At 47.3% G+C, this 60,948-nt stretch overlaps 1 protein-coding gene across 6 annotated transcripts; it reads left to right on the top strand.

Annotated features, from left to right (window-relative positions):
* Window positions 1-22,171: 22,171 nt before the first annotated feature.
* On the top strand, window positions 22,172-57,799 carry LOC140208597 (uncharacterized). Of its 6 annotated transcripts, none has more exons than XM_072277388.1 (11): window positions 22,172-22,268; window positions 31,963-32,102; window positions 32,844-33,030; window positions 43,604-43,695; window positions 45,361-45,527; window positions 51,114-51,285; window positions 51,384-51,449; window positions 53,665-54,022; window positions 54,470-54,556; window positions 54,712-54,879; window positions 55,026-57,799. In XM_072277388.1, exons 3-11 carry the CDS (start codon window positions 33,014-33,016, stop codon window positions 55,111-55,113), a joined length of 1,215 nt encoding a protein of 404 aa, XP_072133489.1. In that variant the 5' UTR covers window positions 22,172-22,268; window positions 31,963-32,102; window positions 32,844-33,013; the 3' UTR covers window positions 55,114-57,799. The 6 variants fall into 6 exon arrangements, with proteins under 6 accessions (XP_072133489.1, XP_072133493.1, XP_072133487.1 ...); XM_072277386.1 differs by having other exon boundaries at window positions 22,178-22,268; window positions 31,791-32,102; XM_072277390.1 differs by having other exon boundaries at window positions 22,182-22,268; window positions 31,948-32,102.
* Window positions 57,800-60,948: the final 3,149 nt, after the last annotated feature.

Below are 60,948 nucleotides of genomic sequence, written 5' to 3' on the forward strand. Positions count from 1 at the left end.
CATGCACTCTGGTGGAGGAAATAAACGGGCAGGCTGTTATTTAGATGGGGAGAGAATTCAAAATGCAGAGATGCAAAGGGACTTGAGAGCCCTTGTGCAAGATATCCTAAAGGATAACCTCCAGGTTGAGTCGGTTATGAAGAAGGCGAATGCAATGCTGGCGCTAATTTCTAGAGGGATAGAATAAAAAAAGCAGGTGTGATGTTGAGATGCGATCTTGAGGATCTATAAATCACACGTGAGAACACACTTGGAGTATTGCGTGCAGTTTTTGGGCTCCTTATTTTGGTAAAGATATACTAACATTGGAGAGGGTTCAGAGAATATTCACGAGAATAATTCCAGGAATAAAAGGGTTACCCTATGAGAAAGGTCTGGCAGCTCTTGGGCTGTATTCCCTGGAGTTCAGGAGAATGAAAGGGGAATCTCATAGAAACATTACGAATGTTAAAAATGTCTGAACAGATGAGATACCGAAAAGTTATTTCCCATGATAGGGGATTCTGGGACAACAGGGCACCACTTCAAGATTGAAGGACGTACTTTGAGAACTGAGATGAGGAGAAACTATCTTAGTCAGAGCGTGGTAAATCTGTCGATTTGCTGTGGAGGCCAAGTCATTGGGTGTATTTAAGGCAGAAATAGATAGGTTCTTGATTAGCCAGAGCACAAAGGATATGGAGTGAAAGCAGGGGAGCTGGAATGATTGGAATAATTGGATCAGCTCATGATTGAATGGCGGAACAGACTCGATGGGCCGAATGGCCTGCTTCTGCTCTTATATTTTATGGTCTCATTGTCTTACAAACCATCTGCAGAAGACTCTTCTTTTAAAAATAGCTCACGGAATACAAAATCTATTTTAAGAGTATTTACTAGATTTGAGGAGAAGCGGGAAATGGAGATAAAAATACACACGCTCAGACTGAACCAGAGGTTCACAGGTACAGGATTGAGACGACTCACTTAATGCTTGAGTAGAGACTGACAGAAACAGAATGAAACCCACACTGTCACATTGTAGCAGAGACTGGCAGATACAGAATGAACCCCACACTCTCACATTGTAGCAGAGACTGACAGATACAGAATGAAACCCACACTCTCACACTGTAACAGAGACTGACAGATACAGAATGAAACCCACACCCTCACACCGTAACAGAGACTGACAGATACAGAATGAAACCCACACTCTCACACTGTAACAGAGACTGACAGATACAGAATGAAACCCACACCCTCACACCGTAACAGAGACTGACAGATACAGAATGAAACCCACACTCTCACACTGTAGCAGAGACTGACAGATACAGAATGAAACCCACACTCTCACACTGTAGCAGAGACTGACAGATACAGAATGAAACCCACACTCTCACACTGTAGCAGAGACTGACAGATACAGAATGAAATGCATACACTCCAACTGAACCAGAGAGTGACAACTACCGAACCACTCCCTCTCAGTCAGTAACAGGGTCTGATATCTACAGAATGAACCCCACACTCTCACAGTGCGCTGAGACCGGTGGGTTCTGTATGAACCGCACTATACCTGCGACAAGCAGGTAGAGACTGAAAACACACTCTCGTATTATCCGACTGAATGTCTCCCATTTGTTGATTGTCTCTGCACCGCTGTCGTTCTGTCTCACTAATCCGTGATTTACGTGAATTTCATGTTACTCCTTTCTTGATTATCTGCCTGAAACCTATTGCATCCTGAATCCTTTTCTCGCCAGCAGACAGAGCTATTACTCCATGTTCTCCCAACTCGTTGTCGTTGTTTTTTTTCTCTCTCATTCTGCTGTGAATATCTCTTGTTTCTGTAACATGGACCTGTGACTGTTTCAATGCCACTTCGGGTTTTATTCTGCTCCTTGATCGATATACAGACCCAACCGTGAAATATATTGTTTAACGCGTTCAGTGACGGGATAGAAAGGCATGAGCAGGGGCATCGGTGAATAACTGAGGAGAGAGAGAGAGAGAGAGAGAGAGAGAGAGAGAGAGAGAGAGAGAGAGAGATGGAGGGTGTGTGTGAGAGACAGAGGAAATTGTGTGTTCTAGAGAGAGATGGAGAAAGTGTGTATGTTTCTGAGTGTGAGGGGGGTGTGTGTGCGTGTGTGTGTGTCTGTGTGTGTGGTGATAATAGTTTCTAATTTAAACTTATTTGGTGTGTGGCCATTGTTGGCAGTATTACATTACTTTCTAGCAGGACACTGTGGAGGTAATCCCGAGTACACAGCTATTTTATGTTAAAGCAGGAGATGAAGACATTTGTTTACGGAGCTGAATCTATACATGATCGAAAATATCATGCCAGTATTTACACTGGACATAAACGTGTTGATGGTGGTGCTCGTAACCCACAGGCCAGGAAATGGCAGCCTTATCAGCCCATTATATTCCTACAGCTAATTAAACGCCACAGTATTTCAGCCTCCAACTGATCCTCAGGTAGATTCAGCAGCGCCTTTCTCCGTTACTTCACCGCTTCAAGATCCACGGCACTAGTTGGAAATTTTATTCCTTTGCTATATAGGATGTACAATAGGTTCTTAATCTATAAACACACACACACACATACACACACACACACACACACACACACACACACACACACACACGCATATACAGATACAACAGATGTGGAGAAGATAGTTTAAGAGATGGACGGAACCATGGCAATCTCTGGACTTCAGATAATCGAAAATAAGTATTATACTGGGGAAGTTTATCAAATGACGTAAACACCGATGCCGTCCAGGCCTGATGGAGAACCGGACAGAGTGTCTGTGTACACAGTGGGAATGTTTTATATCTGATGGGGAACCGGACAGAGTGTCTGTGTACACAGCGGGTATGTTTTATATCTGATGGGGTACCGGACAGAGTGTCTGTGAACACAGCGGGTATGTTTTATATCTGATGGTGAACCGGACAGAGTGTCTGTGTACACAGCGGGTATGTTTTATATCTGATGGAGAACCGGACAGAGTGTCTGTGTACACAGCGGGTATGTTTTATACCTGATGGGGAACCGGACAGAGTGTCTGTGTACACAGCGGGTGTGTTTTATATCTGATGGGGAACCGGACAGAGTGTCTGTGTACACAGCGGGTATGTTTTATATCTGAAGGGGAACCGGACAGAGTGTCTGTGTACACAGCGGGTGTGTTTTATATCTGATGGAGAACCGGACAGAGTGTCTGTGTACACAGCGGGTATGTTTTATATCTGATGGGGAACCGGACAGAGTGTCTGTGTACACAGCGGGTGTGTTTTATATCTGATGGGGTACCGGACAGAGTGTCTGTGAACACAGCGGGTATGTTTTATATCTGATGGTGAACCGGACAGAGTGTCTGTGTACACAGCGGGTATGTTTTATATCTGATGGAGAACCGGACAGAGTGTCTGTGAACACAGCGGGTATGTTTTATATCTGATGGAGAACCGGACACAGTGTCTGTGCACACACCGGGTATGTTTTATATCTGATGGGGAACCGGACAGAGTGTCTGTGTACACAGCGGGTGTGTTTTATATCTGATGGGGAACCGGACAGAGTGTCTGTGTACACAGCGGGTATGTTTTATATCTGATGGAGAACTGGACAGAGTGTCTGTGTACACGGCGGGTATGTTTTATATCTGATGGAGAACCGGACAGAGTGTCTGTGTACACAGTGTAAATGTTTTATATCTGATGTAGAACCGGACAGAGTGTCTGTGTACACAGCGGGTATGTTATATGTCTGATGGAGAACTGGACAGAGTGTCTGTGTACACAGCGGGTATTTTTTATATCTGATGGAGAACCGGACAGAGTGTCTGTGTACACAGCGGGTATGTTATATGTCTGATGGAGAACTGGACAGAGTGTCTGTGTACACAGCGGGTATGTTTTATATCTGATGGAGAACTGGACGGAGTGTCTGTGAACACAGCGGGTATGTTTTATATCTGATGGGGAACCGGACAGAGTGTCTGTGTACACAGCGGGTATGTTTTATATCTGATGGGGAACCGGACAGAGTGTCTGTGTACACAGCGGGTATGTTTTATATCTGATGGGGAACCGGACAGAGTGTCCGTGAACACAGCGGATATGTTTTATACCTGATGGAGAACTGGACAGAGTGTCTGTGTTCACTGTGTACACAGCGGGTATGTTTTATATGGTGGCACATAGTGGGACGGGATGGGGTGGGTTGAATAGCTGACAGGCCAAAGTGGAGCTGCTGAATGAAAAGAACAAAGTGAATGACATTGACCTGAGTTCAGCAGGAGGAGACTGAGAGGGGTTTTCATGTGTCCCCGGATCCAGAGCATACTGAGGGGAAACGGGATTTATTTGTAGATGAAACAGCAGGCGTGACAGTGAAAATTGCCGCAAATGCTGGAAACATCGATTCCGGAATGCTTGTGGAAAGAGAACCACATTGAAAGTTTCTGGTTGGAAAATAAGAGCAGTCCTGACCACTGCCAATACAACTGTGTAAACTTTGTGAATGAAGCCACTTATTGTTCACCTGCTGGTCTCATTGCGCATTGGATGGAATGACGCAGTGGGATCTGACTGAGTTAATGTTAATGGTATTGACGTGTTCGTGTTACATGCCCACAGCATTTGAAGCTGAGACACTGCCGGTGATGTAATTTGTTTGATCAGTAACAATGGGCAGAGGTGGGACCTTGTCACTGGAGATTGATCCCCGGTATAAATCAGAGCCTGTTGCAGTACGTCAGTCCAGAGTGTCTTGTCGAGCTGTGGAATTCAGAGCAATAGCGTTCACTGCCTCACTCAAATGGGATATCCGGTAATCTGGCGGATTGAAGACATTTACCACCCAGTTATTTCAGCCGTTGGAATTCCCGGTAAGCCGCTGCCACGCCTGCAAACAGCAGAAACTGAGAGTTCATTCCGATGTGCTGAAGTGTTTCTCTCGCTACTTGTTTCCACAGACACCTGTCCAGTGCCCGCATTTCAGTCATGGGCGGAAGGCGCTGACTATATTAATCCCATTGCTTTAGCCGCAGACATCGTTGCATATTGAAGCCAAGGTGCCTCCTTATGCTGCCTGGATGTCATGGAATAACTGTGAATTGAAATGTCTGCACACGAGGACACCGGGCTGCACTACATGTGTGGGAACCAGCCGTCCCTCTGTAGTTCTGTCGGTAGGAGCTGCCTGTGAATTGCGTCACTGGGTGATGGGACAACGCGAAAGGCACATTTATTTTAGAGATGTGAGCAGAAGGAAGTGCAGATGTGGATTTCATTTCATTCCTGTTCTGCTCAGAGGCAATGATGCTGATATTTAATGTCAATCCCTTACTGCGCCGAGGGGGCACTTAAGCCGCTATCCTGTCGCTTTTGGAAATTCCCCCAGACTTAACCCATTTACAAAACTCGCGGCAAATTCTGTGTCGCGCCGATAATGCGCACTGTCAGCGGCTTCATGTGTTTTGGGTTCGGTTTCCACCTTGGAAGAAAAATAATATAAGGTCTAATTAGATTCTGACAAACTGCTGCTCTATTTCCCTGACTAGTCAGTAATTTCTCTGCTTCCTTCCCTCCCTCTTGCAGTGAACGTAGTGGCGATTGTCATCCTGGCCCGAGGAAAGTGCGGTCTCTCCAAATGTATCACTCGCTACCTGCTGGGAATGGCAGCAGCCGATCTCCTGGTCGTTATCTCTGACCCTCTGCTGAAATGGACTGTTTACATATACTTTAAGTATTCTATTCTCAATAGGACTCCCGTTTGTAGGGTCGTTTGTTGTCTACTTTTAGCAAGCACCGGGGTCTCTGTCTGGCTGACAATCGCGTTCACCTTTGACAGATTTGTGGCCATTTGTTGTGAAAAGCTGAAAACAAAATATTGTACCGAAAGAACGGCGGCTGTGGTTATCGGGACAGTCAGTGTGCTGGGGTGTTTGGAAAGTATCCCTTTCTACTTTACATTTGAGTCTTCGTTGATAATTAATGGAGTTTCCTATGGCTGCTTGACCAAAGCGAGCTTCTATACGTCCCCCTCGTGGGCCGCACTTCAGATTATTCATCGCATTTTCATGCCTTGTCTGCCATTTATTCTGATTTTATTGTTCAATTCTCTGACAGTTAGACGGATCTTTTCCGCCAGTAAAGTCCGGAGGGGGCTCCGGGGCCGCAGCAACGGAAAGGAAGACAAGGACCCGGAGATGGAGAACCGCAGGAAATCGGTCGTTTTGCTATTCAGTATAACCGGTAGTTTTATATTCCTATGGTTAACGCGGCTGGTATTTGATATCTACCGACGGATTGCAAACATTACCGTTTATTCGGACATTGATCCGATTTACATCGCAGAGTCCGCGGCGACGATGCTGCAGATCCTCAGCTCCTGCAGCAACACGTGTATTTACGCCGTGACTCAGAGCAAGTTCAGACAGCAGCTGAAGAACGCGGTGAAATACCCGCTGAAACTGTTACCCAAATTCGTTAAATCATAGAGCAACCAGCTGGTTTCTGCAATGGAATTAAATCAATCGTCATGTTTCCTCTATAAGCTATCCACTTGCCGATAGGCAGAACCACGGCTAACAACTGAGCGCTCTGAAATACGCGTGCATTTAGTGGTGATATATTTCACTCGCTGTCTATACTGTAGAAATGACATTTGCCCCTCATCACATTCATGTCAAATGTGTAAGGATCATCGCAGCTGTAATTGACCCCGATGGACGCTCTGTAGAACTCGGAAACTGTCCGGGACGGTCCAGTCAAGTCCCTCCCGTTTTATTTTCATTCTCTCCGTTATTCTCATTCTTCCTTCAGGTGATGGTCACAGCGTTTTGCTCCGGGATTGTCCAGTCAAGATGGATCCGGTCTTTTCTCTCCATCCTCTCCACTGTTTCTGATTCTCTCTGTTAGTGACGCTCCCAGTATTTTATTCACAATCTCTCTCAGGATGCACGTGATCCCCCATAAACACCCCCGCTTAGTTCTTCTCCCACACTGATACATTACACCAGTTTAGATTGGTGAGTTTCACCATGAGGGAGACATGTTCCGACTGCAACATAGCGGCTCAAATGTGTTTTTGTTTTCTTTTTTTTTAACTTCTGTCTCCATCTGCCGACTGCTCCCTCTTTGTCCGCGCATAACTCCGTCTGCATCTCTGTTCCCATCCCAAGGACGCGTGAGAGTCTGTTTCCTTCCCTCTCCTTCTGTGCTATGCTTCTCCCTGTCTGATGCTCTACTGAACAAAATAATCCGCATTGCAGTAGGTAGGAACATATATCTACACTGATAATAAATGCACGCAAAACTTCAGAGAACTTCCAAAGCCACGGGAAAATTTCCCTTGATCTCTCTCTCTCTCTCTCTCTCTCTCTCTCTCTCTCTCTCTGTCTCTCTCTCTCTCTCTCTCTCTCTCTCTCTCTCTCTCTCTCTCTCTGTCTCTCTGCCTCTCTCTCTCCCCCTCTCTCTCGCTCTCTCTCTGAACTAACTCAGTTCTATCTGAAAGTATAATCGATTTTTGGTGAAAAAGAATGATACTGGAAATTCGAATTGAAACATAAATTACCGGAGACGCTCAGCTTGTAAGATACGGTGGGTTAAAATATTCATTAATATTTCAGTCATCTATGCTTACCGTTCATCACAAGGGTAAATAAAAAGGTCAGATACCTCGTGTCTGAGGATTAGAACAGTGTACCTTTTACATTGATTATCTGATGCGGCAAGCCAAAAAAAATGCCGCTGAATTACTTTACAAGGTGCTGTACCGCTTTCTGACGGAACACTACTCCCTCTGTTGCATTTCCAGTTCCGTCTCGCTGATGTCTGTCCTGCAACCGATCAGCTGTGATTATTCTCGCTCGAGGTTTGACGGAAGTTGACACGACGGGTAACTATTCGAGCGCAGAATAGATTTGCGCACCATGGGCCAGTTATTAGTAACTCAACAATTTCTAATTAATAATATTTGCAATGATACGGAAGTATTAAATCCCATCTCCGACCACCACGTGAACGCAATAACAGTCTCAATTCCAAGAGCCTTAGAAACATGCAGACGGAGTAAACCTACTCCACAAACGTGTACTTACTTTAGACGTTTCCTCCGATTACCCATAGCCCGTTAGTTTTCCAAGCTCCATGTGCCCATACAGGAGTCTCTTAAAAGGCTCTGTCGTATCTGACTCCACCACCGTTGCGGGAAGCCCATTCCACGCACTCACCACTCACGATGTAACAAACTTACCGCTGATATCTCCTCTGCGCCTACTTCCAAGCACCGTAAAACTATGCCCCCGCGAGTTATCTATTTCAGCCCTGGGACAAACCCTCTGACTATCCACACGATCAATGTCCCTCACATCTTATACACCTCCATAAGGTCACCAATCAACTTCAGTCGCTCCATGGAGAAAAGGCCAAATTTACTCGACCTATTCTTATATGGCATTTTCCCCAATCGAGGCAACATCCTTGCAAATCTCCTCTGCACCTTTGTTTAATAGTTTCCATATCCTTCCTGTAGTGTGATAACCAGAACTGCGCACAGTATTCCAGGTGGAGTCTGAACAAGTTCCTATATAACTGTAACATTACTTCTTGGATCCTAAACTCAGTCCCACAGTTGATGAAGGGCAAGGCACTGTATGCCTTCTTGACCACACAGCCAACCTGCGCAGCAGCTTTGAGTGGCGTATGAACTCGGACCTCAAGATCCCTTTGATCAGGTACAGCAGAAAAGTGAAGATAGCTAATGGCATGCTGGCCTTCGTAACAAGGGGAATTGAGTATAGGAGCAAAGAGGTACTTCTGCAGCTATACAGGGCTCTGGTGAGACCACACCTAGAGTATTGTGTTCAGTTTTGGTCTCCAAATTTGAGGAAGGACATTCTTGCTATTGAAGGAGTGCAGCGTAGGTTCACAAGGTTAATTCCCGGGATGGCGGGACTGTCATATGTCGAAAGATTGGAGCGACTGGGCTTGTATACTCTGGAATTTAGAAGGCTGAGGGGGATATTATTGAAACATATAAGATTATTAAGGGATTGGACACGCTGGAGGCAGGAAGCATGCCCGATGGGTGAGTCCAGAACCAGAGGCCACAGTTTAAGAATAAGGGGTAGGCCATTTAGCACGGAGTTGAGGAAAGACTTTTTTACACAGGGAGTGGTGGATATATGGAATGCGCTACCCCCAGAAGGCTGTGGAGACCAAGTTTCTGGATATTTCCAAGAAAGAGATGGATAGAGCTCTTAAAGATAGCGGAATCAAAGGGTTATGGGATAAGGCAGGATCTGGATACTGATAGTGGATGATCAGCCATGATCACAGTGAATGGCAGTGCTGGCTCGAAGGGCCGAATAGCCGACTCCAGCACCTATTGTCTATTGTTTATTGTCTATTGATCCTCCACACTGCCAAACGTTCATTCCAGTTTTGGCTCATTGAAACCCAATCAGATTGAGTGGCTTACGGACTACAGCATAACTTCCTGATAAGATTAAATGACTAGTCCATCTCATTCCACAGATGGTAATAACCTGGGGTTGACTGTGTTGTCTGTATGCAGCTCATGTCCTTCTTTCGTTAATTGCCGTCTGTCTCATCACAAACGAGAGAAAATGTGCAGAGCTGGAAATCAGAGTAATACATAAAAAATCGTTGGAAGAACTCAGCAGGTCAGGTCCTAGACCCTTCATCAGTAAGATTTAGCAGGCATACACTCATCCACACAGGTTTTAATGAAATCCTTGCTCTTCATTTACAATTAATTGGAAAAGAGCTGGATAGTCAGATATGCCCAAAGCAGGGAGGGTTGACAAAGCGGTGTTAAGAGCTTTAAAGGCTGTGTTCATTTCCTGAGTCCACTGTATTTCGGCAGACATGTTCGGTAATGAGGCTCGTCGAAGAGGAGACTCCATCATTCGATCTTCAGGAATACAATGTCTACAATAATTGGCCATTCCCAAAACGGGATGCATTTCACTTCGGGTGCAGGGAGGCGGTGCATTAATAAAAGCGGCAATTCGTTCTTTGGTAAGTTGCTCTGTTCCTTGAGAAAGCGTGTGTCCGAAATATTGTAGAGTGGGCTGACAAAGCTGCAGTCTATTGAGGGATACTTTGTGTCCTTTTTCAGCCAGGTTTGTCAATAAAGCAACAATATTTTTTTCACAATTAACGGGGACGGGGGAGAGAATAAGCAGATAATCGGCACTTTGTAAAATTCTACTTTGCCCTGGCAACCGGAGGGTGTTTAAATCTCCTATGACCGCTGCGGCATAAACCCAGGGGCTGTCAGTTTACCCATGATGCAACCTGGTCCCAGATCACTGTCCAGCACTGTAAGTGAAAGCAAACAAATGCTGACTACCCTTATGTAAAGGGATGGAGAAAAAGGCAGAACAGGGTCTATAACAGAAAAAAAAACATGCAGATGCGGCAGGAATATGGAGATGACGTTAGTATTGGCTACGGTGGGAGGAAGAGGTATACAACTTTCTTGTTAATAGCCCTTAGTTCTTGTACAAATCGTCACTCATTATCACGACCTGCTTTCGGAACTGGTAAACTAGGAGAATTACAGGGACTACAGGTTGGTACCAGACCTTCCTGATTCAATGACAGACTGGATAAATTCTCCTGCCGCCGGTGACAAATTATATTGCCGTACAGAGGATCGTATAGCACTGGTCTTCGTGAGGCGGGGCGGAATATACAAGTTCCACATGATCTTTGTTTATCGCCCACAGGGAGGGAGGTATCTTCAATAACAACAATTGTGCAATATGCTCAGGCAAAGCAGGACGAACTGACAGGTCAAACTTAGTTTTATCGATGTAAGGGGCAAATGTTATTCAACCAGCCTGAGCGGAATGAAGTTGCCGGGTAGCATTAGTATTAGGCAGAGTTATACACTGCGTGAGTTTAACTCCTGTAAAGTCTGAAGCACGGGTCCAAGTAGTTCAGGATTTGCGGGGAGTTTGATGGCTCCAGTGATATGAGAGGTTAGGTTTGGCAATTTAAATCGCTCATTCTGTTCTTCACTCAAAAACACTTCTGCCACTATGCCCTCTGGACGATAATAGATGTGTCCGGTAAAAGAAAGAGTCCCTGCTCTTTTAAGCACGGAAAGAACCTTTTGGTGATTGCTCGGCTGAGATGTTTCAGTGTATCGGGCGGAACAATAGGAATGTATCAGAGGCCGGCATGTCAGAATAAGCGGTCTTTGATAATAGAACATAGAACATAAAATAGTACAGCATAGTACAGGCCCTTCGGCCCACAATGTTGTGCTGACCCTCAAACCCTGCCTCCCATATAAGCCCCCACCTTCAATTCCTCCATATACCCGTCTAGTAGTCTCTTAAACTTCACTACTGTATCTGCCTCCACTACTGACTCAGGCAGTGCATTCCATGCACCAACCACTCTCTGAGTAAAAAACATTCCTCTAATATCCCCCTTGAACTTCCCACCCCTTACCTTAAAGCCATGTCCTCTTGTATTGAGCAGTGGTGCCCTGGTGAAGAGGCGCTGGCTATCCACTCTATCTATTCCTCTTATTATCTTGTATACCTCTATCATGTCTCCTCTCATCCTCCTTCTCTCCAAAGAGTAAAGCCCTAGCTCCCTTAATCTCTGATAAATGTCGTTATGCAGTTTCCGTTTGTACTGCTAGCGCAGAGTTGTTCTGCAAGTCTGTACCAGCAGATGATTCCCATGTGTCAAGGAAACGGGATATAAAGTTTCATTTTCTCCTGTTTTCTGTGTGCACATAGTAACCTCTCCAAAATCACTATGCTAACGGGATGCCCCACATTGGCAGCCTTACATTCTCCCCTTTAACCACTTTCTATTGGTAACGTTGTCTCTGTCATTATCATTTCTCCACTGGGGAATCCAAAATCGCCTTCTATTGCGGGTCAAGTGGGCTCTTTTTTGCGGGGGTGAGGTTTAGAGGTTGATTTCTTAGCTTCCTCCAGCACTTATTCAAGTCAACTTAATTTTGTCGTCATTTAACTGCACACTTGCACACCGACAAACGAGACAACGTTTCTCCGACCCAGCACACACAACGCACAACTACTTACATCCTCCGATAAACCACGCTCAAATAAACAAAGTAAATTGCATAAATCAAAACAAGTATTTATATCACCATAATCCCAAGTATGTTGCTTAAAATACGTATTTAATTTGCTTTAAATCAAAAGAGCCACCGTTCTTGTGTCTAACCACAAAAGTCACTAGTAAAATAATCTCATGTCTACTATCTCCACTTTCCAACCAGACCAGATTTGTGGGCATTTGCTTCCAGGATCTAAACGCTTAGTATTGAACTGGGAGGACGACGCCTGTGGTTCTGATCTTTGTGGCTTCACTGAGTCGTTTAAAGAACATTTTCTGGTTCTTCATGGTCCAAGATATATATTCTTCTTCTAACATAGGGTGGCCTTGCCTGCGGAGTTGGCAATTTCAGGTGTCACTGTACTGGATGTCCTTCGTTCAGTCTTTTCAACTATTATCCATTTCGTTGTTATTATCCTGCTCAATCCTTTCACCATCACCATCACTATTACCCCATTCGTTGTTATTACCCTGCTCGGTCCTTTCACCATCACCATCACTATTACCCCATTCGTTGTTATTACCCTGCTCAATGCTTTGACCATCACCATCACTATTACCCCATTCGTTGTTATTACTTGCTCAGTCCTTTCACCATCACCATCAGTATTACACCATTCGTTGTTATTACCCTGCTCAGTCCTTTCACCATCACCATCACTATTATCCCATTCGTTGTTATTACCCTGCTCAATGCTTTCACCATCACCATCACTATTATCCCATTCGTTGTTATTACCCTGCTCAGTCCTTTCACCATCACCATCACTATTACCCCATTCGTTGTTATTACCCTGCTCGGTCCTTTCACCATCACCATCACTATTACCCCATTCGTTGTTATTACCTGCTCAGTCCTTTCACCATCACCATCACTATTACCCCATTCGTTGTTATTACCCTGCTCAATGCTTTCACCATCACCATCACTATTATCCCATTCGTTGTTATTACCCTGCTCAATGCTTTCACCATCACCATCACTATTATCCCATTCGTTGTTATTACCCTGCTCAATGCTTTCACCATCACCATCACTATTACCCCATTCGTTGTTATTACCCTGCTCAATCCTTTCACCATCACCATCACTATTACCCCATTTGTTGTTATTACCCTGCTCAATGCTTTCACCATCACCATCGTTCTACTGGCCAGTAGAGTCCACCGCTGACTCCAGGGTCCCAGCAATGGTCAGAGTTCCAGGGACCCGGAGGTGCGGAGTAGCAGGAAGTCCCTCGTTTTACTACTGATCGTCTCGGAAAATTTCACCCTGTATGGGCATTGTATCGGTGATGGCTATCGGGAACAGGATGACTGATACAGTGGGCGTCCCACATTGTTTGAAGATACCTTCATTTTTCAATGAACTGTGCTCCATGCTGCAACATCTGTGCTCTTTACCTCGTCTGTCAGACTAAGCTCAGGGAGCAGATGAAGGAGGTGTTGAACTCTCCTCCGGCACTCATTGTGAAAAGGATTCGACACTGATGGTCTATGTGACCAGTGTCCTTCTCTATTGCTTTCCAGAAGGAGGTCGAAATGTTGTCCAATGATTATCCGTGTCGCTCCAAATTCTCCCTGGATGGATGGACACAACTCTCTAGTTTCAACACGTCATATCCCTCACTCTTCCCTGAGGATCCCGACCAACCTCCTCTATTGTCATCTGCAACTTTGTTCATTTCGTGAATGAGGCTGAAACACTCGGTAGCCTCTCGAATGCATCGCACACAGTACACTAGAACCACATACATGCTGCGGTATAACCCCCAAATTTTAACACTGGAAACGTACGAAGGTAAACAAAATAAGTATGGAACACATTGCAATATTGCTGTTAAAACACATTGAAAGTTCTGGTGTTATAAACACCACGACCTAATAAACTTCCTCATAACATACAGCTCGTTAATGAGATAGTCACAAATCGGAGCCACAAAGCTGAAAGATAAATTCAACACTGTAGACCTACAAATCTACTAATGAATCATTAGACCAATGACCATCTCAAAATGACATCGTGAGAGCAATGACAGCTTGACGTTTATGAGAGTAACGAGTTCCAGGTGTTTGTAGCTGTAAGGATGGAAAGCTCCTGGCCTTTAAATCGCTTTATCTGAGTACAGGTTTTCGGAGTCATTGATAACCGGGACATTATGGGTCACCCGGTTTTTAATTCAACGTCATTATTGAAACGCAGTGAGGCATCAATGGCTCAAAAACATTGTAATAACACGTTTGACTCGCACCCTCCGTCACGATGCCTCACAGCAAAAATACTAAAAGCGACACAAACAAACTGCGAGAGGAACTCCGCAGGTCAGGCAGCATCTATGGGAATGGATAAACAGCCGAAGTGTGGGGCCGAAACCCTTCTTCAGGACCGGAAACGAAGTGGCGAGACGCCAGAATGAAAAGGTAACGGAGGAGGGGAAGGATAGCTGGACGGTGATAGGTCAAGCCTGGTGGGCAGGAAAACTAAAGCGATGGAGAGGAAGGAATCTGATTGGACGGGAGAATGGTCCACAGGAGAAAGGGAAGCTGGGGAGGACTGACGAGGAGGTGATAGGCAGGTGAGAAGAGGTAAAAGGCCAGATTCGGGAAGAGGACAAAAGGGGAAAAGTGATCATTCTTTCCACCGGAAGGAGAATCGATATTCATGCCATTAGGTTGGAGGCTACCCAGACAACATACAGGATGTTGCTCCTCCATCCTGAGGATGGTCTCATCGTGGAACGAGAGGAAGCTGAGGATCGACATGTCAGAACAGGAACAGAAATCGGAATTTAAATGCTTGGCCTGCGGGAAGATCTGTTTTCGGCGGTTGGGGCTGAGCGGCTCGACGAAGTGGTCCTCCGATTAACGATGGGTCTTGCCAATGTAGAGAAGACTGCTTCGGGAACATTGCACACGCCGACTACCCCAGTGGATTCGTTGGCAAATTGTTGTCTCATCTGAAAGTGCTGTTTGGGGACAAAGACTGGTGGTGATGTGGGAGTTGGGTAGACAGGTGTAGCGCTGTGGCCGCTTGCAGGGGTAAGCGCCGGCAGGGAGGTGAATGGTGAGGGTCGGAAACAAAACGGAATAACGAAGGAAGCCGTCCCTGTGGAAAGCGGAGCGTGGTTGGGGGACGGGGGCGGTGATGGAGAGGTAACGATAAGTTTGTCTGGAGATGGTGGAAATCGGAAGTTATGAATTTTAGGGTTGTAACGCCATGGAGCGGTAGGTAACAGCAAGAGGAACTCCATCGCCGTTAAACTGGCGGGAGACTTGGTGAGTGTGGACGGGCCGACCCCACTTTTACAGCGATGCCACCAACAAAGATATCAGTACCTCCCATCCCCATCTCTCCGCTTTCCGCAGGGATCGCTCCCTCCATGAACCCCTGTCTCCTTCGCCCTCCGCACCGATCTCCCTCACGGCGCTTATACCTGCAGGCACCCAAAGCGCCACAACGGCACATTCATCTCCTCCCTCACCATTAGTCCGGGACCCAAACAGTTCTTCCAAGTAAGGCAACACCTCCCCTGCGAATCTGCTGAGGTCGTCTGTTGTGTCTGGGGCTTCTGGCGCGGCCTTCGCAACGTTGCTGAGACCTGTGATAAACTGGGTCTCATTTCGTTCAGCTCCATCGCTCCATCCATGAAAAGCAGAGCTTCCCAGCGTTCAAACATTTTAATTCTCATTCCCATTCCTATTCCGATATTTTCGGCTCATGGTTTCCTCTTGTGCCACAGTGTGGCTGCCCTCAAGACGGAGGAGCGACAATTTATTTTCCGTCTAGGTAGCCAACTTGGTGGCATGAACGTCGAGAAAAAAAAAGATTCCCCTCTCTGCGCTCTTCTTCTATTCACCACCCCGGGTTCATGCCTATTCTCACCCGCCTATCATCTCACACGGCGTCCCAAAATGCTTCCGGTTTCCTGTACTCCACTGTCCTCTCTTATCAGATTCCTTCACCGCCAGACTTTCGCCTTTCACCTGGCTTCATCCACCACTTTCCTCTGCTCCCGCCATTTTATTCTGGCGACTTCCCCTGACTCTCTATAAGTGGCTACACTGCGCTGTAATCGTCTGGGATTAGTGGTATTCCGCAGGGATCTCTACTGGGGTCTCTACAGTTTATCTTATATATAAATGACGTGGTGAAAATGCACATGGTTGCATCAATATTGGTGGAGAGTACAGCACCGACGACTGGCACAGAATACAGTGGGATATTCTGTCAGTCATTTGCAGATGTGGGCAGAGAAATGTCAGATGGATCTTAACCTTGCCAAATGTGAGGTGTTGTAACTTGGTGGGTCAAATGTAGAGAGGCAGTACACTGTTAAATGCAAAACCCTGAACAGTGTTAATGAGCATAAAGATCTTGGAGTCAAAGTTCATAGCTCCCTAAAAGTGGCTCTGCAGGATTATCGGGGGGTTCAGACGGCAAATGGAATGTCTGCCCTTATTAGTTGAAGCATCGAATCCAAAAGTCAGGAGGTTATGTTGGACTTTATAAAACACTAGTAAGGCCGCATCTGGAGAATTGTATACAGCTCTGTTAACCAAATTATACATGGACGTTAAGGATTTGGAGAGGGTGCAGAAGAGGATCACTAGGACATCGTCCGGATTAGAGGGCACGTGATATAGTGAGTGATTGGCCAAACTTGTTATTTACTTGGGAGCGGCGGAGGCACAGGGTAGATCTGATAGAGGTTTATAGGATTATGAGAGGCACAGATAGATTGGTCACAGAGTACTGTACCTCTTTCCCAGAATTGAAATGCAGTATCTAATACCAGAAGCCCTGCATTTACTGTGAGGGGGGATCAGCTCAAAGTAGATATGCAAGGCAAGTTCTTTCACGCAGTGTGTTGGGTGGCTGGAATGCGTTTCTGCGGTGGTCGTAGAGACAGATACATCAGAGGCTTTTAAGAAACACCTGGATAGACACATGAATGTGAAGAGACTGGAAGGATATGGGCATTATGTAGGTACAAGGGATCAGTTTAGTAACCATTTGGTTACTAATTTATGTGGTTCAGCACATTTTGGGCCGAAGAGTCTGTTCCTCTGCTGCACTATGCTATGTTCTATGTCTATGCTCTATAACATTGTTAAGTCTACAATGTATCAATCTGATTTTCAATTTAGTGTGTTGTTTTACCACACGAGCTCCAAAACTTCTTTCATAATTTTGTCCAACTTTGCCAACACATTCCTCATTTCCACTAAGGATTCCCACATCACTCCCGGGGACTGGGAGCCTTTCCCCATCACCAGGCTGAGGAAGACCAGGGAATACTCTGTCAGGGTTCCCTTCTTTGTGAGTTCTGTGATTTCCTGTAAACAATGAACTCGTTGAGTGACAGACTGGAGAAGACAATATCTGCTCAGTGATGGGACGTCCCAGTGACTTTGAGCACAGAACAGTCACTGGGCAGCCACTTCACCCATTCTGTAAATTTCTGTGCTCAGTCATTAGCAGAAAAGCACTGACTGTGGAATTACAAATCAGAATATTATGAATTAATTATTAATATTATAAATTTGTCAGTTCTGCTAAACAAATGGCAATTGATGAAGCTCCTGTGTCTTCTTCCATTAATGTTGCTTCCTTACGCCAAAACTAACCCTCTCACTGTGTCAGAATCAGTGATTAAATCCAGCCCCAAACACTGTGCTTTCATCCCTGCACATTGTAAGTTGAACCATCTCACTGAGGGTCTGATGGAGACACAACCTCTGCCCTCTGCACATGTGATCACATCTCCCCTGCTTCTGACATTTCAAATACCCTCCGAATGGTTTTCTGATTCAGTCTGAAGGTTATGGTACATTCAGCTCGTCGTCAGACCTGACAAACCATGTCTTCCCACAGCTGGTTCCACCTGTTGGTGTGTCCTCTTTCCTCCACCTCCAGGGAAGCTGCATCTCCACACAAACCCTTCACTTGCAAAGATTGCTTATACTCCTGACACAGGAAACCACTTCGCTGTCACTTTCCCGATACCTTGACTGAGTTGCTGATCTCCGGGTATCCTCCCGGCTCGCTCTCCTCCTCAACAAGCCTCTTTCCTTAGTCACCATCTGTGAGATCATAACAGACCAACCAAACGATCCATTAGACAGTCCCTGTGCACTCCACTGCTGACCAGTAAGAACTCTGTCTCGTCAGCCCCTTCTTTGTCAACTCTGGATATGCCACCAGATCCGGATCCACTGTCAGGACATTTATATCTCACAGGAAGCTGTACAAACCCGTGTCCTTCTCTGATGCAGAGGTCACCGACACCCAACTCCACTTCCCAATCTGCACCTACAGCCCATGACGGTGACAGATATCCCAGACTCTGGGGCTTTCTAAGAAACACAGTGTTAACAGCAAAATTACACAATAATTAATATCAGGAGAGAATTGTTGCTTCCTGAAAGGACACGCGAGCTGTCTGATCCAATGGACTAGATCCTCCCTTGTTTACCTCGTGTCCTGTGTCCATCCTCCCCGGGTGAGGGAATGTCCAGTCATCCCACTTTCTCCCAACAACATCCCCCTACGCCATCACATCTTTCACCCCACACCGACACGTCCACCTATGACCTCTCCCCGCACGCACAGAGAGAGTCCCTTCATCCCAAACCCCATCCCAGCTTTGGGAACCACATCTTACCGATCCCACAGATCACGCACGGGAGCAAAGCTAAAACCGGGACTGCGGGACCGGAGAGCCCAGAGACTCCAACCATCCGGCAGTGCGCGGTCCCGGCCCTTTCCCACTGCAACCGGTTCCTGATTTACAGAAACCTGGGATCAAACCCTTCCTCACAGCCGCCCGAACAGGAGAACCAGCAGCAAATCCGGGATCGGCACTTCGCCAGCGGTGGCCGAAGGTCCCCGCAGCTCCTCTGCACGTCTCCGGAGGTTACTACAGCGCCACTTGTGGCTGGAGGCAGACAAAACGGGGGGTTCAGCTGTCGATCCTTTCACTGGGAGACGCCCGATATCCACATCAACTCTATCCCGCCGACTCTGGGCGAACTTTGATGACCAACAAACATAATTCCTCTCAGCGATCAGCTTTCTGAATGATTCACTGTCTTTCAGAGGAAGGGGGTATCTATGGTCTTCATTGTCAGCGTGTTTAGTTTCCCAGCGGACAAAGACTGCAGGGACGAGAGGTCTTCATTTGACGGATACGAAGTGTATCTAACCCGAGGACATTTCTGGTTTACGTTAGTGAAACAGTTGGTTATCAAACTACGAGAGGTTCCCATTGGTGCAAACCGATGTCACTCACTGATTAGGCCCAATAGTGGAATCAGATCAGCCGAGAGGGAGTTACCCCCGCTGATCCGCCTCTAGTCCCGCCTCGAACTCGCAGTCAAAGCGGAACAAACCTTAAAGTAAATGTCCTGTTTTTTTTAATGTATATCCAGTTCTCTCCGAGGGAAGTTGGGGGCGTTTGTGGATCATCTTCTGCGGCCGGAGTCTGATGTATCGCTGAGACGTAGGAGTAGACAGACAATATATTTTTTCCCAGGTTTGAAATGCCTTATACAAGAGACCATGCATTTGAGGTGAGAAAGGGTAAGTTTTAAAGCGATGTGAGGGGCAAGCTTTTCCACGTAGAGAATGGTGGATAGCTGGAATGTGCTGACTGGGTGATGGCAGATGCAGATACATTAGTGGCCTTTAAGAGCATTTATATAGGCAGATTGATGTGAAGAAAACAAAAGAATATAGACAGTGTGTAGGCAAAAAAATAGTTTAGTTGGATGTTTGATGAGTAACTTTTTTGATAGCAATGCACACAGCGTGTTGGAGAAACTCAGCAGGTCAGGCGGCATCCCTGGGAAAGAGTCAACCGTTGACGTTTCAGGCCAAGGTCATTCTTCAGGACTGCAATGGAAGGAGAGAAGTCAGAATAAAAAGGTGGGGGAGTGGAGGAAGTAGTACAAGGTCACAAGCGATTGGTGAAGCAAAGATCTGGAAAGTTGATTGGCGAAAGAGACAAAGGGCTGGGGAAGGGGGAACCTGATATGAGACTGTAGAAACCATGGATAAAAACGAAAGGGGGGGGGGATCACCAGAGGGAGGTTATGGGCAGGTAAGCAGATAATGGGGAATGGTGAGGGAGGGGGGGGGGTGGGAAATTAGCGGAAATTCGAGAAATCGATGTTCATGCCGACAGCTTGAAGGCTGCCCAAACGGAATATAAGGTGTTGTACCTCCAACCTGAGTCTGCCGTTATTGCGGTAATAGAGAAGCCCGTGGACTGACATGTCGGAATGGGAATGAGAAGTGAAATTAAAACAGGGAGATCCTTTTTTTTTTCTGGCGAAGCGGTCTCTAGTCTACGTCGGGTTTCACTTATATACAGGAGGCCACGGCGGGAAAACCGGATGCAGTAGATGACCCCAACAGGAGAAATACCGATTTCTCCTTCCGGTGATCAAAATTTTCACCTTTCCCCCTTTCCCACACTTTGACCTTTTACTTCTTCTCACCTCTTATTACTTCCCTATGGGCCCCTCCTCCGTCACTTTCTCCTCTTGCCCATTCTCCTCTCCTGTCAGTCTCTTTCATCCACAGCACTTTCCCACCCACCTGGCTTCCCTTATCCCCTTCCGAAGGCCTCCTTTCGTTCCCACTACCTTTTAATTGAGGCATCTCCCCTCTTCAGTCTCAGTCCTGAAGAAGGGGCTCGGTCCGAAATGTCGACTGTTTACTCTCTTCCGCAGACGCTCCCTGACCTGCCAAGTTCTTCAAGAATTTTGAAAGTTTTCATTTCATAGAGGAGTAACACAGAGGTTGGAGAGTATTTGTTATAGAGAGTGCAATGAAGAATCACCAGACTGATCCCTGGAGTGGTCTGGTCATCATGTGAAGAAAGATCAAATGTGATAACCCTTTCATTTAGAGAATCGAGGACGAAGAAGTGAACACATTGAAATGCACAACATCATTACCGGTTGAACCAATGAAAAAGGGGGTGGATTGTCCGGGACTGACATGAGGGGAAACATCTCCACTCCGAGAGTGGTGAATGTCTGTAAATCCCCACCACAGAAGGCCGGTGAAGACTCATGACCGTCCTCACGTAAAGCAGAGGTCGGCAGATGTGTGGGGACCGAAGGGATCGAGGAAATGAGGATCGGGCAGAAACATGTGGCTGAGATGGGAGCGCAGTCACCATCTTGTTGATCGCTCGATGGGCTGAATGGCCACCTTCTGCTGTTTCTTACTTGGTGAAGGTACACTTTCACTGTCCAGTGAAGCCTGGGGAATGCGAATAGAAGTTAATGTTTCTAAACATAGAACTGATTTGAATAGAACGTGCACATTTCCGGTCTCGGTGTGAACTGTATGGCGGACTGGTATGGGGACCGAACCCGTAAATCAGTGCCCTAAGGGAGGAGAAAGGGGGAAGATGTGGAGGAATGATTAAAAATTTATCTGGTGTCAATATGAATTAATGTGGAAATGCGGCAGGTGGGTCGTGCAGCGTGTGAGGGGTGAAGAGCAGAGTCACCGGTTTCGGAGGGAACTGTCAGCCGGTCATGTGATCCCGCTCCTCATTCCCATTTTATTGCAGATCTGCAGCACCTGTGAGTTTGTTTCCCGTGGTTATGCAGTTTAATCTTTCTTCCGTTCAGACAAGGCAATGAGATCCAGATCTGTCACGCCCTCTCGCTGTGGGTGGGCATTATTTTTCTTGACTCATTTCACTGCTACAAGCTGCGGTGTTTTCCAATGTACGACAGTATTTATGGGATAATTAAGCCTTTTCCATTGATCTGTGTGTCTCAAAAATGTGTACACTTTTCAAAGCTACAAACAAAGTTGTCTAATATTTCCACAAAATTAAAATGGGGAATCGGTTTACTGTTATTTTTTAAAAAAAATTTGAACAGCTCTATGCTGTATGCTATATTATCTATGATTTCCTTTCTAACCTCTTTGCTCTGCCTCCAAAACCCCCACTCCGGCTCTGAAAACGCAGATCTCAAATTGCGCATGCTCAGTCTCGGAAAGTGGGTGGTTTTCTTTCCGTTCTCTATTGAAGCGAATCGTCGCGGGGAGACGAGAGTAGGATTGCTGTCTGCGAGGATAGCACGTCAAGTTCGCATCGGTGAGTATTTGAGTCCTTTTCGAGAGGGCATGTTTGCAGATGGGCAGTGAATCCCGTTAACTCACCCGAACTGGGGATCGGTCTGGGTTGCTGGAGAGAGCCTGCCGGGGTCAATCCGGGTTGTGGGGCCTTCACACGGAACCGCCTGAGATGAGCCGCCGCTCAGCCCCTGTTGCTTTAGTCCGAAGAAAAGGTAAGGTGATGAAGCCGGGACTGCGCTCATCCGTTGAGTTGTACCTGGGAAAAATTACCTCCTTCACCCCGCGCGGTCTCGGATCCAAACTTCGCCGGGTTCAGTGTCTGAGGTCAATAACTGTTTTAGATAATTCAGGGCACGGGAAGCGGCCATTCGGCCTGTTGTTTTCTTGCAGCCGGAGGTTAAACGGGGTAATCACATTTGCGGGACACTGCTCCGTGTGTATGAGTAGTCTTATCTTTCGTCAGTCCAGACAAGGCAGTGAGATCCAGATTTGTGACGTTCCCTCTTTTTGTGTCGGCATTTTTTTTCTTGACTCCATTCCACTGTTACGACCCGCCGAAGCGCAGCGAATGTTTCCGGGTATATAACCCTATTAATGCGAGAATTAAGCCTTTTCCATTTGTCTGTTCCTCAAAAGTTTGCACACTTCGGTGAAATCGCCCTCCCGAAGTTCCAGAGCTGAAGCTCAGTCTGTCTAATATTTCCACATAATTAAAATGGGGAATAGTTTATTATTGTCGTACAGTGAAAATCTTGTCTTGCGTTATACCATCTACACAGATCAATACGTTACGCAGTATATTAGGTAAAACATTAACAGAGAGTAACAAAGGATTATGATTACAGAGAAAGTGCACTGCAGGTAGACATATGATGCAAAGTCACATCGCGTGACATTGTGAGGCCAGGAGTCCATCTTATTATGCTGGGGAGCATTCAGTTTGCTTATTACAATAGAATGGAAGCCGCCTTGAGCTTGGTGGTATGTTTTCTGTTTTTTTTTAATCTTCGCTCCGATGGGTGGTTGAGAATTGAGAATGTCTAGGGTCCTGGGAATCTTCGATTTTGTTTCCTGATTCACTGAGGCAGCGGGGAGCATATAAAGAGTCAATGGAAGGGAGGCTTGTTTCTGTGACGTGCTCAGCTGTGTCCACAGTTCTCTGCTCTTTCCTGCAGTCAAACGGAGAGCAGTAGCCGTAGGAAGTTGTGAAGTATCCGGATGGGATGCTTTCTGTGGTGCGTTCAGGGGCAAAGGGTATATACGAAAGTTCTTATTGTTTGTTATAGCTTTGACATTTTATAGGATTATATATATATATCGTAGTATGTACTATTAATTCAGTATCTGTGTATTGCTGGAGGACCATCAGTGATTGTCCTTGATCCCTTCTCCCACCTGGTTCCATCTGCTCATTCTGTGCCATCCTGTTCAACCTCCTTCCAACCTGTATCTCACCACGTCACTGATATATATGTCAACCGTCTTTCTTCTAACCATTGTCTCATTCTGAAGTACTGTACTGCACTTTTACCTCACTGAGTTTTCCAAGAACTGTATTTTTGTTCGGTTAATTGATGTTTAATTTAACACAGCACGAGGCAAGGTAAACGGAGCCATTAAGCCATTAAAGTTTAGTTTCACCATTACAAAATGGCTGCAGTGCTAATTGTTGTCACAATGAAACTTAGAGCACATTATATGCGTTTGTTATTTCCTTTCTCGATTATTTTCGGCGAGCCACTTCCTCCGTTTCCAGGGTAACAGCCCTCCGGAGCTGCAAGAGTTGTTGCACATTTCTATCACTCTGTATTCGCCGCTTCTTACCGCAGCGACAGTGACCACAGGAGCAACTGCAACAGAATGATGGTGGGAGGAAAGGATAGAAACCATAGAAACCATAGAACCATAGAAACTGCAGCACAGAAACAGGCCTTTTGGCCCTTCATGGCTGTGCCGAACCACTTTCTGCCTAGTCCCACTGACCTGCACACGGACCATATCACTCCATACACCTCCCATCCATGTAGCTGTCCAATTTATCCTTAAATGTTAAAAAAAGAACCCGCATTTACCACCTCGTCTGGCAGCTCATTCCATACTCCCACCACTCTCTGTGTGAAGAAGCCCCCCCAATGCTCCCTTTCAACTTCCCCCCCCCCCACCCTTAACCAATGTCCTCTTTTTTTTCTCCCCTCGCCTCAGTGGAAAAAGCCTGCTTGCATTCACTCTATCTATACCCATCATAATTTTATATACCTCTATCAAATCTCCCCTCATTCTTCTACCTCCAGGGAATAAAGTTCTAACCTATTCAACCTTTCTCTGTAACTGAGTTTCTCAAGTCCTGGTAACATCCTTGTAAACCTTCTCTGCACTGGTTCAATCTTATTTCTATCCTTCCTGTAATTTGGTGACCAAAACTGAACACAATACTCCAGATCCGGCCTCACCAATGCCTTATACAACCTCATCATAACATTCCAGCTCTTATACTCAGTACTTTGATTCATGAAGGCCAATGTACCAAAAGCTGTCTTTACGACCCTATCTACATGTAACCCCACCTTTAGGGAATTTTGTATCTGTATTCCCAGATCCCTCTGTTCAACAGCACTCTTCAGTGCCTTACTATTTACCCTGTATGTTCTACCTTGGTTTGTTCTTCCAAAGTGCAATACCTCACACTTTCCTGTATTAAACTCCATCTACCATTTCCCAGCCCATTTTTCCAGCTGGTCCAAGTCCCTCTGCAGGCTCTGAAAGCATTCCTTACTGTCTACTACACCTCCAATCTTTGTATCATCAGCAAATTTGCTGATCCAATTTACCACATTATCATCCAGATCATTGATATAGATGACAAATAACAATGGACCCAGCACTGATCCCTGTGGCACACCACTAGTCACAGGCCTCCACTCTGAGAAGCAATTCTCTACTAGCACTCTTTGGCTTCTTCCATTGAGCCAATGTCTAATCCAATTTACCTCCTCTCCATGCACACGTAGCAACTGAATTTGCCTAACTAACCTCCCATGCGGGACCTTGTCAAAGGCCTTATTGAAGTCCATGTAGACAACGTCCACTGCCTTCCCTTCATCCACTTTCCTGGTAACCTCCTCGAAAAACAATAGATTGGTCAAACATGACCTACCACGCACAAAGCCATGCTGACCTTCCCTAATAAGCCCCTGTCTATCCAAATGCTTGTAGATTCTGTCTCTTAGTACTCCCTCCAATAACTTACCCACTACCGACGTCAAATTTACCGGCCTATAATTTCCCGGATTACGTTTCAATCCTTTTTTAAAAACGAAACAACATGAGCCACGCTCCAATCCTCCGGTACCTCACCCATAGACACCGACATTTTAAATATTTCTGCCAGGGCCCCGCAATTCAACACTAGTCTCCTTCAAGTTCCAAGGGAACACCCTGTCAGGTCCTGGGGATTTATCCACTTTAGTTTTCCTCAAGATAGCAAGGACCTCCTCCTTTTCAATCTGTACAGTTTCCATGATCTCACTACTTGTTTCCCTTAATTCCATGGACTTCATGCTAGTTTCCTTAGTAAATTCAGACGCAAAAAAAAAAAAAGAAAAACATTTAAGACCTCCCCCATTTCTTTTGGTTCCGCACATAGCCGACAACGCTGATCTTCAAGACGACCAATTTTATCCCTTACAATCCTCTTACTCATAATATACCTGTAAAAACTCTTTGGATTATCCTTCACTTTGACTGCCAAGGCAAACTCATTTCTTCTTTTAGCCCTCCTGATTTCCTTCTTAAGTATTTTCTTGCACTTTTTATACTCCTCAAGCACCTTATTTACTCCCTGTTTCCTGTACATGTCATACAACTCTCTTTTCTTCTTTATCAGAGTTGCAATATCCCTTGAGAACCAAGGTTCCTTATTCCTATTCACTTTGCCTTTAATCCTGACAGGAACATACAAACTCTGCGCTCTCAAAATTTCTCCTTTGAAGGCTTCCCACCTACCGATCACACCCTTCCCAGAGAACAACCTGTCCCAATCCACGCTTTCTAGATCGTTTCTCATTTCTTCATATTGGCCTTCTTCCAGTTCAGAACCTCAACCTTAGGACCAGATCTATCCTTTTCCATGATCAAGTTGAAACTAACGGTGTTATGATCACTGGAACCAAAGTGATACCCTACACACACTTCCGTCACTTGTCCTAACTCGTTTCCTAACAGGAGATCCAATATTGCATCCCCTCTAGTTGGTCCCTCCTGTGCAATGAACAGGATTTGATAAGTGATCTTGATGTGCAATGTACAGGATTTGATAACTGATCGTGAAGTAAACGAGCAATTAGGAGGTCGTGACCATAATATGATACGTTTTTATCTGCAAGTTGAGAGGGATAAGGGCAGATCAGAAGTGTCAGTATTGCAGTTGAATAAAGGAGACTATGGAACCATTAGGGAGGAGCTGGCCAAAGTTGACTGGTCGGATATCCTAGCAGAAAAGACAGTGGAACAGCGATGGCAGGTATTCTTGGGAATAATGCACAAGGTGAAAAATCAGTTCATCCCCCGGAGAAGGAAGGATTCAAAGGGGGGAAAGTGGCCACAGTGGTTGACAAAGGAAGTCAGAGAGAGCATAGCATTAAAAGAGAAGTATAACAGAGCTAAGGTGAGTGGGAAGACGGATGATTGGGAAGTTTTTAAGGAGCAACAGAACTTAACTAAAAAGGCAATGGGGGAGAAAAAATGAGGTATGAACGCAAGCTAGCTAGGAATATGAAGGAGGATAGCAATTTTTTTTTAGGTATGTGAAGAGAAGGAAGATAGTTGAGAACAATGTTGGGTCGTTGAAAAATGAATTGGGAGAAATTGTTACGGGAAACAGAGAAATGGCAGACAAATTTAATAAGTACTTTGGATCTGTCTTCACTGGGGAAGACACAAGCAATCTTCCAAATGTATGGATGTGCCAAGGACATAGGGTAACAGAGGAACTGAAACAGGTTGACATTAGGAAGGAAACGGTGATGAGTAGACTGATGGGACTGAAGGCTAACAAATCCCCAGGTCCAGATGGTTTGCATCCTAGGGTACTAAAGGAGGTGGCTCTGGAAATTGCGGATGCATTGGTGATCATTTTCCAATGTTCCTTAGATTCAGGATCAGTTCCTGAGGATTGGCGACTGGCTAATGTTATCCCACTTTTTAAGAAAAGAGGGAGGAAGAAAGCAGAGAACTATCACCCTGTTAGCCTAACTTCAGTAGTGGGGAAGATGATAGAGTCCATTATTAAAGAGGAAATAGCGGGTCCATTATTAAAGATGAAATAGCGGCATATCTTGATAGCAGTGATAGGATTGGGCCAAGCCAGCATGGATTTACCAAGGGCAAATCATGCTTGACTAATCTATTGGAGTTTTTCGAGGATGTAACCAGGAAGATAGATGCGGGAGATTCAGTGGATGTGGTGTACCTTGACTTTCAGAAGGCATTCAATAAGGTACCACCTAGGAGATTGGTGAGTAAAATCAGAGCTCATGGCATTGGGGGGAGGATATTGACATGGATAGAAAACTGGTTGGCAGATAGAAAGCAAAGGGTAGCAGTGAATGGGTGTATCTCGGAATGGCAGGTGGTGACTAGTGGGGTGCCACAGGGCTCGGTATTGGGACCACAGCTGTTTACAATTTACGTCAATGACTTAGAGGAAAGTATTGTGAATAACAGCAGCAAGTTTGCTGATGATACTAAGCTGGGTGGCAGTGTGACATGTGATGAGGATGTTAGGAGAATTCAAGGTGACTTGGATAAGCTGGATGAGTGGGCAGAAACTTGGCAGATGGCGCTTAATGTGAATAAGTGTGAGGTTATTCACTTTGGGAGCAAGAACAGGAAGGCAGATTATTATCTGAATGGTGTGGAGTTAGGTAAGGGTGAAATACAAAGAGATCTAGGAGTACTTGTTCATCAGTCTCTGAAGGTGAATGAGCAAGTGCAGCAGGCAGTGAAGAAGGCTAATGGAATTCTGGCCTTTATTAGAAAGGGAATTGAGTACAAGAGCATGGAAATCCTTCTGCATTTGTACAGGACCCTCGTGAGACCACACCTGGAGTATTGTGTGCAGTTTTGGTCTCCAGGGTTAAGGAAGGACATCCTGGCTGTGGAGGAGGTGCAGCGTAGGTTCACCAGGTTAATTCCTGGGATGTCCGGACTGTCTTACGCAGAGAAGTTAGAGAAACTGGGCTTGTACACGCTGGAATTAAAGAGATTGAGGGGGGATCTGATTGAGACATAAGATTATTAAGGGATTGGACAAGATAGAGGCAGGAAATATGTTCCAGATGCTGGGAGAGTCCAGTACCAAGGGCATGGTTTAAGAATAAGGGGTAGGTCATTTAGGACAGAGTTGAGGAGGAACAACTTCTCCCAGAGAGTTGTGGAGGTGTGGAACACACTGCCTCAGAAGGCAGTGGAGGCCAATTCTCTGGATGCTTTCTAGAAGGAGCTAGATAGGTATCTTATGGATAGGGGAATCAAGAGTTATGGGGACAAGGCAGGAACCGGGTATTGATAGTAGATGATCAGCCATGATCTCAGAATGGCGGTGCAGGCTCAAAGGGCCGAATGGTCTACTTCTGCACCTATTGTCTATTGTTTCACACTCTTTGTGATGATTGGTGAAAGTTCCACCGGGTGGTAGTCGTTTCATTCTGAAAGTGTAGAGTTATTTGGTACAGGGATGATGCCGGCTCATTTGAAGCCTGGATTAGTGAAGTGCTGACGATGGTCGTGAAGTTATCAGTGAGATGGTGTGCACACTGCCGGAGTATTTCTCCTGGGGTGTTTTCTGGCCCGGCAGCATCACAGGGGTTGAATCTCTGAAGAATCCTTTCATCTGCTGTTGTTCTAAAGTGTAGTTATTCTCCTCGGAAATGGAGCTTTCGTGACTTGCTCAAGTTGCGTGCCCCGAAGCATCGTTTAGAGCGTCAGGGAGGGGAACGTCACTGATACAGTCAAAGCTAAGCAATGCCCTTGATGCCCAGCCAAATATGCCAAAGGTTGTTCCCCAGGGTTGAGAAGTCCAAAGCCAAAGAGCACAGATACAAAGAAGCGGAGATCAGAGACACCAGAGAGGCAATCTCAATACACAGAGCGAGTGAGTATCTGGAATGAGCTGCTCAGTGTTTGCATCGTTGGTTCTCTACCTCTGGTTCAATATTCTCACCGTGTTTGGACAATTCCCACTCACTTTCATCTCTCTGTGACAACTGGAAATGAAAAAAACACTCAAGTCGTTAGTAACCTGAAATCAATTCAGAAATTGTTTGAAGCCATTCCGACACAGGGTGTTGGAGCTGAAACATTAACTTTGTTTCTCTCCACAGATATTCTTTATCTGTTGAGTGTTTCTTGTATTTGCAGTTTTGTTTTTAGAACAGTTCGTTGGAATGATTTAAGTCTCCTGGGAAGTGGACTTGTGTAGGACGCACAATGTAATTCATTCTCTTACAGCAGAGAAACAGAGCTTTCAGCCCATCTGTTCTGTGCCATTCTCTGCCCAGCCCCATCCACGTGCACCCAGACCATAGCCCTCAATACCTTCCTCATCCATGTACACGTACAAAATTCTCTTAAATGCTGCAATTGAACCTGCATCCGCGTTCGTGTCACCCTCTGAGTGAAGTAGTTTCTCCTCAGATTCCCCTTAAATATTTCACTTTTTGCCCTGAACCCATGATCTCATCCAATCTGAGTGGCAAAGGCCTACATTCATTCGCCCTATTTATACCATCACAGCTTGGTATACCACTAGCAGGCGTTCGCAGTCTGGGATCCATGGATCCCACGGTTAATGGTAGGGGTCTATGGCATAAAAAAAGTTCGGGAACCTCTGCTAGCTTCTCTCCTCAATCTCCTGTGCTTCACGGAATCAATTTCTAACTTGTTTAATCTACCCTTGTAACTCAGTTCCTTAAATGCCAGCAACATCCGTGTCTGCCAGGGCTCCTGTAGTCTCTATACTAGCCTCCCAAGAGCTATTTGTTATAAACTGGTCCATCTCTGACACGTCCGTGTCCTTTCCTGATCTCTCTCTGTCTCCATCTCGAGAGACAGGCTGTCAACCGACTTCAATTATAAACCTACTGATTCCTATGATAATCTCGACCATACCTCTTCCCAACCTATCAATCGTAAAATGCTCTTTCCTTTTCTCAGTTTCTTTGCTTCCACTGCATCAGTTCCCAGGGTGTGGCTGTCCTCCCTCCGCTGTTCCCAGAATGTGGCTGTCCTCCCTCCGCTGTTCCCAGGATGTGGCTGTCCTCCCTCCGCTGCTCCCAGAATGTGGCTTTCCTCCCTCCGCTGTTCCCAGGATGTGGCTGTCCTCCCTCCGCTGTTCCCAGAATGTGGCTGTCCTCCCTCCGCTGTTCCCAGGATGTGGCTGTCCTCCCTCCGCTGTTCCCAGGATGTGGCTGTCCTCCCTCCGCTGTTCCCAGAATGTGGCTGTCCTCCCTCCGCTGTTCCCAGAATGTGGCTGTCCTCCCTCCGCTGTTCCCAGGATGTGGCTGTCCTCCCTCCGCTGTTCCCAGAATGTGGCTGTCCCCCCTCCACCGTTGATGCTGTCCTCACTCACATTTACCATCCGTCCGTGCTCACCCCATCTTGCTACCACCGTAATAGTGATAGAGTTCTTCTTGTCCTTACCTACCACCCCTTCAGTCTCTGCAACTTCCACCATCTCCAAAGAGATTTTAAAACTAAACATATCTTTGCCTTCCTCTCTCCCACCCCGCCCTCTTCTTTCAACAGGGATCACTCTGTCCACAATTCCCTTCTTCATTCATCCTTCCTCACTAAACTCCCTGCAGCCACTTATTCCTGAAAGCGACCTATGTGCGACAGCTACCCGTACACCTCCTCCCTAAACTCCATTCAGACACAAAACAGTCCTTCCAGGAACACTTCACCTGCGAATCTGCTGGGGTCATCTATTGTGTCCCGTGATCCCGATGCGGCCTCATTTACATTGGTAATACACGCCATAAATAGGGTGTCCGTTTTGTTGAGCATCTCTGTATCATCTGCCACAAGGACGACTTCGCAGTAGCCAAACATTTTAATTCTGATTCCCATTCCGATGTCTCGATCGATGGCTTCCTCTTGTGCCAAGATGAGACCGCCCTCAGGGTGGAGGAGCAACAACTTGTATTCCATCTGGGTTCCCTCCAACCTGATTGTATGAATATTGAATTATCCTTCCAGTAAACAAATTCCCCCCACGCACTTCTCTATTCCCCACTCTGAACTTTCATTTCTGCTCACCAGCCTATTACTTCCCCTGGGTCCCCTCTTTCCCTTTCTCCTATTGATAACACTCCGATTCTTTCTTCTCCAGCCCTTGACCTGCCCATCACTTGAATTCACCTATCACCTTCCAGCTGGCCTCTTTCTCCTCCCCGACCTTTTTATTCAGATATCTTCCCCCTCCCTCCTCAGTAATGAAGAAGTCTCTTTGCACAAAATGTCGACTGTTTTCTCTTTTCCATAGATACTGCCGGATGTGCTGACTTCCTCCAGCATTTTGTGTGTGTTGCTTTGGATTTCCTGCATCTGCAGGCTTTTTCGTGTTTACGTATGGTAATTACCATGACGATAATTTGTGCTTTGTTGAGATTATATCGGGAATCTGGAGTAAAATCCTGCAGCCCCTACTAACACAGGTTACACAGATCAAAGAACAAACTGCCGGAGGAACTCCGTGGGTCGGGCAGCATCTGTGGAGGGAAATCAACCGTCAACATTTCGGGCCGAGACCCTCCCTCTGGAATGAGAGTGGACGGGAAATAGTCGAAGAAAAGAGGTGAGGGGTGAGGCTGGGGAAAGAGATGGGGAGTGAGAGGTGGATTCAGGTGATGAGGAAGGTGGAAAGTTGGAAATAGTGACAGTGGTGGGACGTGAGTGGTGGGGACAACATGGGGCTGTAGAAGGTGGAAATTAATTCCATAGATGATGAACAAAGAGGTTAGAGAGTATTTGTTACAGAGATTCACCAGACTGATTCCTGGAGGAGATGAAGATCAGTGATAGTCTTCAAATAAAACAGAAATCGGCAGATGTGAGGTGAACGAAGGGATCGAGGAAATAAGGATCAGCCAGGAACATGTGTCTGAAATGTGAGAGCAGCTGTCATATTCATGGTTGAGGGGCTGAATGGCCGCCACCTGTTGTTTCTCACTTGGTGTTTCAGTGTTGCTGTCCAGTGAGCCCGGAGGAATGAAAATAGAAATCAGTGTTTATAAACACAGAGGTGATTTGAATAAAAACTGCGCATTTCCAGTTTTGGTCTAAGTTGCGTGTCGGACCGGGATGGGAATTGAACAGATAGCTCTGAGACCGGGGGATGGGGGACGGGGGTGGAGCAATGGGGCCGGGGAAGATACACAGGGAATATTAAAAATGTAGCTGGTGTAAAATTGAAACAATTGAAAAATGCGGAATGTGGGTCGGGCAGCATGTGGGGGCGAGGAACAGAGTCACCGGTTCAGGTGGTAGACCCTCCACACGTCACGTGATCCACTTTCTCGATTTTATTTCAACGCAGATCTGCAACATCAGCGTTTTTTTTACGAGGCCCCGCCCACGGTCTGATGACGCGGCCATTACTTCGCAAATACTCACAGTCCACGGATGGGCTGTAGTTTTCTTTCCGTTCTGTCTTGAAGTGGATCGTCAGCGGGGAGCCGGGGGACGGATCACTTGTCTGCGGGGCAAATGAATCGTTACCATCGGTGAGTACTAAGGCCCGTTCCGAGTTGGGGGGGGGGATCGAGACCGACAATTTCCCGTAGGTGAGAACTAAGACTGATCCCGAGGGGCGTGGCCTGATGTTGGGCAGTGAGTCCCGTTAAATTCACCGAAATAGCGGCCTCGCCCCGCTTCCTGGACACAACCTACCGGGGTTGCTTCGGGTTGTGAGACCTTCACAACGAACCGCCCGAGATGAGCCGCCGCTCAATACCTACTGCTCTGGTTCCAGGAGGGGATGAGGTGGTGATGCCGGGACTGATCCCATCCGTTGAGTTGCACCTGGGGAACCTGCTTCCCACCACCTCATTGATGTATATCACCCATCTTGTTCAACCTCTGTCCAGTCTGTATCTCACCACCTCAATGATATATATCAACCATCTTGTTCAACCTCTGTCCAGTCTGTATCCCACCACCTCAATGATATATATCAACCATCTTGTTCAACCTCTGTCCAGTCTGTATCTCACCACCTCAATGATATATATCAACCATCTTGTTCAATCTCTGTCCAGCCTGTATCTCACCACCTCAATGATATATATCAACCATCTTGTTCAACCTCTGTCCAGTCTGTATCCCACCACCTCAATGATATATATCAACCATCTTGTTCAATCTCTGTCCAGTCTGTATCCCACCACATCAATGATATATATCAACATCTTTCTTATAACCTTTGCCATCATTGTGAAATGTTGTTTCTCACCTTTTACATCATTGCGTTTTCCAGGAATAGTTTTGTTTTTCGTTAGCTAGAACTACGAGAGCTTTCACTGAATACAGTGCGAGGCAGGGTAAAATCAGCCATTGCAGTTTTAGTTTCACCGTTACAAAATAGCTGCTTTGTATCTTTGCCATAATTAAACATGTAGAATATGATTAACTAGTTATTTCCTTTTTCGGTTAATTTCGGTGAGCCCCTTCCTCCATTTCCATAGTAACAGCCAGTCAGAGCTGCAGCAAGTGTTGCAAGAAGAATTGCACATTTTTTCGCCCTTTGGTCACCGGCTCTCAGCGTGGAGACAGTGGCCTCAGGAGCAAATGCAACCGAATAATAGTGCGAGGAAAGGATGCTGTGAGCATTGACTGTACGGAATGTATTACACCAGGGTCAGAATGAACTGAGAACTAACCAATTAGAGGGGTGGGGTGGCATTTACACAAATCTGTTGAACAGTTTGAGGTGCCCCATCATTTTGCAATCAGTTAATATTTGTGCAATAAAATAGAGGGAAAAAACTACTGTTACAGGAAATTTAAAGCATGAATAAGAAAATACTGGAAGCGCTCAGCAAATCGGCAGCATCTTGAGCAGCCCCAGCTCTGACATGGGGTCTTCCACCATTTCTCCCTTCACAGATATGTCCTGATGTACTGAATTCCCAGCATTTTCTGTTGTATAATTTTACATTGTAAACAGTTTGTTCCTGTTACACTGTGGGAAACATAGCAGCCAACTGTGCTGGGCAAGATCCCACAGATCAATGGCATAGTGATCAAATGTGCTCAGTTTAGCTGTTGGAGTCAAGCTGAAGTGTATCCGCATCCTCTCACAATCTACAGACCGGTGAACCAGCCTGAGCCCCGGCCCCGGCAGAGGGTCATTAGGTTCCAGTTCCATCTCAGTTTGTGAATCGGAAATGGCAGGAACTCCACAATCCACGGCAAATACCTCCCAGGGGAGTCTGTGTCCGGGTTATCATATTGTGATGGAGTCTCTGAGAATATGGAACTGTCAGAATACGGGCTACAGTCCAGACTGGTAATCCTACAAACAGCAAAGAGTCCCAGGGGAGTCTGTGTGTGGGTTATTATACTAGGAAGGAGTCTGTAAGAACATGGAACTGGCGGTATACGGGCTTCAGTCCAGGTTGGTAATTCTACAGCTGGGATCGGAATTTCCTCACTCTGCAGTTAGGCTGCAGTCGGGGCGTCTGGTTGTGGGGAAAACACTGCCTGCACCACTCAGTGGGATGTCATGTCTGTCAAGTATTTTGAAGATTTTTGAAGAGAACTATGGGGATGGATGAAGTTGAGCAGGGATGTTGCCCACATGGACTTTGGTAAAGCCTCTAACCAGATCCTGCATGCCAGCTGATCTGAAGGGTTCGGTCACGTGGGATTCAAGAGGCTCTTTCTGCCTACATATCTCGGATAGAGAGGCAGCGAAATTGCTTCCGGCGTACTGAAGCTGAGTTTTGGGAGGCCGATATGGGAGTGGCTGAGGCCCTGGATACATTAGTGCTGATTTGTCTGGACCCCGATGAGAAGGGCGGCGTTTCCACTTTTGTGGGAACAAACACTCCTGTTGTGAGGAGGCTCATGGGAGCCTGCAGGGAGAAAGCTGGAGAGAGCTTCCTGAGGGCATTGTCCGTTCACCCGGTGTTTCGAGCGAGCCGCTTTTGAGGAAGTGCGTGGCTGCATTGGGCCGGATCACGAGTTCAGACAAGGGACTGTCTGGTTTACCTAGACCAAGACAATCATCCGGGAAAGAAGCAAGAGTCATGTAAAACCCCAAATTTCCCGGCATGCCCGAGGGCGAGGCCCTCTTGGTGGATGCTCCGGAAGAGTACGAAGACGAGCTGGGCGTGCTTGCTGGGGTACTGGTGAGGCCCGGACTGCAGAAGCCCTGGGTTGTACAGGCGAACCCGATGGCCGTGATCGTCAGGGACACTACGAAGAGGGAGGTCACCTTCAAGCGGGGGATGCGCCTGTCGAATCTTTTCCCCGGTGACGGTAATGCCTCGTATCCCTGTGAGACAAACCGGGGAGAAACTGTTGGCAAAGGGGGGAAAGCTGACCGCTGAGTCACTCAACTTCGGGAACTCGCCGGTGCCGCCGGGCTGGAAAAGGAGGCTGGTAGAGAAGATGGTGAAGCTGGGAGGTGTCTTTTCCACTGACGAGTTTGATGTGGGTTGTTCCAAGTGCACTCGTTATACTATCCGGGTGACCGACCTCACCCCTTTCAGAGAACAGCCGCGGAGACTGGCCCCTGCAGACGTGGAAGACGTGCGGCAGCATTTCTGTAAGCTGAAGGAAGCTGGGATCATCACTGAGACCAGAATCCCCTATGCGTCTCCAATCCTACTGGCCCGAAACACGATAGGGAAGGTACACATGTGTGTGGACTATAGGACTCTGAACAGGCATATTATCCCAGACCAGTATACGGTCCCAAGGATCGAAGACGCGCTGGTCTGTCTGAGTGGTGCGAAGTGGTTCAGTGTGCTGGACATGGGGAATGACTATTACCAGATCCCTGTCAGTGAGGCCGACAATGAGAGTATGGCATTTATATGTCACCTGGGAATTTTCCACTTCGAAACGATGCCCCAGGGCATATCGGAGGCACCTGCAAAATTCCAGCGTGTCAAGGAGAAAACAGTGGGGGCTATGAGCGCATGCAGGGCTGGACAGGGACGGAGAGTGGGAGAGCTTTACTGTCCCGCGGGTGAAAGTCATGTGTCAGTTTGCCATCACGGTGAAGACAGACGGGAAGCAGGGGCAGGATCGAATGATAGATCAACTGGGGGATCCGATGACGCCGTTCCAGAAGTTTGCTGTAACCTGACAGCTCTGAAGACAAACCAGTTGCCGGAATTGAGTTCTGGCGAAGTGGCAGCTGCTCGGCGAGATGACCCGGACATCGGTACTATTTGGTCAGCAGCCAAAAAGGGAGACATGGCTCAGGCGGAGAAGAGGAAACACGCTATCTTGCCTCCATTACTGAGAGAATGGCCCAGGTTGGAGTTGAGGAACCAGATCCTATACCGGGTCACGTCGCCTCCGGACAGACCTCGCCGTTCCGTGCTGGTTCTCCCAGAGAAATAATGGGAATTGCGTTGAAGTCACTTCATGATGATTCTGAACATTTCGGGGTTGAAAAGACCTATAGATTGTTCCACAGGCCTACTGGCCCTAATTGAATCCGGAGGTCGAAGAAAACTGCAAGTCGTGCACTCGATGCACACGGAGGAAGACACCGCCTACGCGGGAATCTCCCTTGTCCCATTTGCAGAGCGCGGGACTCCTTGACCTGGCGTGTATCGACTTCGTGTCAGTACAACCCGATGCCAGCAGCACGGCGAATGTCTTAGTCATCACGGATCACTACACCAAATATGCGCAGGCTGTCCCGACTAATGATCAGAGGGCGACAACGGAGGCAAAGGTGTTTTGGAAGACGTGTTTAATTTATTATGGCCTCTCCAGGCGAACATATTGTGATCACAGACGGGACTTCGAGAGCAAACACATACATGAGTTACTGGGCATGCTTGGAGTCGAGAAGTCGGGGATTACTCACAATCATCCGCTGGTCGATCCCCAGCCCTAGAGATTCAATCAGACCCTGATAGACATGCTCAGGACTTTGGAGATCAGCAAGGCCAGCAGATGGAGTCAAATTTTTGGACTTCTGGCCAACTGTTACAACCGTACATGAAATGAAGCTACCGGGTACTCGCCATATTAGCTGATGTTCCGGCGCAAGGCGAGGTTGCCCGTCGGCCTTTTTTTCTGGGACCGACGAGGGCGACTTACCACCGAAGACTTATCTGAAGTATGTGTCTGATATGAGTAGAGAGTTGAAAAAAGCGTATGAATTAGCTGGGGCCGCGGCAGCCAGGCAGAATCAAGGAATTAAGAGGAGGTATGATCAAAAGGTGAGGTTCTCCCATCTCCTGCCGGAAGAGCGAGTCCTCATAATGAATTTGGGGCTACCTGGGAAGCATAAGTTGGCTGATCGCTGGGCGGCTACGCCCTATGTGGTGGAGAGTCAAGTGCCAAACGTGCCAGTTTTCCAAGTGAAACCAGAGGATGGGAATGGGCCTGTCAAGATTCTCCATCAGAACCACCTTCTGCCTTTGGGACAAGAGGTGCAGGTTGACTCAGAGCCCGACCTGCAGCCTACACCACTAAGTAAACTCTGAGGAAACGCTGCGCAACTGCAGGACGAACAGCAGGCGAGATTAGACCGGCCCCCGCCACTGAGTGGGATACTGATTCGGTGACTTTAGAAATCGTGGACGCACTGGTAATTATTTTCCAATGTTCGATAGATTCAGGATCAGTTCCTCTGGATTGGCGGGTGGCTAATGTTGTCCCACTTTTCAAGAAAGCAGGGAGAGGGAAAACAGGGAAATATAGACCGATTAGCCTGACGTCAGTGGTGGGAAAGATGCTGGAGTCCATTATAAAAGATGAAATTATGACACATTTGGGCAGCAGTAACAGGATCGGTCCGAGTCGGTATGGATTTACGAAGGGTAAATCCTGCTTGACTAACCTTCTGAGATTTTCTCAGGATGTAACTAGGAAAATGGACAAGGGAGAGCCAGTGGATGCAGTATATCTGGACTTTCAGAAACCCTTTGACAAAGTCCCACATTGGAGATTAGTGGGCAGAATTAGGGCACATGGTATTGGACGCAGACTACTGCGATGGATTGAAAATTGGCTGGCTGACAGGAAACAAAGAGTAGCGATTAACGGGTCCCTTTTGGAATGGCAGGTGGTGACCAGTGGGGTACCGCAGGGTTCAATCCTGGGACCACAGCTGTTTACAATATACATTAATGATTTAGATGAAGGGATTAAAAGTAACATTAGCAAATTTTCAGATGACACAAAGCTGGGTGGCAGTGTGAAATGTGAGGAGGATGTTATGAGAATGCAGGGTGAATTGGACAGGCTGAGTGAGTGGGTGGATGCATGGCAGATGCAGTTTAATGTGGATAAATGTGAGGTTGTCCACTTTGGTGCTAAGAACAGGAAGGCAGATCATTATCTAAATGGTGTCAAGTTAGGAAAAGGAGAAGTACAAGGAGATCTAGGTATTCTTGTACATCTGTCACTGAAAGCAAGCATGCAGGTACATCAGGCAGTGAAGAAAGCTAATAGCATGCTGACCTTCATAACAAGGGGAATTGAGAATAGGAGCAAAGAGGTCCTTCTGCAGCTCTACAGGGCCCTGGTGAGACCACACCTGGAGAATTGTGTGCAGTTTTGGTCTCCAAATTTGAGGAAGGACATTCTTGCTATTGAGGGAGTGCAGCGGAGGTTCACGAGGTTAATTCCCGGGACGGTGGGACTGTCATATGTTGAAAGATTGGAGCGACTGAGCTTGTATACACTGGAATTTAGAAGGAAGGGGCGGGGGGGTGGTGGTTCTGATTGAAACATATAACATTATTAAGGGATGGGACACGCTGGAGGCAGGAAGCATTGTAAGGGATAAAATTGGTCCTCTTGAAGATCAGAGTGGACGGCTATGTGCGGAACCAAAGGAAATGGGGGAGATGTTAAATAGTTTTTCTTTGCATCTGTATTTACTAAGGAAACTGGCATGAAGTCTATGGAATTGAGGGAAACAAGTAGTGAGATCGTGGAAACTGTACAGATTGAAAAGGAGGAGGTGCTTGCTGTCTTGAGGAAAATTAAAGTGGTTAAATCCCCGGGACCTGACAGAGTGTTCCCTCAGACCTTGAAGGAGACTAGTGTTGAAATTGCAGGGGCCCTGGCAGAAATATTTAAAATGTCGCTGTCTACGGGTGAAGTGCCGGAGGATTGGAGAGTGGCTCATGTTGTTCCGTTGTTTAAAAAAGGATCGAAAAGTAATCCGGGAAATTATAGGCCGGTGAGTTTAACGTCGGTAGTAGGTAAGTTATTGGAGGGAGTACTAAGAGACAGAATCTACAAGCATTTGTGTAGACAGGGACTTATTAAGGAGAGTCAACATGGCTTTGTGCGTGGTAGGGCATGTTTGACCAATCTATTGGAGTTTTTCGAGGAGGTTATCAGGAAAGTTGATGAAGGGAAGGCAGTGGATATTGTCTACAAGGACTTCAGTAATGCCTTTGACAAGGTCCCTCATGGGAGGTTAGTTAGGAAAATTCAGTCGCTAGGTATACATGGAGAGGTGGTAAATTGGATTAGACATTGGCTCAATGGAAGAAGCCAAAGAGTGGTGGTAGAGAATTGCTTCTCTGAGTGGAGGCCTGTGACTAGTGGTGTGCCACAGGGATCAGTGCTGGGTCCATTGTTATTTGTCATCTATATCAATGATCTGGATGATAATGTGGTAAATTGGATCAGCAAATTTGCTGATGATACAACGATTGGAGGTGTAGTAGACAGTGAGGATGGTTTTCAGCACCTGCAGAGGGACTTGGATCAGCTGGAAAAATGGGCTGAAAAATGGCAGATGGAGTTTAATATAGACAAGTGTGAGGTATTGCACGTTGGAAGGACAAACCAAGGTAGAACATACAGGGTTAATGGTAAGGCACTGAGGAGTACAGTAGAACAGAGGGATCTGGGAATACAGATACAAAATTCCCTAAAAGTGGCGTCACAACTAGATAGGGTCGTAAAGAGAGCTTTTGGTACATTGGCCTTTATTAATCAAAGTATTGAGTATAAGAGCTGGAATGTTATGATGAGGCTGTATAAGGCATTGGTGAGGCCAAATCTGGAGTATTGTGTTCAGTTTTGGTCACCAAATTACAGGAAGGATATAAATAAGGTTGAAAGAGTGCAGAGAAGGTTTACAAGGATATTGCCAGGACTTGGGAAACTCAGTTACAGAGAAAGGTTGAATAGGTTAGGACTTTATTCCCTGGAGCATAGAAGAATGAGAGGTGATTTGATAGAGGTATATAAAATTATGATGGGTATAGATACAGTGAATGTAAGCAGGCTTTTTCCACTGAGGCAAGGGGAGAAAAAAACCAGAGGACATGGGTTAAGGGTGAGGGGTGATAGTTTAAAGGGAACATTGGGGGGGGGGCTTTTTCACACAGAGAGTGTTGGGAGTATGGATTGAGCTGCCAGATGAGGTGGTAAATGCGGGTTCTTTTTTTAACATTTAAGAATAAATTGGACAGATACATGGATGGGAGGTGTATGGAGGGATATGGTCCGTGTGTAGGTCATTGGAACTAGGCAGAAAATGGTTCGGCACAGCCAAGAAGGGCCAAAAGGCCTGTTTCTGTGCTGTAGTTTCTATGGTTTCTATGATGGGTGAGTCCAGAACTAGAGGCCACAGTTTAAGAATAAGGGGTAGGCTATTTAGAACGGAGTTGAGGGAAAACTTTTTCACCCAGGGAGTGGTGGATAGGTGGTATGCTCTGCCCCAGAAGGCAGTGAAAGCCAGGTCTGGTTTATGCTGCTTTTTGCTAACTGCCCTATGATTGAGGAAGAGATTTCCAACCCTTCTCAAGCTGAGTCACGTGAAATCGGTGGACAGGCAGGCTTCTATCTGTAGAAAGCCCAGGTTGCAGCGGGACCCTGCAAAGGATGAAGCGAGCCTCAGCCAAGGGTCCCAGTTGAAGGTGGGCACGAGTGATAGGCAGGGGGAGGCCTCGCCAGGTAGACCAAAAGTATCACCAGTAGTGTCGGAACATGAAGAGGTAGATGAGGGGGAACGGTGATTTCACAGAATCAGGAGACCACAGGATAGGCTGCCCTACGTAGTGCCGGGGTAACAGAGTGTGACCCCTACCGCTTTGGGGAGATGTGCCACTGCCTTTTACACCTGGATTGGACTTTGTGTTTTGCAGGAAGGGCTGGCCAATTATGTCAAAGTCATGAGGGCATGAATAAATGTGGTAGGGGTAGAGTGTAACGCCGTGAGAAATGTTTTACTGATAATGCAATGGCTTCTTTGTAGCTGCAGTGATTGGATTATGGCTAGAGATAACGGAGACTTTGCAATATGCCCTGTCGAACGAGAGGAGTGGTTTTCTTTCTTGTGGGCCGAAAGCGAGAGGTTCGCGGGCCTTCGCTCGGCAGAAGATGAAGAGAGAAGTTACCAGAACGTAGAGATGGTAGACGTCATGACGCAGTGGACATGGAATGGGGCCGGGAGGGGCGGGGGCAGGACGGGAAACAATGGAGAACTAAAGGACGGGGAAACCGTGAGCTCCGACGTAAGCTAAATCGTTTAACTGCATATGGTGCACTGTCTGTTATTTTGTGGTACTGGTTTGTAACATCCACACAAACGAGATTTCACAAGTTTGGCGCGGCCGGAGACTGTCTTCCCATAGGCTAAGGCCACCGGCCACAACCTGAGGGTTACAACTGTAACAAGCGACAAGCAGCTCATGGTCTGAGATTGTCGTAGGACAGAGGGACCGAGGAGTATAAGCGCACAGTTCGCTCAATGTGGCGACACGGGGTGGTGAAGAGGTGTTTACCACGGCATCCTTCAACAGTCGATGTACTGAGTGCAGGAGTTGTGACATTATTTTATTTTTTTAAATGAGAATTTTAAAAATAATGGCCGCACTGTCCATAAAATCACCCGATTTAATCTTAGTCTTATCATAGGACAATTTACAATGACCAATTAACCTGCCCACGGGTACGTCTTAAGACTGTCGTCGGGGGGTGGGGGGGGGGGGAGGGGGCGGCAACCGGATCAACTGGAGGAACCCCTGCGATCACGGTGAGAACCTGCAAACTCTTACAGGCAGCGGCAGGAATTGCAACTGGGTCGTTTGAACTGTAAAGAGCTGTTTTAACCATTATGTATGAGTCGTTGGTGAGACTGTGTTTGTAGGGGTGAAGGGGAATGAGAGGGTGGATGAGTTGGCAAAGAGGGCGTTAAAGAAAGAAAATGTGGAAATGCACATTAGTATCAGTAAAGCAGAGGTTAAGTGTGTAATCTGGGAAAAAGTCAACCGAATGTGGCAAGAAAGATGGGACTGGAAGGGGAAAGGGAGGCATTTATATCAAATACAAAAGAGTGTTTCAGTTACTAGTATAGGTAGTGGAAACAGAAGAGAGCAAACTGTGGACTAGGTTAAGGCTGGGACATTGTGCATTAAACAAAACATTGAAAATGATAGGGAAACACCAGACAGGATTGTGTGAGGAATGTCAGGAAGAGGAGTCAGTAGAACATGTAGTTTTGTGTTGCAGGAAGTATGGGATACAGAGAGAGATTATGAGAAATAAATTAAGGGAGTTGGGGATGCAGGAATTCACATTAAAAGGGTTGCTGGGCATGGGTGAGAGAGCACAAGTCCGGGTATTTTTAGCGTTTTTAAGGGGTACAGGGGTTTTATATAGAATATGACGAATAAACAGGAATAGCATACTAGGATGGTCAAAGATGGGAGGGTGAAGTGTCGGTTTGTGTGTGTGTGTGTGTGTGTGTGTGTGTGTGTGTGTGTGTGAGATTGGGTGAAGGGATTTAGAATGTATGTCTAGTGCACATTCTGGAGTAGTGGGCGGCGGTAATGCACCATTAAGCTGGATGCCAACCGCTGTAAAACAAGATACAGAGAAAGAGAGACTGTGTTTGTAGTACAAAGTATAGTTCTAGACGCTATATGTTTGAAAACCTTTGGGTAAAGTGGAAATAGTGCAGAGAAGATTTGCGAGTGTGTTATCAGGGCCAGAAGGCCCATTTTTTGGGGAGAGGATGGCGACTCTATGTCTTTACTCCCTGGAATGTAGGAGACTGAGCAGCAACCTGACAGAAGTGTTTTAAATCTGAAGGGCAGAGTAACTGACCCACTCTGTTTTATTTGTGTAATACAGGTTATCGCCAGCAGGTGGTGCTTTCTTCCACTCGGACGGCGCACAAGAAGACGCCAACCAACCAACGTCAGTCGGAGTCAGAATGGACACAGGTATGCTCACTGGGCTCTTTCTCATTAAAACTCTGTCCTTATGGTACACGTGTAGTCAAATCATCAGTAGTTAAGAGGAATAAACTTGGGCGATAAAGGGCCAGAGAGAAAGTACCATAAGCCAGGGTCATTGTTCCTACTGGTAAAGCATCCTTCAGCACTGGAACAATTCACCAGGTCCAGCGCAGGGACCTAACAACGGGAATGGTCGAATCACTCCCCTCACCGTGCAAATTTTCACCTGAGTGAAAGGGGAAGGAGCTCCTGAATATGGTGGGTGTGGGTGACACTCAGACAGGAATACATCGCCGGGCAATGTAACCGTCCAGGGAACAGACAGAATTTCTGTCAGTATTTGTTACATCCTGATGTGGGAAATGCCTTCAACAGACAGTGAGAGAAACAGATGTTGTTTTCTCTTTTGGAAGGGCAGGAGTGAATTCTGCCCGGATTTTCGGGTTGTTGCACAAAGGAGGTGAGGGGAGTTTCCCGGTGTCCGTTTCTGTGGTCGAGTTAAGGAACGTTATATTGTGGGAGAATGTGCTGGGTGCGGGAGACAGTGAACAAGAAAAAAATTAAACAGGGATTCTGGTGGTGCGGTGTGGTCCACTGAAGCAATGAAATATCCTTGGCGAATAGGATTAAAGTAAAACAAAATGATAAGTAGAGAGGGCACCGCACAGAATGCTGGAGGAACTCAGCAGGTCAGGCAGCATCTATAGAGAGAAATTAACTATTGACGTTTCGGCTTGAGGAATCTTAATCAGAGAATTTGTAAATTGATTTCAAAATTGTATTGGGCACATACAATGGAGTCAGGATTGGAGGAGCGTTGTTCTGGCTGAAGGTCTGTGACCAGTAGTATCCACAAGGATCATTCTTTCGCCATGAGTCGTGTGTGATGTAAATAAATTAATAATAAACTATGTATTACTCAAAATGATATCTTTGTAAAACCACATAAGTGGACTGATTCGTTGACTTGCAGAGTTGGCGGAGTTGAGTAAATTTGGGACTGTTGTCAAAGTGTTCAGCATCCAATCAGAAATATGAACAGAGAGTCGCCAAGAACAGTTAATTCAGGCAAATGTGAGAAGTTGCACTTTGGGAGGCCAACTTTGCGAGCGATGTGCGCAGTGAATGCTGGGACCGGTAACATGATTGATGTACGACGGGTCTTGTGATGGATGTGCATAGCTCCGTGAAAGTGGCAACACAACTGGTAACGTGATAACGACGAGTTGAGGTATTTGTTAAAGTTGGGATGTAACTGGATGAACGTTGGTTAAGAGACTATTTCAATATTGTGCAGAAATCTGGTAAGCACATCACGAGAATGATGTGGAGGGTCTGGAGAGTGTGCAGACGAGTTTCACCACAAATACCAGAGGGAATAGACTTAAGATTAGAGGGGAAAGTTTAAATGGGATTTAGGATGCATGTTATCCGCAGAGAGTGATCAGTGCCTGGAATGTGCAGCCTGGGGGTGGGAGGAGGGGGACTGAAAACGGATACCCAGCAGCATCTGAGAGGTGTTTGAACTCATGAGTAGGCCGGGAACGGAGGGATATTGACACGTTCCTGAAGATGGGATTGGTTTAAATTGGCATCGTGGCCGCCTTCGCATGAGACATCTACTATTTTATGTTCCATGACTGACTACAGATCTGAACTCCGCAATCTCCGCCTTCCTGTCAAATTGTGAGGATCACCAACTCTACCAGTTGACGAGATTCTACATGAAGCGACTGGAGCAGGCGATTGAGGAGGATGTGGAGGGAGTCGGCTCCACGTTAATGGGCGAGGATCACTTCACCAGGCGAGAGTATCAAGTAAGTGGAAGGAACATAGACTGAGTATAGATTCTACTGAATCTGTCACAGACAGACAGCACCGGTGTAACGGCACCTCTGGGCTATGAAAATCCTGCAATGCTTGTGGTCAACATCAAGGAAAGAGTTTTCATCTCTGGAAACCCTATTCACCAATGCAAGCCTCTCGTCAGTTTTCTGAACACATTCATTTTTTGGACAGGTTAGGATACAGACAATGATTGACAGGTGTCTTTAATAATATGACAATTGACGGACATTGAAAGTGGACAGAGAACCACTTTACACCACTCCGTCTGACATCACATTATGCTCCCAATGTTCGACCTTAATGGCCATTCACCAATCTGTGTTCTTCTGATGACCCACGAGTTTCCCACAAATCAAATATATAATGACTCTCGTCGACCTTCAACCCCATTTTCAATTGACCAGGTAACACTGACTATCATCTCTCATTTGAACTGCTGATCCTTTTTTGATCAATATCCCAACATGCCTCATGGTTCTGTTACCTTTTGTTAATTGTGACTCTTCCAATTTGAGTTTGAAATTATAGACAAGAGACAATAGACAATAGACAATAGGTGCAGGAGTAGGCCACTCGGCCCTTCGAGCCAGCACCACCATTCACTGTGATCATGGCTGATCATCCATAATCAGTATCCAGGTCCTGCCTTATCTCCATAATCTTTGATTTCGCTATCTATTACCACAGCATATACTGTTAACACTGGGATGTGCAACATCACTATCACTGAAAATATTCCAAGCATCTACCGCTCACACAGAATTACAAAGAAACAGCTTTCCAATGCTCCTTGTGCTACTGGAATGCATTCACCTATTGCCACCCAGACTGAATTTTAGTGAAGAGCCACACACCACACTGAACACTGCATTCCACGTGAGGCAGCTGACAATTTCAGTCCAAACTTCTTACTCAACATTACCACCAGTTGGCTTTGGTTTGTCACACGTGCGCACTAGTCGTGAATTTGCTGTCTGCTCCTCACTGCCAATTCCCAGCTGTAGGCTGACACTGGACCCCTCATGGAGCCTGGCAGTGAAGTGTGAACCTGCTGCGGTTCACCGGCAATTACCCCAGGGGAAATCAACGGTGATCCTGTCACAGTTTGACCTAGCCATAGTCATCAAACTCTACAGTATAGCAACAGGCTCTTCCGCTCATCTGGACCACACCGACCTATTATCTGTTTAGTCCCATTGATCTGAACCCGGACTGGAGACATCCATAACTCCCCCATTGGTGAATTTACCCAAATTGATCGTAAATGTTCAAATTGAATGTACATCGACTAATTCCGATGGCAGCACGTTCCACGTTCTCAGCGGCGTCCGAGTGAACAAGTTCCCCCTCATATTGCCTTTCACCTGTCATCGTTACCCCATGTCTAATTCCAGTCCCACCCAACCTCAGTAGTAAATGCCTTTCAGCACTTACTCTCTCTATACCTTTTATAAACTTGTACACCTCCATCACATCTCTCCTGGTCCTCCTACACTCTGTGGAATAACCTCCTACCGTATTCACACTTTCCCTATATCTCAGGACCTCAAGTTCTGGCAACAATCTGCATTTTTTTTTCTGCACTAGTTCAATCTTATTAATATCCTTCCGAGAAGTAGGTATACAAATTAGCCTCTGATACATCAATTTAGACATATATCCCAGCTTCTGTATTCAATATTTTGATTTATGAAAGCCCATGTCCTAAAAGCTTTACAACGCCATCTAACTTCGACAACACTTCCAAGAAATTTTGGATCTGAATTCCCTGATACCTTAGTTTTACCTCAATGCTCAATGTCTTAGTGTTATCGTGGTTTGTCCTCAAAAAGTGCAACACCTCACATGTGTCTTTAAATTCTACCTCCCAATCTCCATTCCACCTTTTTCTAGCTGTCCCATGTCCCGCTGCAAGCTCCGATAACCTTCCTCGCTGTCACTACCTTGGTGTCATCCACAGATCTGCTGACCCACTTTACCACATTATCATCCAGAGCGTTGATGTATATGACAGACAGCATGAGACCAAGTACAGATCGCTGCCGCACACCCCTAGTCATAGACCTCTAGTCAGAGAAGCAAACCTCTACTGCCACTCTTAGCACTACCACTCAATGCCTTAGTGCTGTCGTGTCTTCATTACCTTGGTGTCTACCTTGGTATCGTCTCCAGATCTGCTGACCCAGTTTACCACATTATCATCCAGGGCGTTGGTAGACAACACCAGACCGAGCACAGATACCTGAAGCACACCACTAGTCATTGACTTCAAGTCTGAGAAGCAAACCTCTACTACCTCCCTTAGCTTCTCTCACGAATCCAATATCTAAACTAACTTACTACCATGTCATGAATGTCAAGCGACTTAATCTTACTGACCAGGCTCCGATGAGGGATCGAGTCAGAGGCCTTGCTGAAGTCCATGCAGACAACATCTACTTCCTTGTTTTCATTACTTGCTTGGGAACTTGTTGAGAAAATATAAGATTGGTTAGGTAGGATCTACCAGGCAGAAATCAGTGTTCACTATACCTGATCAATCCTCGTCCATCCAAGTACTCATATTCAGTCCATTAGAATACCTACCAATAACTTTACCACCACTGGTGTTAGGCTCATCAACCTGTAATTCCCTAACTTTTTCTTACCTCCTTTTCAAACAGCAGAACAACATTATCTACCCTCCAATACTTCCGCATCTAACATTTTAAATATCGTCACTGGTGCACCTGCAATCTCTGCACTCGCCTCAGACAAGGTGTGAAGGAAAACCCTGGGGATTTACCCCCCCCCCCCATCTGCCTCAAGACAGCAACACCCCCTCCTCTATATAGAGTCCATGATCTCACCGCTGTTTGGCTCACTGTAAAGACTCTGTATGTCTCCGGTGTAAATATAAATGTAAAAAATGCATTTAAAATCCCCCCCCCCGCCACCTTTTCAGCATCACGCGTAAATGCCATTCTGAACTTCAATTTTGTCCGTTGCTATACTTTTGTTCCGAAAATAATCGATGAAGAGTTTGAAGTTCTCTTTTTCCTTGTCTGCTAGAGCATTTGTATTTCTCTTGAATTTCTTGTAGTCATCAAGCACCTCATTTGATCTTCGAGCCTGTACTTGAGATGCACTCAGGGCCTCAATGTCTCTCAATACCCAAGCTTCCCTAAACATGTTACCCGTACCTTTTATTGTCTCAGGAACATTCAAACTCTGTATCTATGGTCATTTATGCATTGGAACTCTGTACTCTGAAAATTTCAGTTATGGAGGCCTCACACTCACCAAGCACATCTGTACCAGAAAACAACCTGTCCCAATCCAGTTTCGTCAGATCCCTGCTGATACCATTCTAATTGACCTTTCTACAATTTAGAATCTTAACCCGAGGACCAGACCTATCCTTTTCCATAATGATCTTTAAACTAATGGCATGATGATCACCAGATCCAAAGTGTTCCCCTGCACCTGTGCTGTTCCCTAACAGGATTCTTGTATGTACTGTCTACAGTTGTGATCTCAATATATTGATTCTGGAAACTTCCTTGAACCAATTTGACCTACAATATCCCATCCAGCCCTTTAAAATATGGGTTTCCCAGTCACTAAATGGAAAGTTAAAATTATCTACCATCAGAACCTCGTGTTTCTTGTTTCTGTGATCTCTCTACATATTTGATCCTCTGAATCCCATTGACTATTGGGTGCTCTATAATATAATCCCACTAACGTGGTCATCCCTTTCTTATTCCGTAGTTTCACCCATGTAGTCTCATTGCACCAGCTATCCAGATTGTCCTGTCTGAGCAATGCAGTGACGTCTTCTCTGAATAGTTATTCCACCCCTCCATCTGTAATCCCTCCCGCTCTATCGAATCGTGTCGAACGCAACGGAACCCTGGAATGCTGAGCGGCCAATCCTGCGCCAGCTCCAACCCAATCATATTAATGGTGACAATGCTGAGATTCAATGTGCTGGTCAATGCTCTAAACTCATCTGCCTTTCCTACAGTACTCCTTGCATTGAAATAATACACAACTCGGAACATTAGTTTCACCATGTTCATCCTTTAGATTCCTGACTTTTTATGTTGGCTTAACAACGTCTTTCCCACACAACCTCTCCATTATCCACTCTGGTTCTTCATCCCCCTGCAACTCAAGTTTAACACCTCCACCTTCCCATGCAGCGCTAACAACCCATCCTGCAAGAGTATCAGTCCCCCTCCAGCTCGGGTGCAAAATGATCACCCCCGTCCAGGTCCAATCTTACTTGGAAGAGAGCCCAATCATTCAAACATCTCAAACCCTCGGTCATGCACCATTTCATCAGCCACACGTAAACTGTATGATCGCCCTATTTCAGGCCTGGCTAGCACGTGGTACGGGTAGTACCCTTGAGAACACAACACTGGAGGACCTGCCTTTTAGCTTAGCTTCGAACTCCATGAACTCACTTTGCATGACCTCATCACACTTCTTACTCTTGTCATTGGTACCGACGTGGACCACGACTTCTGACTGCTCACCCTGCCCTTAACAAAGTTTTAGACTGGATGGGAGATATCCCTGACCTTGGAAACACATGATCCAGAAATCTTGTTCTCATCAACAGGATCTCCAGTGTGTTCTACTAGCCATTGAATGCCCCTGTTAGTTCAGTTCACTCTTCTCACCCCTTCTGAGTCACAAAGCCAAATTCAGTGCCAGAAGTATAATCGCCATGACTTTCCTCTGCTAGGTCATACCCCGAAACAGAAAGCCGTGTACCGGTTACAGAGCAGTTTCCTACAGTGGCTGCCTGTCTCCTTTCCCCCTCCTGACAGTCACCCAGTTACCTCTGTCCTGCCCCTTGGGTATAGCTCCCTCCCCGTATAACTTGTCAGTCAACCTCTCAGCCTCTTGAATGATCCTGGGTTCCTCCAGCTGCAGCTCCAATTCCTGAGCACAGTGTGTAAGAAGCTGCAGCTGGATGAAATTCCTGAAGGTGCAGTTGTCAGGGACACTAGAGGTCTCCCTGTCTTGCTGCACCCTGTAGGAAGAGCATCCCATTACCCTGCCTGGCATTCTGTGAAAAATACAGGTAAAATATTACCCCAAATCTACCAACAGCCTCCGCCTCTCCTCTCTGAACTCTCTCTGGCACAAAGCCTCAAGACCCTGCTCTATCTCTGGCTCACTCACAGTATGTCTGCTCCAATTAATCCTTGCCAAGTGGATAATTGCCCCACAAACTGTGGCATTCAGGAGGTCGTGACTGCCCCTGCTCGCTTCTTTAAAAATCTACCTGAAGTCTCCTCACTGAACCCTCTCTGACACGAAGACTCAACTCCCCACTCTATCTCTGGCTCACTCACACTATGTCTGCTCCGCTCAAACCTTGCTAGTCTGATAATTACCCCTCAATCTGTGGCGTGCAGGAAGTCTCGACTGACCCCGCTCGTTTCTTTTAAAACTTTCCCCCGCTATGAACACTTCAATGTCTCTTAGTGATCTGTGTCGAGCAGATCTGTACCCATCCCTCCGCTCCTCAATATATTCCCCATTGTTCATTACAGAGCGTGACTGAGCTGGCGGAGAAGGGAAACCGAGCGGGTGCTTCCAAACTCCTCCTGGATCTGGTAATGGAGAAGGGCTCCGGGGCCCGAAGGGTGATGTGGGAATCCTTTGTGAAACAACATCACCATTTACCGAAGCTGAGCAGAATACTGAATGAAATACGGGAACGTGGTACGGTGAACAATACACTGTGTGTTACAGATGTAAATGCTGATGAATTTACAGTATTACACAGACCAGACTTCATGCAGGTTAATCTGTTTGAACAGGTGACGGCCAGTTCGCCTACATGGACACTGTGTGTGCTTTTTCTGAAACGCCTACTGACCTGGAAGGTAAGCGATGAAGCGGAAAACTCAAAGTCTTGATTTCACTCTGAGTGTCTGAATACCTGTCTTCAGAGGCCTGTTTAGAGACGATCAGAAATGGGGAGACAGGTGTTTGTTGCTGCGGCTGGAGCACAGGAAAGCATTTGCATTCGTCACAACACCTGACACCTTCCAAGTCTCGGACTGTGCACCCAGAAACCTGTATGAGTTTCATAAACAAACAATCCAGTCGGTCAGAGAGGAATCCTCAGCGTTCCTCTTACTCTAGCGCCAAATATCCGGAGATTTGACCAAACTGAAGCCAAACTGTTCCAATTGGAACATCCAACTTCAGCAAGGAAAATCTCAGACCTCCGCTCCAAAGTAGAGATGAGATTTGTTGTTATTCCTCCACAAGACCACAAGACATGGGAGCAGCATTCGGCCATTCAGCCCATCAGTCTGCTCCGCCATTCCACCATGGCTGATCCCAAATCCCACTGAACTCCATACAACTGCCTTCTCACCATATCTTTTGAAGCATTGACCGATCAAGAAACGATCAACCTCGTCTTAACTGTACCCACGGTCTGTGCCAGAGCATTCAATGGATTTGGTACTTCCTGGCTAAAAAATAAAGAATCCTCCTGACATGTTCTAAAGGATGACCCATTAACTTTCGGGTTGTGCCCTGTAGTTCTGGATACCCCCAACATAGGAAATATCCTCTCCATTTCCATTCTATCTGGTCCTTTCAAGGAGATCCTCCCCCCCCCCCCACCCCCAGCATTCTTCTAAAGTCCAGTGAGTACAGGCCCAAAGTTTCGAAAATGCTCCTCGGATGTTCACCCTTCATTCCCGAAATCATCCTCGTGTATCTGCTCTGGTCTCTCTCCAATGACAACACATCTTTTCTGAGATATAGGGCCATAAACTCCAAGTGAGACCTGACTGCAGTCTTATAAATGCTCAGCATTGTCTCCTTGCTTGTAGATTCGATTCCCCTTGAAATAAATGCCAACATTGCATTTGCTTTCCTTACCACAGATTCGACCTGTAAATTAACAGTTCGGGGACTCCCAAGTCCCTCTGTACCTCTGATGTTTGACCCCTCTTTCCATTTTGGATTATGGTCTGCACTATTGTTCCTTTTACCAATATACATTATCATACATTTCTCAAAACTATATTCCATCTGCCACCTTTTATTTTGCCCACTCTTCCAATTTGTCTAGGTCCTGCTGCAATCACATTGCTTTCTCAGCACTACTCACCCCTCCACCTACCTTTTTGAAACCCAGAAACTTTGCCACAATGCAATCAATTACATTATCTAAATCCCCGGCAAACAATGTGAAAAGTAGCAGTCCCAATACTGATCCCTGAGGAAAACCACCAGTCACCGGCAGCCAAACAGAAAAAGACCCTTTTATTTTCACTCGCTGCCTGCTGCCTGTCAGCCATTCCGCTACACATGCCAATATCATTCCTGCAACACCGTAAGATTTTACCTTGTTCAGCAGTCTCATATGTGACAACTTATCAAATGTCTTCTGAAAATCTAAGTAAATGGCATCCACTGACTCTCCTTTGTCCAGCCTGCTTGTTTTCTCCTCGATTTGTTAGGTATGACTGTCCTTCACAGAAACCACGCTGACTTTGACTTATTTTGTCATTAGCCTCCAAGTACCTCGAACCCTCAACCTTAATAATCGACACCAACACTTTCCTAACCACTGAAGTTTGGCTAACTGGCCTATAATTTCCCTTCTTTGTCCTTCCTTCTTAAAGAGTGGAGTGACATTTGCAATCCTTCACTCATCTGGGACAATGCCAGTATCAAGTGATTGTTGAAAGATAATGACCGATGCATACGTTATCTCTCCAGCAGCCTCTCTTTGGACTTGGGACATAGTCCATCTGGATCAGGTAACTTACTCACCTTAAGACTTCTCAGTATGCCGAGCACTTTTTCTTTTGTAATAGCAATGGCACTCACTCCTACTGCCCGCATTCACGGACAACAGCTCTCTGCGCGGTGAAGACATATGCAAAGTATGCATTGTTCATCTGTACACTTTCCCACACCTCACTATCCAAGAGTTTGTAGCTGCAGTCGCACAATTCCTGAATCCACATCCCGGGGATATCCTGAAATTCCTCACTGAATCCCATAACATGACAGATGGTCAATTTCATGTATTTCTTCATTTTGTGGCTGGTCTCTCCTCCCCAATGACAGCTCAGGGCCGAGAGGAGTTTCTGGGTCCATTTCCTCATGAAACAACCTGCCAGGTGATTGACTGGGTGAAGGAGGAAGTTAAACGTCAGAGTGGAAACACATGGAATGAAGCTGGTAAAAGGAGCCTCCTGAACAGATTACGCTACCTGTTTGAGTCTCAAAATCGTGAGGTCGCACTGGGATCTGTGAAAAAACTTTCATTCAGTGGAATGACACTGACCCCGTTTGACTGCGCGGTCCTGGATCATGTCATTGGACTCTGTGATACAATAAAATACCTCAACCTGGAGGGCTGCCACATTCGGTGTGAAGGAATCCAGCGGCTGGGACCCGGGCTGCACAAGTGCCAGGAGTTGAGGTAACTTGATTTATCTCTCACTCTGAACTGTGAAACTGTCCAGGTGTGTTGTTTCAATGTAAAGGGATTTGGGTAAAACTGTGATAAATACGATTGTGAAGAATTGTGACAAATGCCATCACCCTTCGTCCTGTGGGATCTCTGTTCCCCATCCCCGTTCCTCCTTCATCCCTGCCCCTCCCGACCCTCTCACATCAGGAACACGTTTCTAGCCATCGGGGAATGGGACAGAATATGTGGAGTTTACAGGGTCACACCGACAGACTAAATTACTGACATTTGGTGAATACCCTGGAGCTGGGCAGTGAGGGACATTGACAGTGATGGGAACTCCGATCAGTGATTTACCGAAGGGTTTAATGTTTCCTGAAATATTCGAGTGAGAGAAATTCCCTCAGACCCACAGTTTGAATCACTTTGTTGATCAACTTGTTTGTTTGTGTTCAGACTTGGGAGGAATAAACTGGGAGATTCAGGAGTGAAACTGGTGTCTGCGGCTCTGAGGAACCCGGAGTGTAAAATACAGAAACTGGGGTAAGTACCAGACTGTGGGAGATTGTGTTTACAGTCACTGGGTGTCTGACACTGAACATTAATGTGATCAGTAATTGTGTTACTGATAAACACTGGGGATTTGTACCGTCTCCTGTCTCTCTGTGTCCTTCACCCTCACTCTCTCTCATCTCCAGGCTGTGTGAGGTCGGTCTCACAGATTCTGGTGCCGAGGATCTCGTCTCCGCTCTCAGTACAAACCCATCACTGACGGGGCTGAACCTGGGTTACAACTCGCTGACAGACCAATCTGTCCCCGCTCTCCGCCGCCTCATACTGACCCTCCCGAGTCTGGAGCAGATCCGGTGAGTGTTTGTGTTAATGTTCAATGTGATAAAATATCAGCGGATCCGCGGATTTTCTGGTGATATTTGTCTGTGAGTGTTGTCCCCTGTTACTGACACTGTTGTGTGATCTGTTTATTTCATCTTTATTCTCCCATCTGTTTCAGGCTGGGGAACAATCGGTTCAGTGGGACCGGGGAGAAGGAACTGAGATCTCTGCAGGAACCCAGACCCGGACTGACCGTGTCCGTGTGAACATCTGAATGTGTGAACATCCCCGCCCGCGGGATGCCGACAGTTTAGCCGATTCCCCGCCCTCCCCTTTAACTCCCGCCCCCCACCTTCCCCTTACCTTTAATGGCCACGCGCCAGGTTTAATTCCCAACCGTTTTTAACGGAACTAGCTTTAGGCTCGCGCTGTGCGTCGCTCGCTGGTCTCCCGTGGTGACGTATTTCGGCCTCCTGTCCAGCGGCGCTGCTTCTGCCGGATGTGCGGGTTCGAGACCCCGGGGAATGACACAGACAGGAAGAGCCCGGGGGCCGGGGCTCAGTCTGGGACACCGGTGTCCCGGGGTGGGATTATCCCGGGAGTACGTAATGCTGGCTGGCCTGCTGCGTTCACGGGCAACTTTTACGTTTCATGCCGGGGAATTACACAGACAGGAAGGGCCCGATGATGGCGGGTTTTTTCTGAGACACCGGCGTGGATAACTTCACTCACATCATCTCTGAACTGATTCCACAACCTACGGACTCACTTTCAAATAATTTACAACTCGTGTCAGTATTATTTAATATTTTATTTGCACAAATTTCCCTTCCTTTGCACGTTGCTTGTTGGTTAGTCTTTGTTTTTGTATAGTTTTTCATAAATTCTGCTATATTGATTTATTGTCCTGTAAATGACTACAATAAAATGAATCTCGGGGTAGTATATGGTGACAAATAAGAACTTTGATAATAAACAACACGCATCAAAGTTGCTGGTGAACGCAGCAGGCCAGGCAGCATCTCTAGGAAGAGGTACAGTCGAGACCCTTCGTCAGGACTAACTGAGGGAAGAGTGAGTAAGAGATTTGAAAGTTGGAGGGGGAGGGGGAGATCCAAAATGATAGGAGAAGACAGGAGGGGGAGGGATGGAGCCAAGAGCTGGACAGGTGATTGGCAAAGGGACATGAGAGGATCATGGGACAGGAGGTCCAGGGAGAAGGAAAAGGGTGAGGAGGGGGAACCCAGAGGATGGGCAAGGGGACAAAAAAGGGAAATGATAAATAAAGTCCCATCACACACTCCCGGGGTCAAACACAGCATGAAACTCCCTCTATACCATCCCATCACACACTCCCGGGGTCAAACACAGAGTGAATCTCCCACCACACCGTCCCATCACACACTCCCGGGGTCAGACACAGAGTGAATCTCCCACCACACCGTCCCATCACACACTCCCGGGGTCAGACACAGAGTGAATCTCCCACCACACCATCCCATCACACACTCCCGGGGTCAAACACAGAGTGAATCTCCCACCACACCGTCCCATCACACACTCTCGAGGTCAGACACAGAGTGAATCTCCCACCACACCGTCCCATCACACACTCCCGGGGTCAGACACAGCGTGAATCTCCCACCACACCGTCCCATCACACACTCCCGGGGTCAGACACAGCGTGAATCTCCCACCACACCGTCCCATCACACACTCCCGGGGTCAGACACAGCGTGAAGCTCCCTCCACACCGTCCCATCACACACTCCCGGGGTCAGACACAGCGTGAATCTCCCACCACACCATCCCATCACACACTCCCGGGGTCAGACACAGCGTGAAGCTCCCTCCACGCCGTTCCATCACACAATCCCAGTGACTCCCTTGTCCATTCGTCCCCCCCACATCCCTTCCCACCTATCTCCCACCCAGCACTAATCCTTGTAAGCGGAACAAGTGCTACACATGCCCTTACACTTCCTCCCTCACCACCATTCAGGGCCCCAGACAGTCCTTCCAGGTGAGGCGAGACTTCACCTGTGAGTCGGCTGGGGTGATATACTGCGTCCGGTGCTCCCGATGTGGCCTTCTATATATTGGCGAGACCCGACACAGACTGGGAGACCGCTTTGCTGAACAACTAAGCCCTGTCCACCAGAGAAAGCAGGATCTCCCAGTGGCCACACAATTTAATTCCACGTCCCATTCCCATTCTGACATGTCTTTCCACGGCCTCCTCTACTGTAAAGATGAAGCCACACTCAGATTGGAGGAACAACACCTTATATTCCGTCTGGGTAGCCTCCAACCTGATGGCATGAACATTGACTTCTCTAACTTCAGTTAATGCCCCACCTCTGCTTTGTACCCCATCCCTTATTTATTATTTATTATCATTATTATTTTTCCCCATTTTTTCTCTCCCTTTTTTCTCCCTCTGTCCCTCTCACTATAGTGGGTTCACCTCCCCTTTCTTTTTCCCTAGGCCTCCTGTCCCATGACCCCCCCCCCCCTCTCCAACTCTGTATACCGTTTGCCAATTAACTGTCCAGCTCTTGGCCCCATCCCTCCCCCTCCCCCTCCCACTTTCCAATCTCTGACTATCTCTTCTTTAAATTAGTCCTGACGAAGGGTCTCGACCCGAAACGTCGACTGTACCTCTTCCTAGAGATGCTGCCTGGCCTGCTGTGTTCACCAGAATTTTTGTGTGTGTTCCTTGGTTAATGTGGCCGCCAGGGATGGAGTGAGACACTGACTTACAATGGTCACAGTCGCACACAGAATCTATGGCGAAGGAACATGCGGTGCCCGTGGATACAATCCCGGGATCGAGTGTCTTATTGATTATAATAACAGTATTTTAATTTGTGTTTTATATAGTCTTGGGTATTTCATGTATGTTTTAATTCTAATAATTTTGTCATTGAATAAACTAATGTATATATCTCAGATATTCACACATACACATATACATGTGGGTTTTGGGGAGGAGGGGTGAGGGGTTTGGGAGGAAGAGGAGTGACGGGACGAGGAGTGGACTGATGAGACGGTGACCGTGGCGAAGTCATTGACTCAATAGGGGACGAAAAGGGGAGGCGAAAGTTCCTGTCACAAACTGGTGGTGACGTGGATAAGATAGAGTCGGGGTGAGGAGGAGCGAAACGACAGGAAGGGAGCGGGAGTGATCTGACCAGGAAGGAGGGAAAGTAATGGGACGAGGTGGGAGGGGATCTGATGGGACGGGAAGGGAGGGGAAGTTGCAGGACCAGGAAAGAGGGGTCTGAAAGGAGAGGGTGGGCAGGAACAGGATGGGGCGTGTGGGGGAAGGGTGGGTGATTTCGATCCTTCGCAAATAAGACGGACGGCAAGAAGGAGAGCGCGGACAGGGGAAATGGGGAGCGAGAGGTCGAGACGCGATCTGGGCTGATGGGACGGAGAGTTGAGTGTCTGAACGGAGGGAGAGGGGAGAGACTCACTCAACGAGAGAGGGAAGGGATCGGGTGAGGGAGCGAAATTTCCCATCGGACAACGTTCACCACCCAGAATGTGTTGGATGGCAGGAGAAAGGACAAGGGGACGGAGAGGGGAGGGTGTCAGGAGTGATGGAGTGAGTAGTGGAGAGACTCACAGGGTAACTGAAAGAGAGGGCGATGAGGAGTTGAGATTGAATAAACAGGGAGGGAAGTGAGTGGGAGGTGAGGAAAAGGGTGTGACTATTTCTACGATGCTGGGAGAGCGGTTTCAATGATAACCATCACAAAATGGCCACCAGCCAGGGTGAGAGGGGCGGTGATAGAGGGGACAGAGAGCGGAGTGTGTCAGGAGTGACCGGATGCCGCGGGTGGGACAGGGCGACTCGTAACAAGGGAGCTTGAACTGGGGGGTTCCCACGGGGAGGAATGTGACCACGGGAATGTTACCCACCAACCCCCACCCCCAACTCCGTCTCCAAAATCCGGCCTTGATTTTCCTTTCAGGCCGCTCGGCCCGAATCCTTTGGGCTGTCCCGTGGAGCGGGGAACGTGTCGTCACTGGGGCCCGTCAGAGGCCGGGGTGGGCGCCGGTTCGCTGGAGAAGATGGAGGCGAGGTCCGGCGGTGCGAGCTGGTTAGCGTGGATCACCACCATTCTCTGTGGGTGGGGGAGAGGGAGGGATCAGATTGAGGAGGGGACGGGAGAAAGAGAAGGTGAGGAGAGGAGACAGGATCCACTACCCACTCCCACAGCCTCTCTCTCCCTCCGTCCCTCTCTCCACACCCTCTGTCCCTCCATCTCTTCCTCCCACCTCTCTCTCCCCATCCCTATCCTCCTCTCCCCCTCCCTATCCTCCTCTCCCCACCCCTTTCATTCCCTTTCTGCCCCCATCTCTCTCTCTTGCTCCCTCCCATCTCTCCCCACCCTCTTTCCATCTCCCCCCATCTCTCCCACCCACGTCCCATCCCCCGCCGCCCACCCCCCCCAGGTGCACAGGAAGATCCCACTCACCACCGGAGGCCGCACGGCGCAGCACTCGAGGTTCCTGCAGTTGACGATGGCCGTGAGGACGGACATCACCAGGGAGACCAGGCAGTTCACCAGCAAAATCACCGTCACCCCGCTCACAGACCTCTGCCAGACGGAGAGAGGGAGACATGGGGTGAGAGAGGGAGAGAGAAGGGCTCGGGCCGGGGAAGAGAGAGACAGAAGAGGGGGGAGAGAGGGTAGGGTCGGGAGCGGGAGTTTGGGGTAGGCGGAGGTGGGAGACCCAGACGGGGAGGAAGAGACTGGGGGGCGATGGGTGAGGAAGAGAGGGGGTGGGTGGGAGAGAGATGGGGAGAAAGAGGAGAGGCGGCAGAGAATAGTTGATAAAGGGAGAGTCAGACGGGGGGGAGAGAGTGGTGGAAGTCAGAGGGTAGAGAGAGGTGGGAGGGAAATGTGAGAGGCTGGAGATGATGAGAGAGGTCGGACAGGGAGGGAGAGAAAGGTGGAGAACAGAGGGGGGAGAGACGGAGAGGGGATGAGGGACAGAGAGGGGTGAACGAGGCAGAGGGGAGAGAGGGGGTGAGAGACGGAAAGGGGGAAAGGGGGGTGAAAGACAAAGTTGAGCAGAGAGGAGAGATAGAGTGTGGGAGAGTTGAGAGTGTGAGAGAGAAGAGGGGTAGTTCCGAGGGAGGGGTGAGAGGGGAAGAGATAGTGAGGGGGGGAGTGAAGAGGGAGAGATGGCCGGTAAGAAGGAGGAGGGGAAGAGTTGTTTGGGTATGGGGGTAAAGTCGGGGGAGAGGGAAGGAGCGCGTTGGGTGGGGAGAGAGGGGGAGTGTGGGAGAGGGAGATGTGTTTACAAGTGTTGGGGGGAGTGGAGAGAAATCTCTGGTAACTCCTGTCTCGGGAATGTAGCTTTCTCTTCACGGAACACATCAGGTTTCGGGTGACGGTTCCCTGAAAGTGGGGAGACGGAGAGGGGGTGACAGGGGTGACAGGTTTTGGGTGACGGAGAGGGGGTGACAGTGGTGATGGAACACACCAGGTTTCGGGTGACGGTTCCTTGAAAGTGGGGTGACGGGGAGACGGGGCGGTGAAGGCGGCGTTCGGCATCCCCGCCATCGTCGGATCGGACACCGGGAACAGGAGACCGGAGATCCTGGGGATTTACGGGGATGTCGCCGGGACTGGAGGGACTGAGTTACGGAGAGAGGTCGGGCGGGTTGGGAATTTATTCCCGGGAGTGTCGGGGTGACCTGACAGGGGTGTGTAAAACCACCAGGGGCACAGACAGGGTGAACGAACACAGACATTTCCCCAGGGTCGGGGAATCGAGAACCAGAGGGCGCAGGTTTTAGAGATTTAATAGGGGACTCCGAGGGGAAACTGTTTCACCCAGAGGGTGGCCCGTCTGTGGAAGGAGCTGCCGGGGGAGGGGACGCTACAACCGAGGGGAGGGGGGGTTCTGAGGGAGCTTGGCGTGGAGGGAGGGAGCGCTACCGGGAGGGAGGAAAGCGTCGCGGGAGAGGGGAAGGCCGAGTGGAGATCTCCGGGGGTTGAGGGGGTGTTGAGGGCTGGTTCGCCAGTGTATTGGGTGTGCGGGGCGGGGGGCGGAACACTCACCATCCGGCACCCGGTGTA

The sequence above is a fragment of the Mobula birostris genome, chromosome 13, assembly GCF_030028105.1.
Source record: "Mobula birostris isolate sMobBir1 chromosome 13, sMobBir1.hap1, whole genome shotgun sequence".
Classification (NCBI taxonomy): Eukaryota; Metazoa; Chordata; class Chondrichthyes; order Myliobatiformes; family Myliobatidae; genus Mobula; species Mobula birostris.

What these genes read in the sequence shown, in the direction of transcription:
- LOC140208597 (XM_072277388.1), top strand. An exon ending in CGGAGTCAGAATGGACACAG is followed by an intron (nt 43,696 to 45,360) that starts GTATGCTCACTG and finishes GACTGACTACAG; the next exon opens with ATCTGAACTCCGCAATCTCC. An exon ending in CACAAGTGCCAGGAGTTGAG is followed by an intron (nt 54,023 to 54,469) that starts GTAACTTGATTT and finishes GTTTGTGTTCAG; the next exon opens with ACTTGGGAGGAATAAACTGG.